We start from the raw sequence: 72,089 nt of genomic DNA, 5'->3' as shown, positions 1-72,089 counted from the left end.
AATAGACTTATTAAATAGACTCATTAAATACTTATTAATTAGGCTTATTAAATAGGCTTATTAAATAGACTTATTAAATAGGCTCAATAAATAGGCTTATTAAATAGGCTTATGAAATAGGCTCAATAAATAGGCTTATTAAAAAGGCTTATTAAATAGGTTTATTAAATAGACTTATTTAATAGGCTTATTAAATAGGCTCAATAAATAGGCTTATTAAATAGGCTCAATAAATAGGCTTATTAAATAGGCTCAATAAATAGGCTTATTAAATAGGCTCAATAAATAGGCTTATTAAATAGGCTCATTAAATACTTATTAAATAGACTTATTAAATAGACTTATTAAATAGGCTTATTAAATAGGCTTATAAAATAGGCTTATTAAATAGGCTTATTAAATAGACTTATTAAATAGCCTCATTAAATAGGCTTATTTTAGCAACTTAGGCTTATTAAATAGGTTTATTTCAGCAACTTAGACTTATTAAAGAGCCTTATTAAATAGGCTTATTTCAGCAACTTAGGCTTATTAAATAAGCTTATTTCAGCAACTTATTTTTATTAAATAGCCTTATTAGACTTAGACTTATTAAAGAGCCTTATTAAATAGGCTTATTTCAGCAACTTAGGCTTATTAAATAGCATTTTTAAATAGGTTTATTTCAGCAACTTAGACTTATTAAATAGCCTTATTAAATATGCTTATTTCAGCAACTTAGACTTATTAAATAGGCTTATTCAGCAACTTAGGCTTATTTAATAGGCTTTTTTCAGCAACTTGGGCTTATTTAATAGGCTTATTTCAGCAACTTAGGCTTATTAAATAGGCTCATTCAGAAACTTAGGCTTATTAAAGAGGCTTATTTCAGCAACTTAGGCTTATTAAATAGGCTTATTCAGCAACTTAGGCTTATTAAATAGGCTTATTTCAGCAACTTAGGCTTATTAAATAGGCTCATTCAGAAACTTAGGCTTATTAAATAGGTCTATTTCAGCAACTTAGACTTATTAAATAGGCCTATTAAATAGGCTTATTAAATAGGCTTATTTCAGCAACTTAGACTTATTAAATAGGCCTATTAAATAGGCTTATTAAATAGACTTATTAAATAGACTCATTAAATACTTATTAATTAGGCTTATTAAATAGGCTTATTAAATAGACTTATTAAATAGGCTCAATAAATAGGCTTATTAAATAGGCTTATGAAATAGGCTCAATAAATAGGCTTATTAAAAAGGCTTATTAAATAGGTTTATTAAATAGACTTATTTAATAGGCTTATTAAATAGGCTCAATAAATAGGCTTATTAAATAGGCTCAATAAATAGGCTTATTAAATAGGCTCAATAAATAGGCTTATTAAATAGGCTCAATAAATAGGCTTATTAAATAGGCTCATTAAATACTTATTAAATAGACTTATTAAATAGGCTTACTAAATAGGCTTATTAAATAGGCTTATTAAATAGACTTATTAAATAGCCTCATTAAATAGGCTTATTTTAGCAACTTAGGCTTATTAAATAGGTTTATTTCAGCAACTTAGACTTATTAAAGAGCCTTATTAAATAGGCTTATTTCAGCAACTTAGGCTTATTAAATAACATTTTTAAATAGGTTTATTTCAGCAACTTAGACTTATTAAATAGCCTTATTAAATATGCTTATTTCAGCAACTTAGACTTATTAAATAGGCTTATTCAGCAACTTAGGCTTATTTAATAGGCTTTTTTCAGCAACTTGGGCTTATTTAATAGGCTTATTTCAGCAACTTAGGCTTATTAAATAGGCTCATTCAGAAACTTAGGCTTATTAAAGAGGCTTATTTCAGCAACTTAGACTTATTAAATAGGCCTATTAAATAGGCTTATTAAATAGGCTTATTTCAGCAACTTAGACTTATTAAATAGGCCTATTAAATAGGCTTATTAAATAGACTTATTAAATAGGCTTATTAAATAGGCTCAATAAATAGGCTTATTAAATAGGCTCAATAAATAGGCTTATTAAATAGGCTCAATAAATAGGCGTATTAAATAGGCTCAATAAATAGGCTTATTAAATAGGCGCATTAAATACTTATTAAATAGGCTTATTAAATAGACTTATTAAATAGGCTCAATAAATAGGCTTATTAAATAGGCTTATGAAATAGGCTCAATAAATAGGTTTATTAAATAGGCTTATTAAATAGACTCATTAAATACTTAATAATTAGGCTTATTAAATAGGCTTATTAAATAGACTTATTAAATAGGCTCAATAAATAGGCTTATTAAATAGGCTTATGAAATAGGCTCAATAAATAGGCTTATTAAAAAGGCTTATTAAATAGGTTTATTAAATAGACTTATTTAATAGGCTTATTAAATAGGCTCAATAAATAGGCTTATTAAATAGGCTCAATAAATAGGCTTATTAAATAGGCTCAATAAATAGGCTTATTAAATAGGCTCAATAAATAGGCTTATTAAATAGGCTCATTAAATACTTATTAAATAGACTTATTAAATAGACTTATTAAATAGGCTTATTAAATAGGCTTACTAAATAGGCTTATTAAATAGGCTTATTAAATAGACTTATGAAATAGCCTCATTAAATAGGCTTATTTTAGCAACTTAGGCTTATTAAATAGGTTTATTTCAGCAACTTAGACTTATTAAAGAGCCTTATTAAATATGCTTATTTCAGCAACTTAGGCTTATTAAATAAGCTCATTTCAGCAACTTATTTTTATTAAATAGCCTTATTAGACTTAGACTTATTAAAGAGCCTTATTAAATAGACTTATTTCAGCAACTTAGGCTTATTAAATAGCATTTTTAAATAGGTTTATTTCAGCAACTTAGACTTATTAAATAGCCTTATTAAATATGCTTATTTCAGCAACTTAGACTTATTAAATAGGCTTATTCAGCAACTTAGGCTTATTTAATAGGCTTTTTTCAGCAACTTGGTCTTATTTAATAGGCTTATTTCAGCAACTTAGGCTTATTAAATAGGCTCATTCAGAAACTTAGGCTTATTAAAGAGGCTTATTTCAGCAACTTAGGCTTATTAAATAGGCTTATTCAGCAACTTAGGCTTATTAAATAGGCTTATTTCAGCAACTTAGGCTTATTAAATAGGCTCATTCAGAAACTTAGGCTTATTAAATAGGCCTATTTCAGCAACTTAGACTTATTAAATAGGCCTATTAAATAGGCTTATTAAATAGGCTTATTTCAGCAACTTAGACTTATTAAATAGGCCTATTAAATAGGCTTATTAAATAGACTTATTAAATAGACTCATTAAATACTTATTAATTAGGCTTATTAAATAGGCTTATTAAATAGACTTATTAAATAGGCTCAATAAATAGGCTTATTAAATAGGCTTATGAAATAGGCTCAATAAATAGGCTTATTAAAAAGGCTTATTAAATAGGTTTATTAAATAGACTTATTTAATAGGCTTATTAAATAGGCTCAATAAATAGGCTTATTAAATAGGCTCAATAAATAGGCTTATTAAATAGGCTCAATAAATAGGCTTATTAAATAGGCTCAATAAATAGGCTTATTAAATAGGCTCATTAAATACTTATTAAATAGACTTATTAAATAGACTTATTAAATAGGCTTATTAAATAGGCTTACTAAATAGGCTTATTAAATAGGCTTATTAAATAGACTTATTAAATAGCCTCATTAAATAGGCTTATTTTAGCAACTTAGGCTTATTAAATAGGTTTATTTCAGCAACTTAGACTTATTAAAGAGCCTTATTAAATAGGCTTATTTCAGCAACTTAGGCTTATTAAATAGCATTTTTAAATAGGTTTATTTCAGCAACTTAGACTTATTAAATAGCCTTATTAAATATGCTTATTTCAGCAACTTAGACTTATTAAATAGGCTTATTCAGCAACTTAGGCTTATTTAATAGGCTTTTTTCAGCAACTTGGGCTTATTTAATAGGCTTATTTCAGCAACTTAGGCTTATTAAATAGGCTCATTCAGAAACTTAGGCTTATTAAAGAGGCTTATTTCAGCAACTTAGACTTATTAAATAGGCCTATTAAATAGGCTTATTAAATAGGCTTATTTCAGCAACTTAGACTTATTAAATAGGCTTATTAAATAGGCTTATTAAATAGACTTATTAAATAGGCTTATTAAATAGGCTCAATAAATAGGCTTATTAAATAGGCTCAATAAATAGGCTTATTAAATAGGCTCAATAAATAGGCTTATTAAATAGGCTCAATAAATAGGCTTATTAAATAGGCGCATTAAATACTTATTAAATAGGCTTATTAAATAGACTTATTAAATAGGCTCAATAAATAGGCTTATTAAATAGGCTTATGAAATAGGCTCAATAAATAGGTTTATTAAATAGGCTTATTAAATAGACTCATTAAATACTTATTAATTAGGCTTATTAAATAGGCTTATTAAATAGACTTATTAAATAGGCTCAATAAATAGGCTTATTAAATAGGCTTATGAAATAGGCTCAATAAATAGGCTTATTAAAAAGGCTTATTAAATAGGTTTATTAAATAGACTTATTTAATAGGCTTATTAAATAGGCTCAATAAATAGGCTTATTAAATAGGCTCAATAAATAGGCTTATTAAATAGGCTCAATAAATAGGCTTATTAAATAGGCTCAATAAATAGGCTTATTAAATAGGCTCATTAAATACTTATTAAATAGACTTATTAAATAGACTTATTAAATAGGCTTATTAAATAGGCTTACTAAATAGGCTTATTAAATAGGCTTATTAAATAGACTTATTAAATAGCCTCATTAAATAGGCTTATTTTAGCAACTTAGGCTTATTAAATAGGTTTATTTCAGCAACTTAGACTTATTAAAGAGCCTTATTAAATAGGCTTATTTCAGCAACTTAGGCTTATTAAATAAGCTTATTTCAGCAACTTATTTTTATTAAATAGCCTTATTAGACTTAGACTTATTAAAGAGCCTTATTAAATAGGCTTATTTCAGCAACTTAGGCTTATTAAATAGCATTTTTAAATAGGTTTATTTCAGCAACTTAGACTTATTAAATAGCCTTATTAAATATGCTTATTTCAGCAACTTAGACTTATTAAATAGGCTTATTCAGCAACTTAGGCTTATTTAATAGGCTTTTTTCAGCAACTTGGGCTTATTTAATAGGCTTATTTCAGCAACTTAGGCTTATTAAATAGGCTCATTCAGAAACTTAGGCTTATTAAAGTGGCTTATTTCAGCAACTTAGGCTTATTAAATAGGCTTATTCAGCAACTTAGGCTTATTAAATAGGCTTATTTCAGCAACTTAGGCTTATTAAATAGGCTCATTCAGAAACTTAGGCTTATTAAATAGGCCTATTTCAGCAACTTAGACTTATTAAATAGGCCTATTAAATAGGCTTATTAAATAGGCTTATTTCAGCAACTTAGACTTATTAAATAGGCCTATTAAATAGGCTTATTAAATAGACTTATTAAATAGACTCATTAAATACTTATTAATTAGGCTTATTAAATAGGCTTATTAAATAGACTTATTAAATAGGCTCAATAAATAGGCTTATTAAATAGGCTTATGAAATAGGCTCAATAAATAGGCTTATTAAAAAGGCTTATTAAATAGGTTTATTAAATAGACTTATTTAATAGGCTTATTAAATAGGCTCAATAAATAGGCTTATTAAATAGGCTCAATAAATAGGCTTATTAAATAGGCTCAATAAATAGGCTTATTAAATAGGCTCAATAAATAGGCTTATTAAATAGGCTCATTAAATACTTATTAAATAGACTTATTAAATAGACTTATTAAATAGGCTTATTAAATAGGCTTACTAAATAGGCTTATTAAATAGGCTTATTAAATAGACTTATTAAATAGCCTCATTAAATAGGCTTATTTTAGCAACTTAGGCTTATTAAATAGGTTTATTTCAGCAACTTAGACTTATTAAAGAGCCTTATTAAATAGGCTTATTTCAGCAACTTAGGCTTATTAAATAGCATTTTTAAATAGGTTTATTTCAGCAACTTAGACTTATTAAATAGCCTTATTAAATATGCTTATTTCAGCAACTTAGACTTATTAAATAGGCTTATTCAGCAACTTAGGCTTATTTAATAGTCTTATTTCAGCAACTTAGACTTATTAAATAGGCCTATTAAATAGGCTTATTAAATAGGCTTATTTCAGCAACTTAGACTTATTAAATAGGCCTATTAAATAGGCTTATTAAATAGACTTATTAAATAGGCTTATTAAATAGGCTCAATAAATAGGCTTATTAAATAGGCTCAATAAATAGGCTTATTAAATAGGCTCAATAAATAGGCTTATTAAATAGGCTCAATAAATAGGCTTATTAAATAGGCGCATTAAATACTTATTAAATAGGCTTATTAAATAGACTTATTAAATAGGCTCAATAAATAGGCTTATTAAATAGGCTTATGAAATAGGCTCAATAAATAGGTTTATTAAATAGGCTTATTAAATAGACTCATTAAATACTTATTAATTAGGCTTATTAAATAGGCTTATTAAATAAACTTATTAAATAGGCTCAATAAATAGGCTTATTAAATAGGCTTATGAAATAGGCTCAATAAATACTTATTAATTAGGCTTATTAAATAGGCTTATTAAATAGACTTATTAAATAGGCTCAATAAATAGGCTTATTAAATAGGCTTATGAAATAGGCTCAATAAATAGGCTTATTAAAAAGGCTTATTAAATAGGTTTATTAAATAGACTTATTAAATAGGCTTATTAAATAGGCTCAATAAATAGGCTTATTAAATAGGCTCAATAAATAGGCTTATTAAATAGGCTCAATAAATAGGCTTATTAAATAGGCTCAATAAATAGGCTTATTAAATAGGCTCATTAAATACTTATTAAATAGACTTATTAAATAGACTTATTAAATAGGCTTATTAAATAGGCTTACTAAATAGGCTTATTAAATAGGCTTATTAAATAGACTTATTAAATAGCCTCATTAAATAGGCTTATTTTAGCAACTTAGGCTTATTAAATAGGTTTATTTCAGCAACTTAGACTTATTAAAGAGCCTTATTAAATAGGCTTATTTCGGAAAAATAGGCTTAATAAATAGCATTTTTAAATAGGTTTATTTCAGCAACTTAGACTTATTAAATAGGCCTATTAAATAGGCTTATTAAATAGACTTATTAAATAGACTCATTAAATACTTATTAATTAGGCTTATTAAATAGGCTTATTAAATAGACTTATTAAATAGGCTCAATAAATAGGCTTATTAAATAGGCTTATGAAATAGGCTCAATAAATAGGCTTATTAAAAAGGCTTATTAAATAGGTTTATTAAATAGACTTATTAAATAGGCTTATTAAATAGGCTCAATAAATAGGCTTATTAAATAGGCTCAATAAATAGGCTTATTAAATAGGCTCAATAAATAGGCTTATTAAATAGGCTCATTAAATACTTATTAAATAGACTTATTAAATAGACTTATTAAATAGGCTTATTAAATAGGCTTACTAAATAGGCTTATTAAATAGGCTTATTAAATAGACTTATTAAATAGCCTCATTAAATAGGCTTATTTTAGCAACTTAGGCTTATTAAATAGGTTTATTTCAGCAACTTAGACTTATTAAAGAGCCTTATTAAATAGGCTTATTTCAGCAACTTAGGCTTATTAAATAAGCTTATTTCAGCAACTTATTTTTATTAAATAGCCTTATTAAGCAGGTTTATTTCAGCAACTTAGGCTTATTAAATAGCATTTTTAAATAGGTTTATTTCAGCAACTTAGACTTATTAAATAGCCTTATTAAATATGCTTATTTCAGCAACTTAGTCTTATTAAATAGGCTTATTCAGCAACTTAGGCTTATTTAATAGGCTTTTTTCATCAACTTGGGCTTATTTAATAGGCTTATTTCAGCAACTTAGGCTTATTAAATAGGCTCATTCAGAAACTTAGGCTTATTAAAGAGGCTTATTTCAGCAACTTAGACTTATTAAATAGGCCTATTAAATAGGCTTATTAAATAGGCTTATTTCAGCAACTTAGACTTATTAAATAGGCCTATTAAATAGGCTTATTAAATAGACTTATTAAATAGGCTTATTAAATAGGCTCAATAAATAGGCTTATTAAATAGGCTCAATAAATTGGCTTATTAAATAGGCTCAATAAATAGGCTTATTAAATAGGCTCAACAAATAGGCTTATTAAATAGGCGCATTAAATACTTATTAAATAGGCTTATTAAATAGACTTATTAAATAGGCTCAATAAATAGGCTTATTAAATAGGCTTATGAAATAGGCTCAATAAATAGGTTTATTAAATAGGCTTATTAAATAGGTTTATTAAATAGACTTATTAAATAGGCTTATTAAATAGGCTTATTTCAGCAACTGAGGCTTATTAAATAAGCTTATTTCAGCAACTTATTTTTATTAAATAGCCTTATTAAGCAGGTTTATTTCAGCAACTTAGGCTTATTAAATAGCATTTTAAATAGGTTTATTTCAGCAACTTAGACTTATTAAATAGCCTTATTAAATATGCTTATTTCAGCAACTTAGACTTATTAAATAGGTTTATTCAGCAACTTAGGCTTATTAAATAGGCTTATTCAGCAACTTAGGCTTATTTAATAGGTTTTTTTCAGCAACTTAGGCTTATTTAATAGGCTTATTTCAGCAACTTAGGCTTATTAAATAGGCTCATTCAGAAACTTAGGCTTATTAAATAGGCTTATTTCAGCAACTTAGACTTATTAAATAGGCCTATTAAATAGGTATATTAAATAGGCTTATTTCAGCAACTTAAACTTATTAAATAGGCCTATTAAATAGGCTTATTAAATAGACTTATTAAATAGGCTTATTAAATAGGCTCAATAAATAGGCTTATTAAATAGGCTCAATAAATAGGCTTATTAAATAGGCTCAATAAATAGGCTTATTAAATAGGCTCAATAAATAGGCTTATTAAATAGGCGCATTAAATACTTATTAAATAGGCTTATTAAATAGACTTATTAAATAGCCTTATTAAATAGGCTTATTTCAGCAACTTAGGCTTATTAAATAAGCTTTTTTCAGCAACTTATGCTTATTAAATAGCCTTATTAAATAGGCTTATTTCAGCAACTTAGGCTTATTAAATAGCATTTTTAAATAGGTTTATTTCAGCAACTTAGGCTCATTAAATAGCCTTATTAAATAGGCTTATTTCAGCAATGTAGGCTTATTAAATAGGCTTATTTCAGCAACTTAAACTTATTAAATAGCCTTATTAAATAGGCTTATTTCAGCAATGTAGGCTTATTAAATAGGCTTATTTCAGCAACTTAAACTTATTAAATAGCCTTATTTCAGCAACGTAGGCTTATTAAATAGCCTTATTTCAGCAACTTAGACTTATTAAATAGGCTTATTCAACAACTTAGGCTTATTAAATAGCCTTATTAAATAGGCTTATTTCAGCAACTTAGACTTATTAAATAGGTTTATTCAGCAACTTAGGCTTATTAAATAGGCTTATTCAGCAACTTAGGCTTATTAAATAGGCTTATTTCAGCAACATAGGCTTATTAAATAGGCTCATTCAGCAACTTAGGCTTATTAAATAGGCTTATTTCAGCAACTTAGACTTATTAAAAAGGCCTATTAAATAGGCTTATTAAATAGGCTTATTTCAGCAACTTAGACTTATTAAATAGGCCTATTAAATAGGCTTATTAAATAGGCTTATTAAATAGGCTTATTTCAGCAACTTAGGCTTATTTAATAGGCTTATTAAATGGGCTTATTTCAGCAACTTAGGCTTATTAAATAGGCTTATTCAGCAACTTAGGCTTATTTAATAGGTTTTTTTCAGCAACTTAGGCTTATTTAATAGGCTTATTTCAGCAACTTAGGCTTATTAAATAGGCTCATTCAGAAACTTAGGCTTATTAAATAGGCTTATTTCAGCAACGTAGACTTATTAAATAGGCCTATTAAATAGGCTTATTAAATAGGCTTATTAAATAGGCTTATTAAATAGGCTCAATAAATAGGCTTATTAAATAGGCACAATAAATAGGCTTATTAAATAGGCTCAATAAATAGGCTTATTAAATAGGCTCAATAAATAGGCTTATTAAATAGGCGCATTAAATACTTATTAAATAGGCTTATTAAATAGACTTATTAAATAGCCTTATTAAATAGGCTTATTTCAGCAACTTAGGCTTATTAAATAAGCTTATTTCAGCAACTTATGCTTATTAAATAGCCTTATTAAATAGGCTTATTTCAGCAACTTAGGCTTATTAAATAGGTTTATTTCAGCAACTTAGACTTATTAAATATACCTTTTTAAATAGGCTTAGTTCAGAAACTTAGGCTTATTAAATAGGCTTATTTCAGCAACTTAGGCTCATTAAATAGCCTTATTAAATAGGCTTATTTCAGCAATGTAGGCTTATTAAATAGGCTTATTTCAGCAACTTAAACTTATTAAATAGCCTTATTTCAGCAACTTAGGCTTATTAAATAGCCTTATTTCAGCAACTTAGACTTATTAAATAGGCTTATTCAGCAACTTAGGCTCATTAAATAGCCTTATTAAATAGGATTATTTCAGCAACTTAGACTTATTAAATAGGTTTATTAAATACTTATTAAATAGGCTTATTAAATAGACTTATTAAATAGGCTCAATAAATAGGCTTATTAAATAGGCTTATGAAATAGGCTCAATAAATAGGTTTATTAAATAGGCTTATTAAATAGGCTTATTAAATAGACTTATTAAATAGCCTTATTAAATAGGCTTATTTCAGCAACTTAGGCTTATTAAATAAGCTTATTTCAGCAACTTATGCTTATTAAATAGCCTTATTAAACAGGTTTATTTCAGCAACTTAGGCTTATTAAATAGCATTTTTAAATAGGTTTATTTCAGCAACTTAGACTTACTAAATATACCTTTTTAAATAGGCTTAGTTCAGAAACTTAGGCTTATTAAATAGGCTTATTTCAGCAACTTAGGCTCATTAAATAGCCTTATTAAATAGGCTTATTTCAGCAACATAGGCTTATTAAATAGGCTCATTCAGCAACTTAGGCTTATTAAATAGGCTTCTTTCAGCAACTTAGACTTATTAAATAGGCCTATTAAATAGGCTTATTAAATAGGCTTATTTCAGCAATGTAGGCTTATTAAATAGGCTTATTTCAGCAACTTAAACTTATTAAATAGCCTTATTTCAGCAACGTAGGCTTATTAAATAGCCTTATTTCAGCAACTTAGACTTATTAAATAGGCTTATTCAGCAACTTAGGCTTATTAAATAGCCTAATTAAATAGGCTTATTTCAGCAACTTAGACTTATTAAATAGGTTTATTCAGCAACTTAGGCTTATTAAATAGGCTTATTCAGCAACTTAGGCTTATTAAATAGGCTTATTTCAGCAACATAGGCTTATTAAATAGGCTCATTCAGCAACTTAGGCTTATTAAATAGGCTTATTTCAGCAACTTAGACTTATTAAATAGGCCTATTAAATAGGCTTATTAAATAGGCTTATTTCAGCAACTTAGACTTATTAAATAGGCCTATTAAATAGGCTTATTAAATAGGCTTATTAAATAGGCTTATTTCAGCAACTTAGGCTTATTTAATAGGCTTATTAAATGGGCTTATTTCAGCAACTTAGGCTTATTAAATAGGCTCATTCAGAAACTTAGGCATATTAAATAGGCTTATTTCAGCAACGTAGACTTATTAAATAGGCCTATTAAATAGGCTTATTAAATAGGCTTATTTCAGCAACTTAAACTTATTAAATAGGCCTATTAAATAGGCTTATTAAATAGACTTATTAAATAGGCTTATTAAATAGGCTCAATAAATAGGCTTATTAAATAGGCTCAATAAATAGGCTTATTAAATAGGCTCAATAAATAGGCTTATTAAATAGGCTCAATAAATAGGCTTATTAAATAGGCGCATTAAATACTTATTAAATAGGCTTATTAAATAGACTTATTAAATAGCCTAATTAAATAGGCTTATTTCAGCAACTTAGGCTTATTAAATAAGCTTATTTCAGCAACTTATGCTTATTAAATAGCCTTATTAAATAGGCTTATTTCAGCAACTTAGGCTTATTAAATAGCATTTTTAAATAGGTTTATTTCAGCAACTTAGACTTATTAAATATACCTTTTTAAATAGGCTTAGTTCAGAAACTTAGGCTTATTAAATAGGCTTATTTCAGCAACTTAGGCTCATTAAATAGCCTTATTAAATAGGCTTATTTCAGCAATGTAGGCTTATTAAATAGGCTTATTTCAGCAACTTAAACTTATTAAATAGCCTTATTTCAGCAACGTAGGCTTATTAAATAGCCTTATTTCAGCAACTTAGACTTATTAAATAGGCTTATTCAGCAACTTAGGCTCATTAAATAGCCTTATTAAATAGGCTTATTTCAGCAACTTAGACTTATTAAATAGGTTTATTCAGCAACTTAGGCTTATTAAATAGGCTTATTTCATCAACTTAGGCTTATTAAATAGGCTTATTTCAGCAACATAGGCTTATTAAATAGGCTCATTCAGCAACTTAGGCTTATTAAATAGGCTTCTTTCAGCAACTTAGACTTATTAAATAGGCCTATTAAATAGGCTTATTAAATAGGCTTATTTCAGCAACTTAGACTTATTAAATAGGTCTATTAAATAGGCTTATTAAATAGGCTTATTAAATAGGCTTATTTCAGCAACTTAGGCTTATTTAATAGGCTTATTAAATGGGCTTATTTCAGCAACTTAGGCTTATTAAATAGGCTTATTTCAGCAACTTAGACTTATTAAATATCCTTATTTCAGCAACTTACGCTTATTAAATTGGCTTATTTCAGCAACTTAGGCTTATTAAATAGCCTAATTAAGTAGGCTTATTTCAGCAACTTGGGATTATTAAATAGACTTATTTCAGCAACTTACGCTGATTAAAAATGCTTATTTCAGCAACTTAGACTTATTAAATAGCCTTATTTCAGCAACTTAGACTCATTAAATAGGTTTATTTCAGCAACTTATGCTTATTAAATATACTTATTTCAGCAACTTAGGCTTATTAAATAGGCTTATTTCAGCAACTTAGGCTTATTAAATGGCCTTATTTCAGCAACTTAGACTTATTAAATAGGCTTATTCAGCAACTTAGGCTTATTAAATAGCCTTACTAAATAGGCTTATTTCAGCAACTTAGACTTATTAAATAGGTTTATTCAGCAACTTAGGCTTATTAAATAGGCGTATTCAGCAACTTAGGCTTATTAAATAGGCTTATTTCAGCAACTTAGGCTTATTAAATAGGCTCATTCAGAAACTTAGGCTTATTAAATAGGCTTATTTCAGCAAATTAGACTTATTAAATAGGCCTATTAAATAGGCTTATTAAATAGGCTTATTTCTGCAACTTAGACTTATTAAATAGGCCTATTAAATAGGCTTATTAAATAGACTTATTAAATAGGCTCATTAAATACTTATTAATTAGGCTTATTAAATAGGCTCAATAAATAGGCTTATTAAATAGGCTTATTAAATAGGCTTATTAAATAGACTTATTAAATAGGCTCAATAAATAGGCTTATTAAATAGGCTTATTAAATAGGCTCAATAAATAGGCTTATTAAATAGGCTTATTAAATAGGCTCAATAAATAGGCTTATTAAATAGGCTTATTAAATAGGCTTATTAAATAGACTCATTAAATAGGCTTATTTCAGCAACTTAGGCTTATTAAATAAGCTTATTTCAGCAACTTATGCTTATTAAATAGCCTTATTAAACAGGTTTATTTCAGCAACTTAGGCATATTAAATAGCATTTTTAAATAGGTTTATTTCAGCAACTTAGACTTATTAAATATACCTTTTTAAATAGGCTTAGTTCAGAAACTTAGGCTTATTAAATAGGCTTATTTCAGCAACTGAGGCTCATTAAATAGCCTTATTAAATAGGCTTATTTCAGCAACTTAGGCTTATTAAATAGGCTTATTTCAGCAACTTAAACTTATTAAATAGCCTTATTTCAGCAACTTAGGCTTATTAAATAGCCTTATTTCAGCAACTTAGACTTATTAAATAGGCTTATTCAGCAACTTAGGCTTATTAAATAGCCTTATTAAATAGGCTCATTTCAGCAACTTAGACTTATTAAATAGGTTTATTCAGCAACTTAGGCTTATTAAATAGGCTTATTCAGCAACTTATGCTTATTAAATAGCCTTATTAAATAGGCTTATTTCAGCAACTTAGGCTTATTAAATAGCATTTTTAAATAGGTTTATTTCAGCAACTTAGACTTATTAAATATACCTTTTTAAATAGGCTTAGTTCAGAAACTTAGGCTTATTAAATAGGCTTATTTCAGCAACTTAGGCTCATTAAATTGCCTTATTAAATAGGCTTATTTCAGCAATGTAGGCTTATTAAATAGGCTTATTTCAGCAACTTAACCTTATTAAATAGCCTTATTTCAGCAACGTAGGCTTATTAAATAGCCTTATTTCAGAAACTTAGACTTATTAAATAGGCTTATTCAGCAACTTAGGCTTATTAAATAGCCTTATTAAATAGGCTTATTTCAGCAACTTAGACTTATTAAATAGGTTTATTCAGCAACTTAGGCTTATTAAATAGGCTTATTCAGCAACTTAGGCTTATTAAATAGGCTTATTTCAGCAACATAGGCTTATTAAATAGGCTCATTCAGCAACTTAGGCTTATTAAATAGGCTTCTTTCAGCAACTTAGACTTATTAAATAGGCCTATTAAATAGGCTTATTAAATAGGCTTATTTCAGCAATCTAGGCTTATTAAATAGGCTTATTTCAGCAACTTAAACTTATTAAATAGCCTTATTTCAGCAACGTAGGCTTATTAAATAGCCTTATTTCAGCAACTTAGACTTATTAAATAGGCTTATTCAGCAACTTAGGCTTATTAAATAGCCTAATTAAATAGGCTTATTTCAGCAACTTAGACTTATTAAATAGGTTTATTCAGCAACTTAGGCTTATTAAATAGGCTTATTCAGCAACTTAGGCTTATTAAATAGGCTTATTTCAGCAACATAGGCTTATTAAATAGGCTCATTCAGCAACTTAGGCTTATTAAATAGGCTTATTTCAGCAACTTAGACTTATTAAATAGGCCTATTAAATAGGCTTATTAAATAGGCTTATTTCAGCAACTTAGACTTATTAAATAGGCCTATTAAATAGGCTTATTAAATAGGCTTATTAAATAGGCTTATTTCAGCAACTTAGGCTTATTTAATAGGCTTATTAAATGGGCTTATTTCAGCAACTTAGGCTTATTAAATAGGCTTATTCAGCAACTTAGGCTTATTTAATAGTTTTTTTCAGCAACTTAGGCTTATTTAATAGGCTTATTTCAGCAACTTAGGCTTATTAAATAGGCTCATTCAGAAACTTAGGCTTATTAAATAGGCTTATTTCAGCAACTTAGGCTTATTAAATAGGCTTATTCAGCAACTTAGGCTTATTTAATAGTTTTTTTCAGCAACTTAGGCTTATTTAATAGGCTTATTTCAGCAACTTAGGCTTATTAAATAGGCTCATTCAGAAACTTAGACTTATTAAATAGGCTTATTAAATAGGCTCAATAAATAGGCTTATTAAATAGGCTCAATAAATAGGCTTATTAAATATGCTCAATAAATAGGCTTATTAAATAGGCGCATTAAATACTTATTAAATAGGCTTATTAAATAGACTTATTAAATAGCCTTATTAAATAGGCTTATTTCAGCAACTTAGGCTTATTAAATAAGCTTATTTCAGCAACTTATGCTTATTAAATAGCCTTATTAAATAGGCTTATTTCAGCAACTTAGGCTTATTAAATAGCATTTTTAAATAGGTTTATTTCAGCAACTTAGACTTATTAAATATACCTTTTTAAATAGGCTTAGTTCAGAAACTTAGGCTTATTAAATAGGCTTATTTCAGCAACTTAGGCTCATTAAATAGCCTTATTAAATAGGCTTATTTCAGCAATGTAGGCTTATTAAATAGGCTTATTTCAGCAACTTAAACTTATTAAATAGCCTTATTTCAGCAACGTAGGCTTATTAAATAGCCTTATTTCAGCAACTTAGACTTATTAAATAGGCTTATTCAGCAACTTAGGCTCATTAAATAGCCTTATTAAATAGGCTTATTTCAGCAACTTAGACTTATTAAATAGGTTTATTCAGCAACTTAGGCTTATTAAATAGGCTTATTCAGCAACTTAGGCTTATTAAATAGGCTTATTTCAGCAACATAGGCTTATTAAATAGGCTCATTCAGCAACTTAGGCTTATTAAATAGGCTTCTTTCAGCAACTTAGACTTATTAAATAGGCCTATTAAATAGGCTTATTAAATAGGCTTATTTCAGCAACTTAGGCTTATTTAATAGGCTTATTAAATGGGCTTATTTCAGCAACTTAGGCTTATTAAATAGGCTTATTTCAGCAACTTAGACTTATTAAATATCCTTATTTCAGCAACTTACGCTTATTAAATTGGCTTATTTCAGCAACTTAGGCTTATTAAATAGCCTAATTAAGTAGGCTTATTTCAGCAACTTGGGATTATTAAATAGACTTATTTCAGCAACTTACGCTGATTAAAAATGCTTATTTCAGCAACTTAGACTTATTAAATAGCCTTATTTCAGCAACTTAGACTCATTAAATAGGTTTATTTCAGCAACTTATGCTTATTAAATATACTTATTTCAGCAACTTAGGCTTATTAAATAGGCTTATTTCAGCAACTTAGACTTATTAAATAGCTTTATTTCAGCAACTTAGGCTTATTAAATAGGCTTATTTCAGCAACTTAGGCTTATTAAATAGCCTTATTTCAGCAACTTAAACTTATTAAATAGGCTTATTTCAGCAACTTAGGCTTATTAAATAGGCTTATTCAGCAACTTAGGCTTATTAAATAGGCTTATTTCAGCAACTTAGGCTTATTAAATAGGCTCATTCAGAAACTTAGGCTTATTAAATAGGCTTATTTCAGCAAATTAGACTTATTAAATAGGCCTATTAAATAGGCTTATTAAATAGGCTTATTTCTGCAACTTAGACTTATTAAATAGGCCTATTAAATAGGCTTATTAAATAGACTTATTAAATAGGCTCATTAAATACTTATTAATTAGGCTTATTAAATAGGCTCAATAAATAGGCTTATTAAATAGGCTTATTAAATAGGCTTATTAAATAGACTTATTAAATAGGCTCAATAAATAGGCTTATTAAATAGGCTTATTAAATAGGCTCAATAAATAGGCTTATTAAATAGGCTTAATAAATAGGCTCAATAAATAGGCTTATTAAATAGGCATATTAAATAGGCTTATTAAATAGACTTATTAAATAGGCTTATTTCAGCAACTTAGGCTTATTAAATAAGCTTATTTCAGCAACTTATGCTTATTAAATAGCCTTATTAAACATGTTTATTTCAGCAACTTAGGCATATTAAATAGCATTTTTAAATAGGTTTATTTCAGCAACTTAGACTTATTAAATATACCTTTTAAATAGGCTTAGTTCAGAAACTTAGGCTTATTAAATAGGCTTATTTCAGCAACTGAGGCTCATTAAATAGCCTTATTAAATAGGCTTATTTCAGCAACTTAGGCTTATTAAATAGGCTTATTTCAGCAACTTAAACTTATTAAATAGCCTTATTTCAGCAACTTAGGCTTATTAAATAGCCTTATTTCAGCAACTTAGACTTATTAAATAGGCTTATTCAGCAACTTAGGCTTATTAAATAGCCTTATTAAATAGGCTCATTTCAGCAACTTAGACTTATTAAATAGGTTTATTCAGCAACTTAGGCTTATTAAATAGGCTTATTCAGCAACTTATGCTTATTAAATAGCCTTATTAAATAGGCTTATTTCAGCAACTTAGGCTTATTAAATAGCATTTTTAAATAGGTTTATTTCAGCAACTTAGACTTATTAAATATACCTTTTTAAATAGGCTTAGTTCAGAAACTTAGGCTTATTAAAAAGGCTTATTTCAGCAACTTATGCTCATTAAATAGCCTTATTAAATAGGCTTATTTCAGCAATGTAGGCTTATTAAATAGGCTTATTTCAGCAACTTAAACTTATTAAATAGCCTTATTTCAGCAACGTAGGCTTATTAAATAGCCTTATTTCAGCAACTTAGACTTATTAAATAGGCTTATTCAGCAACTTAGGCTCATTAAATAGCCTTATTAAATAGGATTATTTCAGCAACTTAGACTTATTAAATAGGTTTATTCAGCAACTTAGGCATATTAAATAGGCTTATTCAGCAACTTAGGCTTATTAAATAGGCTTATTTCAGCAACATAGGCTTATTAAATAGGCTCATTCAGCAACTTAGGCTTATTAAATAGGCTTCTTTCAGCAACTTAGACTTATTAAATAGGCCTATTAAATAGGCTTATTAAATAGGCTTATTTCAGCAACTTAGACTTATTAAATAGGTCTATTAAATAGGCTTATTAAATAGGCTTATTAAATAGGCTTATTTCAGCAACTTAGGCTTATTTAATAGGCTTATTAAATGGGCTTATTTCAGCAACTTAGGCTTATTAAATAGGCTTATTTCAGCAACTTAGACTTATTAAATATCCTTATTTCAGCAACTTACGCTTATTAAATTGGCTTATTTCAGCAACTTAGGCTTATTCAATAGCCTAATTAAGTAGGCTTATTTCAGCAACTTGGGATTATTAAATAGACTTATTTCAGCAACTTACGCTGATTAAAAATGCTTATTTCAGCAACTTAGACTTATTAAATAGCCTTATTTCAGCAACTTAGACTCATTAAATAGGTTTATTTCAGCAACTTATGCTTATTAAATATACTTATTTCAGCAACTTAGGCTTATTAAATAGGCTTATTTCAGCAACTTAGACTTATTAAATAGCTTTATTTCAGCAACTTAGGCTTATTAAATAGGCTTATTTCAGCAACTTAGGCTTATTAAATAGCCTTATTTCAGCAACTTAAACTTATTAAATAGGCTTATTTCAGCAACTTAGGCTTATTAAATAGGCTTATTCAGCAACTTAGGCTTATTAAATAGGCTTATTTTAACAACTTAGGCTTATTAAATAGGCTCATTCAGAAACTTAGGCTTATTAAATAGGCTTATTTGAGCAAATTAGACTTATTAAATACGCCTATTAAATAGGCTTATTAAATAGGCTTATTTCTGCAACTTAGACTTATTAAATAGGCCTATTAAATAGGCTTATTAAATAGACGTATTAAATAGGCTCATTAAATACTTATTAATTAGGCTTATTAAATAGGCTCAATAAATAGGCTTATTAAATAGGCTTATTAAATAGGCTTATTAAATAGACTTATTAAATAGGCTCAATAAATAGGCTTATTAAATAGGCTTATTAAATAGGCTCAATAAATAGGCTTATTAAATAGGCTTATTAAATAGGCTCAATAAATAGGCTTATTAAATAGGCTTATTAAATAGGCTTATTAAATAGACTTATTAAATAGGCTTATTTCAGCAACTTAGGCTTATTAAATAAGCTTATTTCAGCAACTTATGCTTATTAAATAGCCTTATTAAACAGGTTTATTTCAGAAACTTAGGCTTATTAAATAGCATTTTTAAATAGGTTTATTTCAGCAACTTAGACTTATTAAATATACCTTTTTAAATAGGCTTAGTTCAGAAACTTAGGCTTATTAAATAGGCTTATTTCAGCAACTGAGGCTCATTAAATAGCCTTATTAAATAGGCTTATTTCAGCAACTTAGGCTCATTAAATAGGCTTATTTCAGCAACTTAAACTTATTAAATAGCCTTATTTCAGCAACTTAGGCTTATTAAATAGCCTTATTTCAGCAACTTAGACTTAATAAATAGGCTTATTCAGCAACTTAGGCTTATTAAATAGCCTTATTAAATAGGCTTATTTCAGCAACTTAGACTTATTAAATAGGCTTATTCAGCAACTTAGGCTTATTAAATAGGCTTATTTCAGCAACTTAGGCAAATTAAATAGGCTCATTCAGCAACTTAGGCTTATTAAATAGGCTTATTTCAGCAACTTAGACTTATTAAATAGGCCTATTAAATAGGCGTATTAAATAGGCTTATTTCAGCAACTTAGACTTATTAAATAGGCCTATTAAATAGGCTTATTAAATAGGCTTATTAAATAGGCTTATTTCAGCAACTTAGGCTTATTAAATAGGCTTATTAAATGGGCTTATTTCAGCAACTTAGGCTTATTAAATAGGCTTATTTCAGCAACTTAGACTTATTAAATAGCGTTATTTCAGCAACTTACGCTTATTAAATAGGCTTATTTCAGCAACTTAGGCTTATTAAATAGCCTAATTAAGTAGGCTTATTTCAGCAACTTGGGATTATTAAATAGACTTATTTCAGCAACTTATGCTGATTAAAAAGGCTTATTTCAGCAACTTAGACTTATTAAATAGCCTTATTTCAGCAACTTAGACTCATTAAATAGGTTTATTTCAGCAACTTATGCTTATTAAATATACTTATTTCAGCAACTTAGGCTTATTAAATAGGCTTATTTCAGCAACTTAGACTTATTAAATAGCTTTATTTCAGCAACTTAGGCTTATTAAATAGGCTTATTTCAGCAACTTAGGCTTATTAAATAGCCTTATTTCAGCAACTTAAACTTATTAAATAGGCTTATTTCAGCAACTTAGGCTTATTAAATAGGCTTATTCAGCAACTTAGGCTTATTAAATAGGCTTATTTCAGCAACTTAGGCTTATTAAATAGGCTCATTCAGAAACTTAGGCTTATTAAATAGGCTTATTTCAGCAACTTAGACTTATTAAATAGGCCTATTAAATAGGCTTATTAAATAGGCTTATTTCAGCAACTTAGACTTATTAAATAGGCCTATTAAATAGGCGTATTAAATAGGCTTATTTCAGCAACTTAGACTTATTAAATAGGCCTATTTAATAGGCTTATTAAATAGGCTTATTAAATAGGCTTATTTCAGCAACTTAGGCTTATTAAATAGGCTTATTAAATGGGCTTATTTCAGCAACTTAGGCTTATTAAATAGGCTTATTTCAGCAACTTAGACTTATTAAATAGCGTTATTTCAGCAACTTACGCTTATTAAATAGGCTTATTTCAGCAACTTAGTCTTATTAAATAGCCTAATTAAGTAGGCTTATTTCAGCAACTTAGGCTTATTAAATAGCATTTTTAAATAGGTTTATTTCAGCAACTTAGACTTATTAAATATACCTTTTTAAATAGGCTTAGTTCAGAAACTTAGGCTTATTAAATAGGCTTATTTCAGCAACTTAGGCTCATTAAATTGCCTTATTAAATAGGCTTATTTCAGCAATGTAGGCTTATTAAATAGGCATATTTCAGCAACTTAAACTTATTAAATAGCCTTATTTCAGCAACGTAGGCTTATTAAATAGCCTTATTTCAGCAACTTAGACTTATTAAATAGGCTTATTCAGCAACTTAGGCTTATTAAATAGCCTTATTAAATAGGCTTATTTCAGCAACTTAGACTTATTAAATAGGTTTATTCAGCAACTTAGGCTTATTAAATAGGCTTATTCAGCAACTTAGGCTTATTAAATAGGCTTATTTCAGCAACATAGGCTTATTAAATAGGCTCATTCAGGAACTTAGGCTTATTAAATAGGCTTATTTCAGCAACTTAGACTTATTAAATAGGCCTATTAAATAGGCTTATTAAATAGGCTTATTTCAGCAACTTAGACTTATTAAATAGGCCTATTAAATAGGCTTATTAAATAGGCTTATTAAATAGGCTTATTTCAGCAACTTAGGCTTATTTAATAGGCTTATTAAATGGGCTTATTTCAGCAACTTAGGCTTATTAAATAGGCTTATTCAGCAACTTAGGCTTATTTAATAGGTTTTTTTCAGCAACTTAGGCTTATTTAATAGGCTTATTTCAGCAACTTAGGCTTATTAAATAGGCTCATTCAGAAACTTAGGCTTATTAAATAGGCTTATTTCAGCAACGTAAACTTATTAAATAGGCCTATTAAATAGGCTTATTAAATAGGCTTATTTCAGCAACTTAAACTTATTAAATAGGCCTATTAAATAGGCTTATTAAATAGACTTATTAAATAGGCTTATTAAATAGGCTCAATAAATAGGCTTATTAAATAGGCTCAATAAATAGGCTTATTAAATAGGCGCATTAAATACTTATTAAATAGGCTTATTAAATAGACTTATTAAATAGCCTTATTAAATAGGCTTATTTCAGCAACTTAGGCTTATTAAATAAGCTTATTTCAGCAACTTATGCTTATTAAATAGCCTTATTAAATAGGCTTATTTCAGCAACTTAGGCTTATTAAATAGCATTTTTAAATAGGTTTATTTCAGCAACTTAGACTTATTAAATATACCTTTTTAAATAGGCTTAGTTCAGAAACTTAGGCTTATTAAAAAGGCTTATTTCAGCAACTTAGGCTCATTAAATAGCCTTATTAAATAGGCTTATTTCAGCAATGTAGGCTTATTAAATAGGCTTATTTCAGCAACTTAAACTTATTAAATAGCCTTATTTCAGCAACGTAGGCTTATTAAATAGCCTTATTTCAGCAACTTAGACTTATTAAATAGGCTTATTCAGCAACTTAGGCTCATTAAATAGCCTTATTAAATAGGATTATTTCAGCAACTTAGACTTATTAAATAGGTTTATTCAGCAACTTAGGCATATTAAATAGGCTTATTCAGCAACTTAGGCTTATTAAATAGGCTTATTTCAGCAACATAGGCTTATTAAATAGGCTCATTCAGCAACTTAGGCTTATTAAATAGGCTTCTTTCAGCAACTTAGACTTATTAAATAGGCCTATTAAATAGGCTTATTAAATAGGCTTATTTCAGCAACTTAGACTTATTAAATAGGTCTATTAAATAGGCTTATTAAATAGGCTTATTAAATTGGCTTATTTCAGCAACTTAGGCTTATTTAATAGGCTTATTAAATGGGCTTATTTCAGCAACTTAGGCTTATTAAATAGGCTTATTTCAGCAACTTAGACTTATTAAATATCCTTATTTCAGCAACTTACGCTTATTAAATTGGCTTATTTCAGCAACTTAGGCTTATTAAATAGCCTAATTAAGTAGGCTTATTTCAGCAACTTGGGATTATTAAATAGACTTATTTCAGCAACTTACGCTGATTAAAAATGCTTATTTCAGCAACTTAGACTTATTAAATAGCCTTATTTCAGCAACTTAGACTCATTAAATAGGTTTATTTCAGCAACTTATGCTTATTAAATATACTTATTTCAGCAACTTAGGCTTATTAAATAGGCTTATTTCAGCAACTTAGGCTTATTAAATAGCCTTATTTCAGCAACTTAAACTTATTAAATAGGCTTATTTCAGCAACTTAGGCTTATTAAATAGGCTTATTCAGCAACTTAGGCTTATTAAATAGGCTTATTTCAACAACTTAGGCTTATTAAATAGGCTCATTCAGAAACTTAGGCTTATTAAATAGGCTTATTTGAGCAAATTAGACTTATTAAATACGCCTATTAAATAGGCTTATTAAATAGGCTTATTTCTGCAACTTAGACTTATTAAATAGGCCTATTAAATAGGCTTATTAAATAGACGTATTAAATAGGCTCATTAAATACTTATTAATTAGGCTTATTAAATAGGCTCAATAAATAGGCTTATTAAATAGGCTTATTAAATAGGCTTATTAAATAGACTTATTAAATAGGCTCAATAAATAGGCTTATTAAATAGGCTTATTAAATAGGCTCAATAAATAGGCTTATTAAATAGGCTTATTAAATAGGCTCAATAAATAGGCTTATTAAATAGGCTTATTAAATAGGCTTATTAAATAGACTTATTAAATAGGCTTATTTCAGCAACTTAGGCTTATTAAATAAGCTTATTTCAGCAACTTATGCTTATTAAATAGCCTTATTAAACAGGTTTATTTCAGAAACTTAGGCTTATTAAATAGCATTTTTAAATAGGTTTATTTCAGCAACTTAGACTTATTAAATATACCTTTTTAAATAGGCTTAGTTCAGAAACTTAGGCTTATTAAATAGGCTTATTTCAGCAACTGAGGCTCATTAAATAGCCTTATTAAATAGGCTTATTTCAGCAACTTAGGCTCATTAAATAGGCTTATTTCAGCAACTTAAACTTATTAAATAGCCTTATTTCAGCAACTTAGGCTTATTAAATAGCCTTATTTCAGCAACTTAGACTTATTAAATAGGCTTATTCAGCAACTTAGGCTTATTAAATAGCCTTATTAAATAGGCTTATTTCAGCAACTTAGACTTATTAAATAGGCTTATTCAGCAACTTAGGCTTATTAAATAGGCTTATTTCAGCAACTTAGGCAAATTAAATAGGCTCATTCAGCAACTTAGGCTTATTAAATAGGCTTATTTCAGCAACTTAGACTTATTAAATAGGCCTATTAAATAGGCGTATTAAATAGGCTTATTTCAGCAACTTAGACTTATTAAATAGGCCTATTAAATAGGCTTATTAAATAGGCTTATTAAATAGGCTTATTTCAGCAACTTAGGCTTATTAAATAGGCTTATTAAATGGGCTTATTTCAGCAACTTAGGCTTATTAAATAGGCTTATTTCAGCAACTTAGACTTATTAAATAGCGTTATTTCAGCAACTTACGCTTATTAAATAGGCTTATTTCAGCAACTTAGGCTTATTAAATAGCCTAATTAAGTAGGCTTATTTCAGCAACTTGGGATTATTAAATAGACTTATTTCAGCAACTTATGCTGATTAAAAATGCTTATTTCAGCAACTTAGACTTATTAAATAGCCTTATTTCAGCAACTTAGACTCATTAAATAGGTTTATTTCAGCAACTTATGCTTATTAAATATACTTATTTCAGAAACTTAGGCTTATTAAATAGGCTTATTTCAGCAACTTAGACTTATTAAATAGCTTTATTTCAGCAACTTAGGCTTATTAAATAGGCTTATTTCAGCAACTTAGGCTTATTAAATAGCCTTATTTCAGCAACTTAAACTTATTAAATAGGCTTATTTCAGCAACTTAGGCTTATTAAATAGGCTTATTCAGCAACTTAGGCTTATTAAATAGGCTTATTTCAGCAACTTAGACTTATTAAATAGGCTCATTCAGAAACTTAGGCTTATTAAATAGGCTTATTTCAGCAACTTAGACTTATTAAATAGGCCTATTAAATAGGCTTATTAAATAGGCTTATTTCAGCAACTTAGACTTATTAAATAGGCCTATTAAATAGGCGTATTAAATAGGCTTATTTCAGCAACTTAGACTTATTAAATAGGCCTATTAAATAGGCTTATTAAATAGGCTTATTAAATAGGCTTATTTCAGCAACTTAGGCTTATTAAATAGGCTTATTAAATGGGCTTATTTCAGCAACTTAGGCTTATTAAATAGGCTTATTTCAGCAACTTAGACTTATTAAATAGCGTTATTTCAGCAACTTACGCTTATTAAATAGGCTTATTTCAGCAACTTAGGCTTATTAAATAGCCTAATTAAGTAGGCTTATTTCAGCAACTTGGTATTATTAAATAGACTTATTTCAGCAACTTACGCTGATTAAAAAGGCTTATTTCAGCAACTTAGACTTATTAAATAGCCTTATTTCAGCAACTTAGACTCATTAAATAGGTTCATTTCAGCAACTTATGCTTATTAAATATACTTATTTCAGCAACTTAGGCTTATTAAATAGGCTTATTTCAGCAACTTAGACTTATTAAATAGCTTTATTTCAGCAACTTAGGCTTATTAAATAGGCTTATTTCAGCAACTTAGGCTTATTAAATAGCCTTATTTCAGCAACTTAAACTTATTAAATAGGCTTATTTCAGCAACTTAGGCTTATTAAATAGGCTTATTCAGCAACTTAGGCTTATTAAATAGGCTTATTTCAGCAACTTAGGCTTATTAAATAGGCTCATTCAGAAACTTAGGCTTATTAAATAGGCTTATTTCAGCAACTTAGACTTATTAAATAGGCCTATTAAATAGGCTTATTAAATAGGCTTATTTCAGCAACTTAGACTTATTAATAGGCCTATTAAATAGGCTTATTAAATAGACTTATTAAATAGGCTCATTAAATACGCTCAATAAATAGGCTTATTAAATAGTTTTTTTTAAATAGACTTATTAAATAGGCTTATTAAATAGGCTCAATAAATAGGCTTATTAAATAGGCTCAATAAATAGGCTTATTAAATAGGCTCAATAAATAGGCTTATTAAATAGGCTCAATAAATAGGCTTATTAAATAGTCTCATTAAATACTTATTAAATAGACTTATTAAATAGACTTATTAAATAGGCTTATTAAATAGGCTTATTAAATAGGCTTATTAAATAGGCTTATTAAATAGACTTATTAAATAGCCTCATTAAATAGGCTTATTTTAGCAACTTAGGCTTATTAAATAGGTTTATTTCAGCAACTTAGACTTATTAAAGAGGCTTATTAAATAGGCTCATTTCAGCAACTTAGGCTTATTAAATAGCATTTTTAAATAGGTTTATTTCAGCAACTTAGACTTATTAAATAGCCGTATTAAATATGCTTATTTCAGCAACTTAGACTTATTAAATAGGTTTATTCAGCAACTTAGGCTTATTAAATAGGCTTATTCAGCAACTTAGGCTTATTTAATATGCTTTTTTCAGCAACTTAGGCTTATTTAATAGGCTTATTTCAACAACTTAGGCTTATTAAATAGGCTCATTCAGAAACTTAGGCTTATTAAATAGGCTTATTTCAGCAACTTAGACTTATTAAATAGGCCTATTAAATAGGCTTATTAAATAGGCTTATTTCAGCAACTTAGACTTATTAAATAGCCTATTAAATAGGCTTATTAAATAGACTTATTAAATAGGCTTATTAAATAGGCTCAATAAATAGGCTTATTAAATAGGCTCAGTAAATAGGCTTATTAAATAGGCTCAATAAATAGGCTTATTAAATAGGCTCAATAAATAGGCTTATTAAATAGGCGCATTAAATACTTATTAAATAGGCTTATTAAATAGACTTATTAAATAGCCTTATTAAATAGGCTTATTTCAGCAACTTAGGCTTATTAAATAAGCTTATTTCAGCAACTTATGCTTATTAAATAGCCTTATTAAACAGGTTTATTTCAGCAACTTAGGCTTATTAAATAGCATTTTTAAATAGGTTTATTTCAGCAACTTAGACTTACTAAATATACCTTTTTAAATAGGCTTAGTTCAGAAACTTAGGCTTATTAAATAGGCTTATTTCAGCAACTTAGGCTCATTAAATAGCCTTATTAAATAGGCTTATTTCAGCAACTTAGGCTTATTAAATAGGCTTATTTCAGCAACTTAAACTTATTAAATAGCCTTATTTCAGCAACTTAGGCTTATTAAATAGGCTTATTCAGCAACTTAGGCTTATTAAATAGCCTTATTAAATAGGCTTATTTCAGCAACTTAGACTTATTAAATAGGTTTATTCAGCAACTTAGGCTTATTAAATAGGCTTATTCAGCAACTTAGGCTTATTAAATAGGCGTATTTCAGCAACTTAGGCTTATTAATTAGGCTCATTCAGCAACTTAGGCTTATAAAATAGGCTTATTTCAGCAACTTAGACTTATTAAATAGGCCTATTAAATAGGCTTATTAAATAGGCTTATTTCAGCAACTTAGACTTATTAAATAGGCCTATTAAATAGGCTTATTAAATAGGCTTATTAAATAGGCTTATTTCAGCAACTTAGGCTTATTAAATAGGCTTATTAAATGGGCTTATTTCAGCAACTTAGGCTTATTAAATAGGCTTATTTCAGCAATTTAGACTTATTAAATAGCCATATTTCAGCAACTTACGCTTATTAAATAGGCTTATTTCAGCAACTTAGGCTTATTAAATAGCCTAATTAAGTAGGCTTATTTCAGCAACTTGGGATTATTAAATAGACTTATTTCAGCAACTTACGCTGATTAAAAAGGCTTATTTCAGCAACTTAGGCTTATTAAATAGCCTTATTTCAGCAACTTAAACTTATTAAATAGGCTTATTTCAGCAACTTAGGCTTATTAAGTAGGCTTATTCAGCAACTTAGGCTTATTAAATAGGCTTATTTCAACAACTTAGGCTTATTAAATAGGCTCATTCAGAAACTTAGGCTTATTAAATAGGCTTATTTGAGCAAATTAGACTTATTAAATACGCCTATTAAATAGGCTTATTAAATAGGCTTATTTCTGCAACTTAGACTTATTAAATAGGCCTATTAAATAGGCTTATTAAATAGACGTATTAAATAGGCTCATTAAATACTTATTAATTAGGCTTATTAAATAGGCTCAATAAATAGGCTTATTAAATAGGCTTATTAAATAGGCTTATTAAATAGACTTATTAAATAGGCTCAATAAATAGGCTTATTAAATAGGCTTATTAAATAGGCTCAATAAATAGGCTTATTAAATAGGCTTATTAAATAGGCTCAATAAATAGGCTTATTAAATAGGCTTATTAAATAGGCTTATTAAATAGACTTATTAAATAGGCTTATTTCAGCAACTTAGGCTTATTAAATAAGCTTATTTCAGCAACTTATGCTTATTAAATAGCCTTATTAAACAGGTTTATTTCAGAAACTTAGGCTTATTAAATAGCATTTTTAAATAGGTTTATTTCAGCAACTTAGACTTATTAAATATACCTTTTTAAATAGGCTTAGTTCAGAAACTTAGGCTTATTAAATAGGCTTATTTCAGCAAACTGAGGCTCATTAAATAGCCTTATTAAATAGGCTTATTTCAGCAACTTAGGCTCATTAAATAGGCTTATTTCAGCAACTTAAACTTATTAAATAGCCTTATTTCAGCAACTTAGGCTTATTAAATAGCCTTATTTCAGCAACTTAGACTTATTAAATAGGCTTATTCAGCAACTTAGGCTTATTAAATAGCCTTATTAAATAGGCTTATTTCAGCAACTTAGACTTATTAAATAGGCTTATTCAGCAACTTAGGCTTATTAAATAGGCTTATTTCAGCAACTTAGGCAAATTAAATAGGCTCATTCAGCAACTTAGGCTTATTAAATAGGCTTATTTCAGCAACTTAGACTTATTAAAAAGGCCTATTAAATAGGCGTATTAAATAGGCTTATTTCAGCAACTTAGACTTATTAAATAGGCCTATTAAATAGGCTTATTAAATAGGCTTATTAAATAGGCTTATTTCAGCAACTTAGGCTTATTAAATAGGCTTATTAAATGGGCTTATTTCAGCAACTTAGGCTTATTAAATAGGCTTATTTCAGCAACTTAGACTTATTAAATAGCGTTATTTCAGCAACTTACGCTTATTAAATAGGCTTATTTCAGCAACTTAGGCTTATTAAATAGCCTAATTAAGTAGGCTTATTTCAGCAACTTGGGATTATTAAATAGACTTATTTCAGCAACTTATGCTGATTAAAAATGCTTATTTCAGCAACTTAGACTTATTAAATAACCTTATTTCAGCAACTTAGACTTATTAAATAGCTTTATTTCAGCAACTTAGGCTTATTAAATAGGCTTATTTCAGCAACTTAGGCTTATTAAATAGCCTTATTTCAGCAACTTAAACTTATTAAATAGGCTTATTTCAGCAACTTAGGCTTATTAAATAGGCTTATTCAGCAACTTAGGCTTATTAAATAGGCTTATTTCAGCAACTTAGACTTATTAAATAGGCTCATTCAGAAACTTAGGCTTATTAAATAGGCTTATTTCAGCAACTTAGACTTATTAAATAGGCCTATTAAATAGGCTTATTAAATAGGCTTATTTCAGCAACTTAGACTTATTAAATAGGCCTATTAAATAGGCGTATTAAATAGGCTTATTTCAGCAACTTAGACTTATTAAATAGGCCTATTAAATAGGCTTATTAAATAGGCTTATTAAATAGGCTTATTTCAGCAACTTAGGCTTATTAAATAGGCTTATTAAATGGGCTTATTTCAGCAACTTAGGCTTATTAAATAGGCTTATTTCAGCAACTTAGACTTATTAAATAGCGTTATTTCAGCAACTTACGCTTATTAAATAGGCTTATTTCAGCAACTTAGGCTTATTAAATAGCCTAATTAAGTAGGCTTATTTCAGCAACTTGGTATTATTAAATAGACTTATTTCAGCAACTTACGCTGATTAAAAAGGCTTATTTCAGCAACTTAGACTTATTAAATAGCCTTATTTCAGCAACTTAGACTCATTAAATAGGTTCATTTCAGCAACTTATGCTTATTAAATATACTTATTTCAGCAACTTAGGCTTATTAAATAGGCTTATTTCAGCAACTTAGACTTATTAAATAGCTTTATTTCAGCAACTTAGGCTTATTAAATAGGCTTATTTCAGCAACTTAGGCTTATTAAATAGCCTTATTTCAGCAACTTAAACTTATTAAATAGGCTTATTTCAGCAACTTAGGCTTATTAAATAGGCTTATTCAGCAACTTAGGCTTATTAAATAGGCTTATTTCAGCAACTTAGGCTTATTAAATAGGCTCATTCAGAAACTTAGGCTTATTAAATAGGCTTATTTCAGCAACTTAGACTTATTAAATAGGCCTATTAAATAGGCTTATTAAATAGGCTTATTTCAGCAACTTAGACTTATTAATAGGCCTATTAAATAGGCTTATTAAATAGACTTATTAAATAGGCTCATTAAATACGCTCAATAAATAGGCTTATTAAATAGTTTTTTTTAAATAGACTTATTAAATAGGCTTATTAAATAGGCTCAATAAATAGGCTTATTAAATAGGCTCAATAAATAGGCTTATTAAATAGGCTCAATAAATAGGCTTATTAAATAGGCTCAATAAATAGGCTTATTAAATAGTCTCATTAAATACTTATTAAATAGACTTATTAAATAGACTTATTAAATAGGCTTATTAAATAGGCTTATTAAATAGGCTTATTAAATAGGCTTATTAAATAGACTTATTAAATAGCCTCATTAAATAGGCTTATTTTAGCAACTTAGGCTTATTAAATAGGTTTATTTCAGCAACTTAGACTTATTAAAGAGGCTTATTAAATAGGCTCATTTCAGCAACTTAGGCTTATTAAATAGCATTTTTAAATAGGTTTATTTCAGCAACTTAGACTTATTAAATAGCCGTATTAAATATGCTTATTTCAGCAACTTAGACTTATTAAATAGGTTTATTCAGCAACTTAGGCTTATTAAATAGGCTTATTCAGCAACTTAGGCTTATTTAATATGCTTTTTTCAGCAACTTAGGCTTATTTAATAGGCTTATTTCAACAACTTAGGCTTATTAAATAGGCTCATTCAGAAACTTAGGCTTATTAAATAGGCTTATTTCAGCAACTTAGACTTATTAAATAGGCCTATTAAATAGGCTTATTAAATAGGCTTATTTCAGCAACTTAGACTTATTAAATAGGCCTATTAAATAGGCTTATTAAATAGACTTATTAAATAGGCTTATTAAATAGGCTCAATAAATAGGCTTATTAAATAGGCTCAGTAAATAGGCTTATTAAATAGGCTCAATAAATAGGCTTATTAAATAGGCTCAATAAATAGGCTTATTAAATAGGCGCATTAAATACTTATTAAATAGGCTTATTAAATAGACTTATTAAATAGCCTTATTAAATAGGCTTATTTCAGCAACTTAGGCTTATTAAATAAGCTTATTTCAGCAACTTATGCTTATTAAATAGCCTTATTAAACAGGTTTATTTCAGCAACTTAGGCTTATTAAATAGCATTTTTAAATAGGTTTATTTCAGCAACTTAGACTTACTAAATATACCTTTTTAAATAGGCTTAGTTCAGAAACTTAGGCTTATTAAATAGGCTTATTTCAGCAACTTAGGCTCATTAAATAGCCTTATTAAATAGGCTTATTTCAGCAACTTAGGCTTATTAAATAGGCTTATTTCAGCAACTTAAACTTATTAAATAGCCTTATTTCAGCAACTTAGGCTTATTAAATAGCCTTATTTCAGCAACTTAGACTTATTAAATAGGCTTATTCAGCAACTTAGGCTTATTAAATAGCCTTATTAAAATGCTTATTTCAGCAACTTAGACTTATTAAATAGGTTTATTCAGCAACTTAGGCTTATTAAATAGGCTTATTCAGCAACTTAGGCTTATTAAATAGGCGTATTTCAGCAACTTAGGCTTATTAATTAGGCTCATTCAGCAACTTAGGCTTATAAAATAGGCTTATTCAGCAACTTAGACTTATTAAATAGGCCTATTAAATAGGCTTATTAAATAGGCTTATTTCAGCAACTTAGACTTATTAAATAGGCCTATTAAATAGGCTTATTAAATAGGCTTATTAAATAGGCTTATTTCAGCAACTTAGGCTTATTAAATAGGCTTATTAAATGGGCTTATTTCAGCAACTTAGGCTTATTAAATAGGCTTATTTCAGCAACTTAGACTTATTAAATAGCCATATTTCAGCAACTTACGCTTATTAAATAGGCTTATTTCAGCAACTTAGGCTTATTAAATAGCCTAATTAAGTAGGCTTATTTCAGCAACTTGGGATTATTAAATAGACTTATTTCAGCAACTTACGCTGATTAAAAAGGCTTATTTCAGCAACTTAGGCTTATTAAATAGGCTTATTTCAGCAACTTAGACTTATTAAATAGCTTTATTTCAGCAACTTAGGCTTATTAAATAGGCTTATTTCAGCAACTTAGGCTTATTAAATAGCCTTATTTCAGCAACTTAAACTTATTAAATAGGCTTATTTCAGCAACTTAGGCTTATTAAGTAGGCTTATTCAGCAACTTAGGCTTATTAAATAGGCTTATTTCAGCAACTTAGGCTTATTAAATAGGCTCATTCAGAAACTTAGGCTTATTAAATAGGCTTATTTCAGCAACTTAGACTTATTAAATAGGCCTATTAAATAGGCTTATTAAATAGGCTTATTTCAGCAACTTAGACTTATTAAATAGGCCTATTAAATAGGCGTATTAAATAGACTTATTAAATAGGCTCATGAAATACTTATTAATTAGGCTTATTAAATAGGATTATTAAATAGACTTATTAAATAGGCTCAATAAATAGGCTTATTAAATAGGCTCAATAAATAGGCTTATTAAATAGGCTTATTAAATAGTCTTATTAAATAGACTTATTAGATAGGCTTATTAAATACGCTCAATAAATAGGCTTATTAAATAGGCTCAATAAATAGGCTTATTAAATAGGCTCAATAAATAGGCTTATTAAATAGGCTCATTAAATACTTATTAAATAGGCTTATTAAATAGACTTATTAAATAGACTTATTAAATAGGCTTATTAAATAGACGTATTAAATAGGCTTATTAAAAAGGCTTATTAAATAGACTTATTAAATAGGCTCATTAAATACTTATTAAATATGTTTATTAAATAGGCGTATTAAATAGGCTTATTAAATAGGCTTATTAAATAGGCTTATTAAATAGACTTATTAAATAGCCTCATTGAATAGGCTTATTTTAGCAACTTAGGCTTATTAAATAGGTTTATTTCAGCAACTTAGACTTATTAAATATACCTTTTTAAATAGGCTTATTTCAGCAACTTAGGCTTATTAAATAGCCTTATTAAATAGGCTTATTTCAGCAACTTAGGCTTATTAAATAGGCTTATTTCAGCAACTTAAACTTATTAAATAGCCTTATTTCAGCAACTTAGGCTTATTAAATAGCCTTATTTCAGCAACTTAGACTTATTAAATAGGCTTATTCAGCAACTTAGGCTTATTAAATAGCCTTATTAAATAGGCTTATTTCAGCAACTTAGACTTATTAAATAGGTTTATTCAGCAACTTAGGCTTATTAAATAGGCTTATTCAGCAACTTAGGCTTATTAAATAGGCTTATTTCAGCAACATAGGCTTATTAAATAGGCTCATTCAGCAACTTAGACTTATTAAATAGGCCTATTAAATAGGCTTATTAAATAGGCTTATTTCAGCAACTTAGACTTATTAAATAGGCCTATTAAATAGGCTTATTAAATAGGCTTATTAAATAGGCTTATTTCAGCAACTTAGGCTTATTTAATAGGCTTATTAAATGGGCTTATTTCAGCAACTTAGGCTTATTAAATAGGCTTATTCAGCAACTTAGGCTTATTTAATAGGTTTTTTTCAGCAACTTAGGCTTATTTAATAGGCTTATTTCAGCAACTTAGGCTTATTAAATAGGCTCATTCAGAAACTTTGGCGTATTAAATAGGCTTATTTCAGCAACGTAAACTTATTAAATAGGCCTATTAAATAGGCTTATTAAATAGGCTTATTTCAGCAACTTAAACTTATTAAATAGGCCTATTAAATAGGCTTATTAAATAGACTTATTAAATAGGCTTATTAAATAGGCTCAATAAATAGGCTTATTAAATAGGCTCAATAAATAGGCTTATTAAATAGGCGCATTAAATACTTATTAAATAGGCTTATTAAATAGACTTATTAAATAGCCTTATTAAATAGGCTTATTTCAGCAACTTAGGCTTATTAAATAAGCTTATTTCAGCAACTTATGCTTATTAAATAGCCTTATTAAATAGGCTTATTTCAGCAACTTAGGCTCATTAAATAGCATTTTTAAATAGGTTTATTTCAGCAACTTAGACTTATTAAATATACCTTTTTAAATAGGCTTAGTTCAGAAACTTAGGCTTATTAAAAAGGCTTATTTCAGCAACTTAGGCTCATTAAATAGCCTTATTAAATAGGCTTATTTCAGCAATGTAGGCTTATTAAATAGGCTTATTTCAGCAACTTAAACTTATTAAATAGCCTTATTTCAGCAACGTAGGCTTATTAAATAGCCTTATTTCAGCAACTTAGACTTATTAAATAGGCTTATTCAGCAACTTAGGCTCATTAAATAGCCTTATTAAATAGGATTATTTCAGCAACTTAGACTTATTTAATAGGTTTATTCAGCAACTTAGGCATATTAAATAGGCTTATTCAGCAACTTAGGCTTATTAAATAGGCTTATTTCAGCAACATAGGCTTATTAAATAGGCTCATTCAGCAACTTAGGCTTATTAAATAGGCTTCTTTCAGCAACTTAGACTTATTAAATAGGCCTATTAAATAGGCTTATTAAATAGGCTTATTTCAGCAACTTAGACTTATTAAATAGGTCTATTAAATAGGCTTATTAAATAGGCTTATTAAATTGGCTTATTTCAGCAACTAAGGCTTATTTAATAGGCTTATTAAATGGGCTTATTTCAGCAACTTAGGCTTATTAAATAGGCTTATTTCAGCAACTTAGACTTATTAAATATCCTTATTTCAGCAACTTACGCTTATTAAATTGGCTTATTTCAGCAACTTAGGCTTATTAAATAGCCTAATTAAGTAGGCTTATTTCAGCAACTTGGGATTATTAAATAGACTTATTTCAGCAACTTACGCTGATTAAAAATGCTTATTTCAGCAACTTAGACTTATTAAATAGCCTTATTTCAGCAACTTAGACTCATTAAATAGGTTTATTTCAGCAACTTATGCTTATTAAATATACTTATTTCAGCAACTTAGGCTTATTAAATAGGCTTATTTCAGCAACTTAGACTTATTAAATAGCTTTATTTCAGCAACTTAGGCTTATTAAATAGGCTTATTTCAGCAACTTAGGCTTATTAAATAGCCTTATTTCAGCAACTTAGGCTTATTAAATAGGCTTCTTTCAGCAACTTAGACTTATTAAATAGGCCTATTAAATAGGCTTATTAAATAGGCTTATTTCAGCAACTTAGACTTATTAAATAGGTCTATTAAATAGGCTTATTAAATAGGCTTATTAAATTGGCTTATTTCAGCAACTAAGGCTTATTTAATAGGCTTATTAAATGGGCTTATTTCAGCAACTTAGGCTTATTAAATAGGCTTATTTCAGCAACTTAGACTTATTAAATATCCTTATTTCAGCAACTTACGCTTATTAAATTGGCTTATTTCAGCAACTTAGGCTTATTAAATAGCCTAATTAAGTAGGCTTATTTCAGCAACTTGGGATTATTAAATAGACTTATTTCAGCAACTTACGCTGATTAAAAATGCTTATTTCAGCAACTTAGACTTATTAAATAGCCTTATTTCAGCAACTTAGACTCATTAAATAGGTTTATTTCAGCAACTTATGCTTATTAAATATACTTATTTCAGCAACTTAGGCTTATTAAATAGGCTTATTTCAGCAACTTAGACTTATTAAATAGCTTTATTTCAGCAACTTAGGCTTATTAAATAGGCTTATTTCAGCAACTTAGGCTTATTAAATAGCCTTATTTCAGCAACTTAAACTTATTAAATAGGCTTATTTCAGCAACTTAGGCTTATTAAATAGGCTTATTCTGCAACTTAGGCTTATTAAATAGGCTTATTTCAACTTCTTAGGCTTATTAAATAGGCTCATTCAGAAACTTAGGCTTATTAAATAGGCTTATTTGAGCAAATTAGACTTATTAAATACGCCTATTAAATAGGCTTATTAAATAGGCTTATTTCTGCAACTTAGACTTATTAAATAGGCCTATTAAATAGGCTTATTAAATAGACGTATTAAATAGGCTCATTAAATACTTATTAATTAGGCTTATTAAATAGGCTCAATAAATAGGCTTATTAAATAGGCTTATTAAATAGGCTTATTAAATAGACTTATTAAATAGGCTCAATAAATAGGCTTATTAAATAGGCTTATTAAATAGGCTCAATAAATAGGCTTATTAAATAGGCTTATTAAATAGGCTCAATAAATAGGCTTATTAAATAGGCTTATTAAATAGGCTTATTAAATAGACTTATTAAATAGGCTTATTTCAGCAACTTAGGCTTATTAAATAAGCTTATTTCAGCAACTTATGCTTATTAAATAGCCTTATTAAACAAGTTTATTTCAGCAACTTAGGCTTATTAAATAGCATTTTTAAATAGGTTTATTTCAGCAACTTAGACTTATTAAATATACCTTTTTAAATAGGCTTAGTTCAGAAACTTAGGCTTATTAAATAGGCTTATTTCAGCAACTGAGGCTCATTAAATAGCCTTATTAAATAGGCTTATTTCAGCAACTTAGGCTTATTAAATAGGCTTATTTCAGCAACTTAAACTTATTAAATAGCCTTATTTCAGCAACTTAGGCTTATTAAATAGCCTTATTTCAGCAACTTAGACTTATTAAATAGGCTTATTCAGCAACTTAGGCTTATTAAATAGCCTTATTAAATAGGCTTATTTCAGCAACTTAGACTTATTAAATAGGCTTATTCAGCAACTTAGGCTTATTAAATAGGCTTATTTCAGCAACTTAGGCAAATTAAATAGGCTCATTCAGCAACTTAGGCTTATTAAATAGGCTTATTTCAGCAACTTAGACTTATTAAATAGGCCTATTAAATAGGCGTATTAAATAGGCTTATTTCAGCAACTTAGACTTATTAAATAGGCCTATTAAATAGGCTTATTAAATAGGCTTATTAAATAGGCTTATTTCAGCAACTTAGGCTTATTAAATAGGCTTATTAAATGGGCTTATTTCAGCAACTTAGGCTTATTAAATAGGCTTATTTCAGCAACTTAGACTTATTAAATAGCGTTATTTCAGCAACTTACGCTTATTAAATAGGCTTATTTCAGCAACTTAGGCTTATTAAATAGCCTAATTAAGTAGGCTTATTTCAGCAACTTGGGATTATTAAATAGACTTATTTCAGCAACTTATGCTGATTAAAAAGGCTTATTTCAGCAACTTAGACTTATTAAATAGCCTTATTTCAGCAACTTAGACTCATTAAATAGGTTTATTTCAGCAACTTATGCTTATTAAATATACTTATTTCAGCAACTTAGGCTTATTAAATAGGCTTATTTCAGCAACTTAGACTTATTAAATAGCTTTATTTCAGCAACTTAGGCTTATTAAATAGGCTTATTTCAGCAACTTAGGCTTATTAAATAGCCTTATTTCAGCAACTTAAACTTATTAAATAGGCTTATTTCAGCAACTTAGGCTTATTAAATAGGCTTATTCAGCAACTTAGGCTTATTAAATAGGCTTATTTCAGCAACTTAGGCTTATTAAATAGGCTCATTCAGAAACTTAGGCTTATTAAATAGGCTTATTTCAGCAACTTAGACTTATTAAATAGGCCTATTAAATAGGCTTATTAAATAGGCTTATTTCAGCAACTTAGACTTATTAAATAGGCCTATTAAATAGGCGTATTAAATAGGCTTATTTCAGCAACTTAGACTTATTAAATAGGCCTATTAAATAGGCTTATTAAATAGGCTTATTAAATAGGCTTATTTCAGCAACTTAGGCTTATTAAATAGGCTTATTAAATGGGCTTATTTCAGCAACTTAGACTTATTAAATAGCGTTATTTCAGCAACTTACGCTTATTAAATAGGCTTATTTCAGCAACTTAGGCTTATTAAATAGCCTAATTAAGTAGGCTTATTTCAGCAACTTGGTATTATTAAATAGACTTATTTCAGCAACTTACGCTGATTAAAAAGGCTTATTTCAGCAACTTAGACTTATTAAATAGCCTTATTTCAGCAACTTAGACTCATTAAATAGGTTTATTTCAGCAACTTATGCTTATTAAATATACTTATTTCAGCAACTTAGGCTTATTAAATAGGCTTATTTCAGCAACTTAGACTTATTAAATAGCTTTATTTCAGCAACTTAGGCTTATTAAATAGGCTTATTTCAGCAACTTAGGCTTATTAAATAGCCTTATTTCAGCAACTTAAACTTATTAAATAGGCTTATTTCAGCAACTTAGGCTTATTAAATAGGCTTATTCAGCAACTTAGGCTTATTAAATAGGCTTATTTCAGCAACTTAGGCTTATTAAATAGGCTCATTCAGAAACTTAGGCTTATTAAATAGGCTTATTTCAGCAACTTAGACTTATTAAATAGGCCTATTAAATAGGCTTATTAAATAGGCTTATTTCAGCAACTTAGACTTATTAATAGGCCTATTAAATAGGCTTATTAAATAGACTTATTAAATAGGCTCATTAAATACGCTCAATAAATAGGCTTATTAAATAGTTTTTTTAAAGAGACTTATTAAATAGGCTTATTAAATAGGCTCAATAAATAGGCTTATTAAATAGGCTCAATAAATAGGCTTATTAAATAGGCTCAATAAATAGGCTTATTAAATAGGCTCAATAAATAGGCTTATTAAATAGTCTCATTAAATACTTATTAAATAGACTTATTAAATAGACTTATTAAATAGGCTTATTAAATAGGCTTATTAAATAGGCTTATTAAATAGGCTTATTAAATAGACTTATTAAATAGCCTCATTAAATAGGCTTATTTTAGCAACTTAGGCTTATTAAATAGGTTTATTTCAGCAACTTAGACTTATTAAAGAGGCTTATTAAATAGGCTCATTTCAGCAACTTAGGCTTATTAAATAGCATTTTTAAATAGGTTTATTTCAGCAACTTAGACTTATTAAATAGCCGTATTAAATATGCTTATTTCAGCAACTTAGACTTATTAAATAGGTTTATTCAGCAACTTAGGCTTATTAAATAGGCTTATTCAGCAACTTAGGCTTATTTAATATGCTTTTTTCAGCAACTTAGGCTTATTTAATAGGCTTATTTCAACAACTTAGGATTATTAAATAGGCTCATTCAGAAACTTAGGCTTATTAAATAGGCTTATTTCAGCAACTTAGACTTATTAAATAGGCCTATTAAATAGGCTTATTAAATAGGCTTATTTCAGCAACTTAGACTTATTAAATAGGCCTATTAAATAGGCTTATTAAATAGACTTATTAAATAGGCTTATTAAATAGGCTCAATAAATAGGCTTATTAAATAGGCTCAGTAAATAGGCTTATTAAATAGGCTCAATAAATAGGCTTATTAAATAGGCTCAATAAATAGGCTTATTAAATAGGCGCATTAAATACTTATTAAATAGGCTTATTAAATAGACTTATTAAATAGCCTTATTAAATAGGCTTATTTCAGCAACTTAGGCTAATTAAATAAGCTTATTTCAGCAACTTATGCTTATTAAATAGCCTTATTAAACAGGTTTATTTCAGCAACTTAGGCTTGTTAAATAGCATTTTTAAATAGGTTTATTTCAGCAACTTAGGCTCATTAAATAGCCTTATTAAATAGGCTTATTTCAGCAACTTAGGCTTATTAAATAGGCTTATTTCAGCAACTTAAACGTATTAAATAGCCTTATTTCAGCAACTTAGGCTTATTAAATAGCCTTATTTCAGCAAATTAGACTTATTAAATAGGCTTATTCAGCAACTTAGGCTTATTAAATAGCCTTATTAAATAGGCTTATTTCAGCAACTTAGACTTATTAAATAGGTTTATTCAGCAACTTAGGCTTATTAAATAGGCTTATTCAGCAACTTAGGCTTATTAAATAGGCGTATTTCAGCAACTTAGGCTTATTAATTAGGCTCATTCAGCAACTTAGGCTTATTAAATAGGCTTATTTCAGCAACTTAGACTTATTAAATAGGCCTATTAAATAGGCGTATTAAATAGGCTTATTTCAGCAACTTAGACTTATTAAATAGGCCTATTAAATAGGCTTATTAAATAGGCTTATTAAATAGGCTTATTTCAGCAACTTAGGCTTATTAAATAGGCTTATTAAATGGGCTTATTTCAGCAACTTAGGCTTATTAAATAGGCTTATTTCAGCAACTTAGACTTATTAAATAGCGTTATTTCAGCAACTTACGCTTATTAAATAGGCTTATTTCAGCAACTTAGGCTTATTAAATAGCCTAATTAAGTAGGCTTATTTCAGCAACTTGGGATTATTAAATAGACTTATTTCAGCAACTTATGCTGATTAAAAAGGCTTATTTCAGCAACTTAGACTTATTAAATAGCCTTATTTCAGCAACTTAGACTCATTAAATAGGTTTATTTCAGCAACTTATGCTTATTAAATATACTTATTTCAGCAACTTAGGCTTATTAAATAGGCTTATTTCAGCAACTTAGACTTATTAAATAGCTTTATTTCAGCAACTTAGGCTTATTAAATAGGCTTATTTCAGCAACTTAGGCTTATTAAATAGCCTTATTTCAGCAACTTAAACTTATTAAATAGGCTTATTTCAGCAACTTAGGCTTATTAAATAGGCTTATTCAGCAACTTAGGCTTATTAAATAGGCTTATTTCAGCAACTTAGGCTTATTAAATAGGCTCATTCAGAAACTTAGGCTTATTAAATAGGCTTATTTCAGCAACTTAGACTTATTAAATAGGCCTATTAAATAGGCTTATTAAATAGGCTTATTTCAGCAACTTAGACTTATTAAATAGGCCTATTAAATAGGCGTATTAAATAGGCTTATTTCAGCAACTTAGACTTATTAAATAGGCCTATTAAATAGGCTTATTAAATAGGCTTATTAAATAGGCTTATTTCAGCAACTTAGGCTTATTAAATAGGCTTATTAAATGGGCTTATTTCAGCAACTTAGACTTATTAAATAGCGTTATTTCAGCAACTTACGCTTATTAAATAGGCTTATTTCAGCAACTTAGGCTTATTAAATAGCCTAATTAAGTAGGCTTATTTCAGCAACTTGGTATTATTAAATAGACTTATTTCAGCAACTTACGCTGATTAAAAAGGCTTATTTCAGCAACTTAGACTTATTAAATAGCCTTATTTCAGCAACTTAGACTCATTAAATAGGTTTATTTCAGCAACTTATGCTTATTAAATATACTTATTTCAGCAACTTAGGCTTATTAAATAGGCTTATTTCAGCAACTTAGACTTATTAAATAGCTTTATTTCAGCAACTTAGGCTTATTAAATAGGCTTATTTCAGCAACTTAGGCTTATTAAATAGCCTTATTTCAGCAACTTAAACTTATTAAATAGGCTTATTTCAGCAACTTAGGCTTATTAAATAGGCTTATTCAGCAACTTAGGCTTATTAAATAGGCTTATTTCAGCAACTTAGGCTTATTAAATAGGCTCATTCAGAAACTTAGGCTTAATAAATAGGCTTATTTCAGCAACTTAGACTTATTAAATAGGCCTATTAAATAGGCTTATTAAATAGGCTTATTTCAGCAACTTAGACTTATTAATAGGCCTATTAAATAGGCTTATTAAATAGACTTATTAAATAGGCTCATTAAATACGCTCAATAAATAGGCTTATTAAATAGTTTTTTTAAAGAGACTTATTAAATAGGCTTATTAAATAGGCTCAATAAATAGGCTTATTAAATAGGCTCAATAAATAGGCTTATTAAATAGGCTCAATAAATAGGCTTATTAAATAGGCTCAATAAATAGGCTTATTAAATAGTCTCATTAAATACTTATTAAATAGACTTATTAAATAGACTTATTAAATAGGCTTATTAAATAGGCTTATTAAATAGGCTTATTAAATAGGCTTATTAAATAGACTTATTAAATAGCCTCATTAAATAGGCTTATTTTAGCAACTTAGGCTTATTAAATAGGTTTATTTCAGCAACTTAGACTTATTAAAGAGGCTTATTAAATAGGCTCATTTCAGCAACTTAGGCTTATTAAATAGCATTTTTAAATAGGTTTATTTCAGCAACTTAGACTTATTAAATAGCCGTATTAAATATGCTTATTTCAGCAACTTAGACTTATTAAATAGGTTTATTCAGCAACTTAGGCTTATTAAATAGGCTTATTCAGCAACTTAGGCTTATTTAATATGCTTTTTTCAGCAACTTAGGCTTATTTAATAGGCTTATTTCAACAACTTAGGATTATTAAATAGGCTCATTCAGAAACTTAGGCTTATTAAATAGGCTTATTTCAGCAACTTAGACTTATTAAATAGGCCTATTAAATAGGCTTATTAAATAGGCTTATTTCAGCAACTTAGACTTATTAAATAGGCCTATTAAATAGGCTTATTAAATAGACTTATTAAATAGGCTTATTAAATAGGCTCAATAAATAGGCTTATTAAATAGGCTCAGTAAATAGGCTTATTAAATAGGCTCAATAAATAGGCTTATTAAATAGGCTCAATAAATAGGCTTATTAAATAGGCGCATTAAATACTTATTAAATAGGCTTATTAAATAGACTTATTAAATAGCCTTATTAAATAGGCTTATTTCAGCAACTTAGGCTTATTAAATAAGCTTATTTCAGCAACTTATGCTTATTAAATAGCCTTATTAAACAGGTTTATTTCAGCAACTTAGGCTTATTAAATAGCATTTTTAAATAGGTTTATTTCAGCAACTTAGACTTACTAAATATACCTTTTTAAATAGGCTTAGTTCAGAAACTTAGGCTTATTAAATAGGCTTATTTCAGCAACTTAGGCTCATTAAATAGCCTTATTAAATAGGCTTATTTCAGCAACTTAGGCTTATTAAATAGGCTTATTTCAGCAACTTAAACTTATTAAATAGCCTTATTTCAGCAACTTAGGCTTATTAAATAGGCTTATTCAGCAACTTAGGCTTATTAAATAGCCTTATTAAATAGGCTTATTTCAGCAACTTAGACTTATTAAATAGGTTTATTCAGCAACTTAGGCTTATTAAATAGGCTTATTCAGCAACTTAGGCTTATTAAATAGGCGTATTTCAGCAACTTAGGCTTATTAATTAGGCTCATTCAGCAACTTAGGCTTATAAAATAGGCTTATTTCAGCAACTTAGACTTATTAAATAGGCCTATTAAATAGGCTTATTAAATAGGCTTATTTCAGCAACTTAGACTTATTAAATAGGCCTATTAAATAGGCTTATTAAATAGGCTTATTAAATAGGCTTATTTCAGCAACTTAGGCTTATTAAATAGGCTTATTAAATGGGCTTATTTCAGCAACTTAGGCTTATTAAATAGGCTTATTTCAGCAACTTAGACTTATTAAATAGCCATATTTCAGCAACTTACGCTTATTAAATAGGCTTATTTCAGCAACTTAGGCTTATTAAATAGCCTAATTAAGTAGGCTTATTTCAGCAACTTGGGATTATTAAATAGACTTATTTCAGCAACTTACGCTGATTAAAAAGGCTTATTTCAGCAACTTAGGCTTATTAAATAGCCTTATTTCAGCAACTTAAACTTATTAAATAGGCTTATTTCAGCAACTTAGGCTTATTAAGTAGGCTTATTCAGCAACTTAGGCTTATTAAATAGGCTTATTTCAACAACTTAGGCTTATTAAATAGGCTCATTCAGAAACTTAGGCTTATTAAATAGGCTTATTTGAGCAAATTAGACTTATTAAATAGGCCTATTAAATAGGCTTATTAAATAGACGTATTAAATAGGCTCATTAAATACTTATTAATTAGGCTTATTAAATAGGCTCAATAAATAGGCTTATTAAATAGGCTTATTAAATAGGCTTATTAAATAGACTTATTAAATAGGCTCAATAAATAGGCTTATTAAATAGGCTTATTAAATAGGCTCAATAAATAGGCTTATTAAATAGGCTTATTAAATAGGCTCAATAAATAGGCTTATTAAATAGGCTTATTAAATAGGCTTATTAAATAGACTTATTAAATAGGCTTATTTCAGCAACTTAGGCTTATTAAATAAGCTTATTTCAGCAACTTATGCTTATTAAATAGCCTTATTAAACAGGTTTATTTCAGAAACTTAGGCTTATTAAATAGCATTTTTAAATAGGTTTATTTCAGCAACTTAGACATATTAAATATACCTTTTTAAATAGGCTTAGTTCAGAAACTTAGGCTTATTAAATAGGCTTATTTCAGCAACTGAGGCTCATTAAATAGCCTTATTAAATAGGCTTATTTCAGCAACTTAGGCTCATTAAATAGGCTTATTTCAGCAACTTAAACTTATTAAAAAGCCTTATTTCAGCAACTTAGGCTTATTAAATAGCCTTATTTCAGCAACTTAGGCTTATTAAATAGGCTTATTCAGCAACTTAGGCTTATTAAATAGCCTTATTAAATAGGCTTATTTCAGCAACTTAGACTTATTAAATAGGTTTATTCAGCAACTTAGGCTTATTAAATAGGCTTATTCAGCAACTTAGGCTTATTAAATAGGCGTATTTCAGCAACTTAGGCTTATTAATTAGGCTCATTCAGCAACTTAGGCTTATAAAATAGGCTTATTTCAGCAACTTAGACTTATTAAATAGGCCTATTAAATAGGCTTATTAAATAGGCTTATTTCAGCAACTTAGACTTATTAAATAGGCCTATTAAATAGGCTTATTAAATAGGCTTATTAAATAGGCTTATTTCAGCAACTTAGGCTTATTAAATAGGCTTATTAAATGGGCTTATTTCAGCAACTTAGGCTTATTAAATAGGCTTATTTCAGCAACTTAGACTTATTAAATAGCCATATTTCAGCAACTTACGCTTATTAAATAGGCTTATTTCAGCAACTTAGGCTTATTAAATAGCCTAATTAAGTAGGCTTATTTCAGCAACTTGGGATTATTAAATAGACTTATTTCAGCAACTTACGCTGATTAAAAAGGCTTATTTCAGCAACTTAGGCTTATTAAATAGCCTTATTTCAGCAACTTAAACTTATTAAATAGGCTTATTTCAGCAACTTAGGCTTATTAAGTAGGCTTATTCAGCAACTTAGGCTTATTAAATAGGCTTATTTCAACAACTTAGGCTTATTAAATAGGCTCATTCAGAAACTTAGGCTTATTAAATAGGCTTATTTGAGCAAATTAGACTTATTAAATAGGCCTATTAAATAGGCTTATTAAATAGACGTATTAAATAGGCTCATTAAATACTTATTAATTAGGCTTATTAAATAGGCTCAATAAATAGGCTTATTAAATAGGCTTATTAAATAGGCTTATTAAATAGACTTATTAAATAGGCTCAATAAATAGGCTTATTAAATAGGCTTATTAAATAGGCTCAATAAATAGGCTTATTAAATAGGCTTATTAAATAGGCTCAATAAATAGGCTTATTAAATAGGCTTATTAAATAGGCTTATTAAATAGACTTATTAAATAGGCTTATTTCAGCAACTTAGGCTTATTAAATAAGCTTATTTCAGCAACTTATGCTTATTAAATAGCCTTATTAAACAGGTTTATTTCAGAAACTTAGGCTTATTAAATAGCATTTTTAAATAGGTTTATTTCAGCAACTTAGACATATTAAATATACCTTTTTAAATAGGCTTAGTTCAGAAACTTAGGCTTATTAAATAGGCTTATTTCAGCAACTGAGGCTCATTAAATAGCCTTATTAAATAGGCTTATTTCAGCAACTTAGGCTCATTAAATAGGCTTATTTCAGCAACTTAAACTTATTAAATAGCCTTATTTCAGCAACTTAGGCTTATTAAATAGCCTTATTTCAGCAACTTAGACTTATTAAATAGGCTTATTCAGCAACTTAGGCTTATTAAATAGCCTTATTAAATAGGCTTATTTCAGCAACTTAGACTTATTAAATAGGCTTATTCAGCAACTTAGGCTTATTAAATAGGCTTATTTCAGCAACTTAGGCAAATTAAATAGGCTCATTCAGCAACTTAGGCTTATTAAATAGGCTTATTTCAGCAACTTAGACTTATTAAATAGGCCTATTAAATAGGCGTATTAAATAGGCTTATTTCAGCAACTTAGACTTATTAAATAGGCCTATTAAATAGGCTTATTAAATAGGCTTATTAAATAGGCTTATTTCAGCAACTTAGGCTTATTAAATAGGCTTATTAAATGGGCTTATTTCAGCAACTTAGGCTTATTAAATAGGCTTATTTCAGCAACTTAGACTTATTAAATAGCGTTATTTCAGCAACTTACGCTTATTAAATAGGCTTATTTCAGCAACTTAGGCTTATTAAATAGCCTAATTAAGTAGGCTTATTTCAGCAACTTGGGATTATTAAATAGACTTATTTCAGCAACTTATGCTGATTAAAAATGCTTATTTCAGCAACTTAGACTTATTAAATAACCTTATTTCAGCAACTTAGACTCATTAAATAGGTTTATTTCAGCAACTTATGCTTATTAAATATACTTATTTCTGAAACTTAGGCTTATTAAATAGGCTTATTTCAGCAACTTAGACTTATTAAATAGCTTTATTTCAGCAACTTAGGCTTATTAAATAGGCTTATTTCAGCAACTTAGGCTTATTAAATAGCCTTATTTCAGCAACTTAAACTTATTAAATAGGCTTATTTCAGCAACTTAGGCTTATTAAATAGGCTTATTCAGCAACTTAGGCTTATTAAATAGGCTTATTTCAGCAACTTAGACTTATTAAATAGGCTCATTCAGAAACTTAGGCTTATTAAATAGGCTTATTTCAGCAACTTAGACTTATTAAATAGGCCTATTAAATAGGCTTATTAAATAGGCTTATTTCAGCAACTTAGACTTATTAAATAGGCCTATTAAATAGGCGTATTAAATAGGCTTATTTCAGCAACTTAGACTTATTAAATAGGCCTATTAAATAGGCTTATTAAATAGGCTTATTAAATAGGCTTATTTCAGCAACTTAGGCTTATTAAATAGGCTTATTAAATGGGCTTATTTCAGCAACTTAGGCTTATTAAATAGGCTTATTTCAGCAACTTAGACTTATTAAATAGCGTTATTTCAGCAACTTACGCTTATTAAATAGGCTTATTTCAGCAACTTAGGCTTATTAAATAGCCTAATTAAGTAGGCTTATTTCAGCAACTTGGTATTATTAAATAGACTTATTTCAGCAACTTACGCTGATTAAAAAGGCTTATTTCAGCAACTTAGACTTATTAAATAGCCTTATTTCAGCAACTTAGACTCATTAAATAGGTTCATTTCAGCAACGTATGCTTATTAAATATACTTATTTCAGCAACTTAGGCTTATTAAATAGGCTTATTTCAGCAACTTAGACTTATTAAATAGCTTTATTTCAGCAACTTAGGCTTATTAAATAGGCTTATTTCAGCAACTTAGGCTTATTAAATAGCCTTATTTCAGCAACTTAAACTTATTAAATAGGCTTATTTCAGCAACTTAGGCTTATTAAATAGGCTTATTCAGCAACTTAGGCTTATTAAATAGGCTTATTTCAGCAACTTAGGCTTATTAAATAGGCTCATTCAGAAACTTAGGCTTATTAAATAGGCTTATTTCAGCAACTTAGACTTATTAAATAGGCCTATTAAATAGGCTTATTAAATAGGCTTATTTCAGCAACTTAGACTTATTAATAGGCCTATTAAATAGGCTTATTAAATAGACTTATTAAATAGGCTCATTAAATACGCTCAATAAATAGGCTTATTAAATAGTTTTTTTTAAATAGACTTATTAAATAGGCTTATTAAATAGGCTCAATAAATAGGCTTATTAAATAGGCTCAATAAATAGGCTTATTAAATAGGCTCAATAAATAGGCTTATTAAATAGGCTCAATAAATAGGCTTATTAAATAGTCTCATTAAATACTTATTAAATAGACTTATTAAATAGACTTATTAAATAGGCTTATTAAATAGGCTTATTAAATAGGCTTATTAAATAGGCTTATTAAATAGACTTATTAAATAGCCTCATTAAATAGGCTTATTTTAGCAACTTAGGCTTATTAAATAGGTTTATTTCAGCAACTTAGACTTATTAAAGAGGCTTATTAAATAGGCTCATTTCAGCAACTTAGGCTTATTAAATAGCATTTTTAAATAGGTTTATTTCAGCAACTTAGACTTATTAAATAGCCGTATTAAATATGGTTATTTCAGCAACTTAGACATATTAAATAGGTTTATTCAGCAACTTAGGCTTATTAAATAGGCTTATTCAGCAACTTAGGCTTATTTAATATGCTTTTTTCAGCAACTTAGGCTTATTTAATAGGCTTATTTCAACAACTTAGGCTTATTAAATAGGCTCATTCAGAAACTTAGGCTTATTAAATAGGCTTATTTCAGCAACTTAGACTTATTAAATAGGCCTATTAAATAGGCTTATTAAATAGGCTTATTTCAGCAACTTAGACTTATTAAATAGGCCTATTAAATAGGCTTATTAAATAGACTTATTAAATAGGCTTATTAAATAGGCTCAATAAATAGGCTTATTAAATAGGCTCAGTAAATAGGCTTATTAAATAGGCTCAATAAATAGGCTTATTAAATAGGCTCAATAAATAGGCTTATTAAATAGGCGCATTAAATACTTATTAAATAGGCTTATTAAATAGACTTATTAAATAGCCTTATTAAATAGGCTTATTTCAGCAACTTAGGCTTATTAAATAAGCTTATTTCAGCAACTTATGCTTATTAAATAGCCTTATTAAACAGGTTTATTTCAGCAACTTAGGCTTATTAAATAGCATTTTTAAATAGGTTTATTTCAGCAACTTAGACTTACTAAATATACCTTTTTAAATAGGCTTAGTTCAGAAACTTAGGCTTATTAAATAGGCTTATTTCAGCAACTTAGGCTCATTAAATAGCCTTATTAAATAGGCTTATTTCAGCAACTTAGGCTTATTAAATAGGCTTATTTCAGCAACTTAAACTTATTAAATAGCCTTATTTCAGCAACTTAGGCTTATTAAATAGCCTTATTTCAGCAACTTAGACTTATTAAATAGGCTTATTCAGCAACTTAGGCTTATTAAATAGCCTTATTAAATAGGCTTATTTCAGCAACTTAGACTTATTAAATAGGTTTATTCAGCAACTTAGGCTTATTAAATAGGCTTATTCAGCAACTTAGGCTTATTAAATAGGCGTATTTCAGCAACTTAGGCTTATTAATTAGGCTCATTCAGCAACTTAGGCTTATAAAATAGGCTTATTTCAGCAACTTAGACTTATTAAATAGGCCTATTAAATAGGCTTATTAAATAGGCTTATTTCAGCAACTTAGACTTATTAAATAGGCCTATTAAATAGGCTTATTAAATAGGCTTATTAAATAGGCTTATTTCAGCAACTTAGGCTTATTAAATAGGCTTATTAAATGGGCTTATTTCAGCAACTTAGGCTTATTAAATAGGCTTATTTCAGCAACTTAGACTTATTAAATAGCCATATTTCAGCAACTTACGCTTATTAAATAGGCTTATTTCAGCAACTTAGGCTTATTAAATAGCCTAATTAAGTAGGCTTATTTCAGCAACTTGGGATTATTAAATAGACTTATTTCAGCAACTTACGCTGATTAAAAAGGCTTATTTCAGCAACTTAGGCTTATTAAATAGGCTTATTTCAGCAACTTAGACTTATTAAATAGCTTTATTTCAGCAACTTAGGCTTATTAAATAGGCTTATTTCAGCAACTTAGGCTTATTAAATAGCCTTATTTCAGCAACTTAAACTTATTAAATAGGCTTATTTCAGCAACTTAGGCTTATTAAGTAGGCTTATTCAGCAACTTAGGCTTATTAAATAGGCTTATTTCAGCAACTTAGGCTTATTAAATAGGCTCATTCAGAAACTTAGGCTTATTAAATAGGCTTATTTCAGCAACTTAGACTTATTAAATAGGCCTATTAAATAGGCTTATTAAATAGGCTTATTTCAGCAACTTAGACTTATTAAATAGGCCTATTAAATAGGCTTATTAAATAGACTTATTAAATAGGCTCATGAAATACTTATTAATTAGTCTTATTAAATAGGATTATTAAATAGACTTATTAAATAGGCTCAATAAATAGGCTTATTAAATAGGCTCAATAAATAGGCTTATTAAATAGGCTTATTAAATAGTCTTATTAAATAGACTTATTAGATAGGCTTATTAAATACGCTCAATAAATAGGCTTATTAAATAGGCTCAATAAATAGGCTTATTAAATAGGCTCAATAAATAGGCTTATTAAATAGGCTCATTAAATACTTATTAAATAGGCTTATTAAATAGACTTATTAAATAGACTTATTAAATAGGCTTATTAAATAGACGTATTAAATAGGCTTATTAAAAAGGCTTATTAAATAGACTTATTAAATAGGCTCATTAAATACTTATTAAATATGTTTATTAAATAGGCGTATTAAATAGGCTTATTAAATAGGCTTATTAAATAGGCTTATTAAATAGACTTATTAAATAGCCTCATTGAATAGGCTTATTTTAGCAACTTAGGCTTATTAAATAGGTTTATTTCAGCAACTTAGACTTATTAAATATACCTTTTTAAATAGGCTTATTTCAGCAACTTAGGCTTATTAAATAGCCTTATTAAATAGGCTTATTTCAGCAACTTAGGCTTATTAAATAGGCTTATTTCAGCAACTTAAACTTATTAAATAGCCTTATTTCAGCAACTTAGGCTTATTAAATAGCCTTATTTCAGCAACTTAGACTTATTAAATAGGCTTATTCAGCAACTTAGGCTTATTAAATAGCCTTATTAAATAGGCTTATTTCAGCAACTTAGACTTATTAAATAGGTTTATTCAGCAACTTAGGCTTATTAAATAGGCTTATTCAGCAACTTAGGCTTATTAAATAGGCTTATTTCAGCAACATAGGCTTATTAAATAGGCTCATTCAGCAACTTAGACTTATTAAATAGGCCTATTAAATAGGCTTATTAAATAGGCTTATTTCAGCAACTTAGACTTATTAAATAGGCCTATTAAATAGGCTTATTAAATAGGCTTATTAAATAGGCTTATTTCAGCAACTTAGGCTTATTTAATAGGCTTATTAAATGGGCTTATTTCAGCAACTTAGGCTTATTAAATAGGCTTATTCAGCAACTTAGGCTTATTTAATAGGTTTTTTTCAGCAACTTAGGCTTATTTAATAGGCTTATTTCAGCAACTTAGGCTTATTAAATAGGCTCATTCAGAAACTTTGGCGTATTAAATAGGCTTATTTCAGCAACGTAAACTTATTAAATAGGCCTATTAAATAGGCTTATTAAATAGGCTTATTTCAGCAACTTAAACTTATTAAATAGGCCTATTAAATAGGCTTATTAAATAGACTTATTAAATAGGCTTATTAAATAGGCTCAATAAATAGGCTTATTAAATAGGCTCAATAAATAGGCTTATTAAATAGGCGCATTAAATACTTATTAAATAGGCTTATTAAATAGACTTATTAAATAGCCTTATTAAATAGGCTTATTTCAGCAACTTAGGCTTATTAAATAAGCTTATTTCAGCAACTTATGCTTATTAAATAGCCTTATTAAATAGGCTTATTTCAGCAACTTAGGCTCATTAAATAGCATTTTTAAATAGGTTTATTTCAGCAACTTAGACTTATTAAATATACCTTTTTAAATAGGCTTAGTTCAGAAACTTAGGCTTATTAAAAAGGCTTATTTCAGCAACTTAGGCTCATTAAATAGCCTTATTAAATAGGCTTATTTCAGCAATGTAGGCTTATTAAATAGGCTTATTTCAGCAACTTAAACTTATTAAATAGCCTTATTTCAGCAACGTAGGCTTATTAAATAGCCTTATTTCAGCAACTTAGACTTATTAAATAGGCTTATTCAGCAACTTAGGCTCATTAAATAGCCTTATTAAATAGGATTATTTCAGCAACTTAGACTTATTTAATAGGTTTATTCAGCAACTTAGGCATATTAAATAGGCTTATTCAGCAACTTAGGCTTATTAAATAGGCTTATTTCAGCAACATAGGCTTATTAAATAGGCTCATTCAGCAACTTAGGCTTATTAAATAGGCTTCTTTCAGCAACTTAGACTTATTAAATAGGCCTATTAAATAGGCTTATTAAATAGGCTTATTTCAGCAACTTAGACTTATTAAATAGGTCTATTAAATAGGCTTATTAAATAGGCTTATTAAATTGGCTTATTTCAGCAACTAAGGCTTATTTAATAGGCTTATTAAATGGGCTTATTTCAGCAACTTAGGCTTATTAAATAGGCTTATTTCAGCAACTTAGACTTATTAAATATCCTTATTTCAGCAACTTACGCTTATTAAATTGGCTTATTTCAGCAACTTAGGCTTATTAAATAGCCTAATTAAGTAGGCTTATTTCAGCAACTTGGGATTATTAAATAGACTTATTTCAGCAACTTACGCTGATTAAAAATGCTTATTTCAGCAACTTAGACTTATTAAATAGCCTTATTTCAGCAACTTAGACTCATTAAATAGGTTTATTTCAGCAACTTATGCTTATTAAATATACTTATTTCAGCAACTTAGGCTTATTAAATAGGCTTATTTCAGCAACTTAGACTTATTAAATAGCTTTATTTCAGCAACTTAGGCTTATTAAATAGGCTTATTTCAGCAACTTAGGCTTATTAAATAGCCTTATTTCAGCAACTTAGGCTTATTAAATAGGCTTCTTTCAGCAACTTAGACTTATTAAATAGGCCTATTAAATAGGCTTATTAAATAGGCTTATTTCAGCAACTTAGACTTATTAAATAGGTCTATTAAATAGGCTTATTAAATAGGCTTATTAAATTGGCTTATTTCAGCAACTAAGGCTTATTTAATAGGCTTATTAAATGGGCTTATTTCAGCAACTTAGGCTTATTAAATAGGCTTATTTCAGCAACTTAGACTTATTAAATATCCTTATTTCAGCAACTTACGCTTATTAAATTGGCTTATTTCAGCAACTTAGGCTTATTAAATAGCCTAATTAAGTAGGCTTATTTCAGCAACTTGGGATTATTAAATAGACTTATTTCAGCAACTTACGCTGATTAAAAATGCTTATTTCAGCAACTTAGACTTATTAAATAGCCTTATTTCAGCAACTTAGACTCATTAAATAGGTTTATTTCAGCAACTTATGCTTATTAAATATACTTATTTCAGCAACTTAGGCTTATTAAATAGGCTTATTTCAGCAACTTAGACTTATTAAATAGCTTTATTTCAGCAACTTAGGCTTATTAAATAGGCTTATTTCAGCAACTTAGGCTTATTAAATAGCCTTATTTCAGCAACTTAAACTTATTAAATAGGCTTATTTCAGCAACTTAGGCTTATTAAATAGGCTTATTCTGCAACTTAGGCTTATTAAATAGGCTTATTTCAACTTCTTAGGCTTATTAAATAGGCTCATTCAGAAACTTAGGCTTATTAAATAGGCTTATTTGAGCAAATTAGACTTATTAAATACGCCTATTAAATAGGCTTATTAAATAGGCTTATTTCTGCAACTTAGACTTATTAAATAGGCCTATTAAATAGGCTTATTAAATAGACGTATTAAATAGGCTCATTAAATACTTATTAATTAGGCTTATTAAATAGGCTCAATAAATAGGCTTATTAAATAGGCTTATTAAATAGGCTTATTAAATAGACTTATTAAATAGGCTCAATAAATAGGCTTATTAAATAGGCTTATTAAATAGGCTCAATAAATAGGCTTATTAAATAGGCTTATTAAATAGGCTCAATAAATAGGCTTATTAAATAGGCTTATTAAATAGGCTTATTAAATAGACTTATTAAATAGGCTTATTTCAGCAACTTAGGCTTATTAAATAAGCTTATTTCAGCAACTTATGCTTATTAAATAGCCTTATTAAACAGGTTTATTTCAGCAACTTAGGCTTATTAAATAGCATTTTTAAATAGGTTTATTTCAGCAACTTAGACTTATTAAATATACCTTTTTAAATAGGCTTAGTTCAGAAACTTAGGCTTATTAAATAGGCTTATTTCAGCAACTGAGGCTCATTAAATAGCCTTATTAAATAGGCTTATTTCAGCAACTTAGGCTTATTAAATAGGCTTATTTCAGCAACTTAAACTTATTAAATAGCCTTATTTCAGCAACTTAGGCTTATTAAATAGCCTTATTTCAGCAACTTAGACTTATTAAATAGGCTTATTCAGCAACTTAGGCTTATTAAATAGCCTTATTAAATAGGCTTATTTCAGCAACTTAGACTTATTAAATAGGCTTATTCAGCAACTTAGGCTTATTAAATAGGCTTATTTCAGCAACTTAGGCAAATTAAATAGGCTCATTCAGCAACTTAGGCTTATTAAATAGGCTTATTTCAGCAACTTAGACTTATTAAATAGGCCTATTAAATAGGCGTATTAAATAGGCTTATTTCAGCAACTTAGACTTATTAAATAGGCCTATTAAATAGGCTTATTAAATAGGCTTATTAAATAGGCTTATTTCAGCAACTTAGGCTTATTAAATAGGCTTATTAAATGGGCTTATTTCAGCAACTTAGGCTTATTAAATAGGCTTATTTCAGCAACTTAGACTTATTAAATAGCGTTATTTCAGCAACTTACGCTTATTAAATAGGCTTATTTCAGCAACTTAGGCTTATTAAATAGCCTAATTAAGTAGGCTTATTTCAGCAACTTGGGATTATTAAATAGACTTATTTCAGCAACTTATGCTGATTAAAAAGGCTTATTTCAGCAACTTAGACTCATTAAATAGGTTTATTTCAGCAACTTATGCTTATTAAATATACTTATTTCAGCAACTTAGGCTTATTAAATAGGCTTATTTCAGCAACTTAGGCTTATTAAATAGCCTTATTTCAGCAACTTAGGCTTATTAAATAGGCTTATTTCAGCAACTTAGGCTTATTAAATAGCCTTATTTCAGCAACTTAAACTTATTAAATAGGCTTATTTCAGCAACTTAGGCTTATTAAATAGGCTCATTCAGAAACTTAGGCTTATTAAATAGGCTTATTTCAGCAACTTAGACTTATTAAATAGGCCTATTAAATAGGCTTATTAAATAGGCTTATTTCAGCAACTTAGACTTATTAAATAGGCCTATTAAATAGGCGTATTAAATAGGCTTATTTCAGCAACTTAGACTTATTAAATAGGCCTATTAAATAGGCTTATTAAATAGGCTTATTAAATAGGCTTATTTCAGCAACTTAGGCTTATTAAATAGGCTTATTAAATGGGCTTATTTCAGCAACTTAGACTTATTAAATAGCGTTATTTCAGCAACTTACGCTTATTAAATAGGCTTATTTCAGCAACTTAGGCTTATTAAATAGCCTAATTAAGTAGGCTTATTTCAGCAACTTGGTATTATTAAATAGACTTATTTCAGCAACTTACGCTGATTAAAAAGGCTTATTTCAGCAACGTAGACTTATTAAATAGCCTTATTTCAGCAACTTAGACTCATTAAATAGGTTTATTTCAGCAACTTATGCTTATTAAATATACTTATTTCAGCAACTTAGGCTTATTAAATAGGCTTATTTCAGCAACTTAGACTTATTAAATAGCTTTATTTCAGCAACTTAGGCTTATTAAATAGGCTTATTTCAGCAACTTAGGCTTATTAAATAGCCTTATTTCAGCAACTTAAACTTATTAAATAGGCTTATTTCAGCAACTTAGGCTTATTAAATAGGCTTATTCAGCAACTTAGGCTTATTAAATAGGCTTATTCAGCAACTTAGGCTTATTAAATAGGCTCATTCAGAAACTTAGGCTTATTAAATAGGCTTATTTCAGCAACTTAGACTTATTAAATAGGCCTATTAAATAGGCTTATTAAATAGGCTTATTTCAGCAACTTAGACTTATTAATAGGCCTATTAAATAGGCTTATTAAATAGACTTATTAAATAGGCTCATTAAATACGCTCAATAAATAGGCTTATTAAATAGTTTTTTTAAAGAGACTTATTAAATAGGCTTATTAAATAGGCTCAATAAATAGGCTTATTAAATAGGCTCAATAAATAGGCTTATTAAATAGGCTCAATAAATAGGCTTATTAAATAGGCTCAATAAATAGGCTTATTAAATAGTCTCATTAAATACTTATTAAATAGACTTATTAAATAGACTTATTAAATAGGCTTATTAAATAGGCTTATTAAATAGGCTTATTAAATAGGCTTATTAAATAGACTTATTAAATAGGCTTATTTCAGCAACTTAGGCTTATTAAATAAGCTTATTTCAGCAACTTATGCTTATTAAATAGCCTTATTAAACAGGTTTATTTCAGCAACTTAGGCTTATTAAATAGCATTTTTAAATAGGTTTATTTCAGCAACTTAGACTTATTAAATATACCTTTTTAAATAGGCTTAGTTCAGAAACTTAGGCTTATTAAATAGGCTTATTTCAGCAACTGAGGCTCATTAAATAGCCTTATTAAATAGGCTTATTTCAGCAACTTAGGCTTATTAAATAGGCTTATTTCAGCAACTTAAACTTATTAAATAGCCTTATTTCAGCAACTTAGGCTTATTAAATAGCCTTATTTCAGCAACTTAGACTTATTAAATAGGCTTATTCAGCAACTTAGGCTTATTAAATAGCCTTATTAAATAGGCTTATTTCAGCAACTTAGACTTATTAAATAGGCTTATTCAGCAACTTAGGCTTATTAAATAGGCTTATTTCAGCAACTTAGGCAAATTAAATAGGCTCATTCAGCAACTTAGGCTTATTAAATAGGCTTATTTCAGCAACTTAGACTTATTAAATAGGCCTATTAAATAGGCGTATTAAATAGGCTTATTTCAGCAACTTAGACTTATTAAATAGGCCTATTAAATAGGCTTATTAAATAGGCTTATTAAATAGGCTTATTTCAGCAACTTAGGCTTATTAAATAGGCTTATTAAATGGGCTTATTTCAGCAACTTAGGCTTATTAAATAGGCTTATTTCAGCAACTTAGACTTATTAAATAGCGTTATTTCAGCAACTTACGCTTATTAAATAGGCTTATTTCAGCAACTTAGGCTTATTAAATAGCCTAATTAAGTAGGCTTATTTCAGCAACTTGGGATTATTAAATAGACTTATTTCAGCAACTTATGCTGATTAAAAAGGCTTATTTCAGCAACTTAGACTTATTAAATAGCCTTATTTCAGCAACTTAGACTCATTAAATAGGTTTATTTCAGCAACTTATGCTTATTAAATATACTTATTTCAGCAACTTAGGCTTATTAAATAGGCTTATTTCAGCAACTTAGACTTATTAAATAGCTTTATTTCAGCAACTTAGGCTTATTAAATAGGCTTATTTCAGCAACTTAGGCTTATTAAATAGCCTTATTTCAGCAACTTAAACTTATTAAATAGGCTTATTTCAGCAACTTAGGCTTATTAAATAGGCTTATTCAGCAACTTAGGCTTATTAAATAGGCTTATTTCAGCAACTTAGGCTTATTAAATAGGCTCATTCAGAAACTTAGGCTTATTAAATAGGCTTATTTCAGCAACTTAGACTTATTAAATAGGCCTATTAAATAGGCTTATTAAATAGGCTTATTTCAGCAACTTAGACTTATTAAATAGGCCTATTAAATAGGCGTATTAAATAGGCTTATTTCAGCAACTTAGACTTATTAAATAGGCCTATTAAATAGGCTTATTAAATAGGCTTATTAAATAGGCTTATTTCAGCAACTTAGGCTTATTAAATAGGCTTATTAAATGGGCTTATTTCAGCAACTTAGACTTATTAAATAGCGTTATTTCAGCAACTTACGCTTATTAAATAGGCTTATTTCAGCAACTTAGGCTTATTAAATAGCCTAATTAAGTAGGCTTATTTCAGCAACTTGGTATTATTAAATAGACTTATTTCAGCAACTTATGCTGATTAAAAAGGCTTATTTCAGCAACTTAGACTTATTAAATAGCCTTATTTCAGCAACTTAGACTCATTAAATAGGTTTATTTCAGCAACTTATGCTTATTAAATATACTTATTTCAGCAACTTAGGCTTATTAAATAGGCTTATTTCAGCAACTTAGACTTATTAAATAGCTTTATTTCAGCAACTTAGGCTTATTAAATAGGCTTATTTCTGCAACTTAGGCTTATTAAATAGCCTTATTTCAGCAACTTAAACTTATTAAATAGGCTTATTTCAGCAACTTAGGCTTATTAAATAGGCTTATTCAGCAACTTAGGCTTATTAAATAGGCTTATTTCAGCAACTTAGGCTTATTAAATAGGCTCATTCAGAAACTTAGGCTTATTAAATAGGCTTATTTCAGCAACTTAGACTTATTAAATAGGCCTATTAAATAGGCTTATTAAATAGGCTTATTTCAGCAACTTAGACTTATTAATAGGCCTATTAAATAGGCTTATTAAATAGACTTATTAAATAGGCTCATTAAATACGCTCAATAAATAGGCTTATTAAATAGTTTTTTTAAAGAGACTTATTAAATAGGCTTATTAAATAGGCTCAATAAATAGGCTTATTAAATAGGCTCAATAAATAGGCTTATTAAATAGGCTCAATAAATAGGCTTATTAAATAGGCTCAATAAATAGGCTTATTAAATAGTCTCATTAAATACTTATTAAATAGACTTATTAAATAGACTTATTAAATAGGCTTATTAAATAGGCTTATTAAATAGGCTTATTAAATAGGCTTATTAAATAGACTTATTAAATAGCCTCATTAAATAGGCTTATTTTAGCAACTTAGGCTTATTAAATAGGTTTATTTCAGCAACTTAGACTTATTAAAGAGGCTTATTAAATAGGCTCATTTCAGCAACTTAGGCTTATTAAATAGCATTTTTAAATAGGTTTATTTCAGCAACTTAGACTTATTAAATAGCCGTATTAAATATGCTTATTTCAGCAACTTAGACTTATTAAATAGGTTTATTCAGCAACTTAGGCTTATTAAATAGGCTTATTCAGCAACTTAGGCTTATTTAATATGCTTTTTTCAGCAACTTAGGCTTATTTAATAGGCTTATTTCAACAACTTAGGATTATTAAATAGGCTCATTCAGAAACTTAGGCTTATTAAATAGGCTTATTTCAGCAACTTAGACTTATTAAATAGGCCTATTAAATAGGCTTATTAAATAGGCTTATTTCAGCAACTTAGACTTATTAAATAGGCCTATTAAATAGGCTTATTAAATAGACTTATTAAATAGGCTTATTAAATAGGCTCAATAAATAGGCTTATTAAATAGGCTCAGTAAATAGGCTTATTAAATAGGCTCAATAAATAGGCTTATTAAATAGGCTCAATAAATAGGCTTATTAAATAGGCGCATTAAATACTTATTAAATAGGCTTATTAAATAGACTTATTAAATAGCCTTATTAAATAGGCTTATTTCAGCAACTTAGGCTAATTAAATAAGCTTATTTCAGCAACTTATGCTTATTAAATAGCCTTATTAAACAGGTTTATTTCAGCAACTTAGGCTTATTAAATAGCATTTTTAAATAGGTTTATTTCAGCAACTTAGGCTCATTAAATAGCCTTATTAAATAGGCTTATTTCAGCAACTTAGGCTTATTAAATAGGCTTATTTCAGCAACTTAAACTTATTAAATAGCCTTATTTCAGCAACTTAGGCTTATTAAATAGCCTTATTTCAGCAAATTAGACTTATTAAATAGGCTTATTCAGCAACTTAGGCTTATTAAATAGCCTTATTGAATAGGCTTATTTCAGCAACTTAGACTTATTAAATAGGTTTATTCAGCAACTTAGGCTTATTAAATAGGCTTATTCAGCAACTTAGGCTTATTAAATAGGCGTATTTCAGCAACTTAGGCTTATTAATTAGGCTCATTCAGCAACTTAGGCTTATTAAATAGGCTTATTTCAGCAACTTAGACTTATTAAATAGGCCTATTAAATAGGCGTATTAAATAGGCTTATTTCAGCAACTTAGACTTATTAAATAGGCCTATTAAATAGGCTTATTAAATAGGCTTATTAAATAGGCTTATTTCAGCAACTTAGGCTTATTAAATAGGCTTATTTCAGCAACTTAGACTTATTAAATAGCGTTATTTCAGCAACTTACGCTTATTAAATAGGCTTATTTCAGCAACTTAGGCTTATTAAATAGCCTAATTAAGTAGGCTTATTTCAGCAACTTGGGATTATTAAATAGACTTATTTCAGCAACTTATGCTGATTAAAAAGGCTTATTTCAGCAACTTAGACTTATTAAATAGCCTTATTTCAGCAACTTAGACTCATTAAATAGGTTTATTTCAGCAACTTATGCTTATTAAATATACTTATTTCAGCAACTTAGGCTTATTAAATAGGCTTATTTCAGCAACTTAGACTTATTAAATAGCTTTATTTCAGCAACTTAGGCTTATTAAATAGGCTTATTTCAGCAACTTAGGCTTATTAAATAGCCTTATTTCAGCAACTTAAACTTATTAAATAGGCTTATTTCAGCAACTTAGGCTTATTAAATAGGCTTATTCAGCAACTTAGGCTTATTAAATAGGCTTATTTCAGCAACTTAGGCTTATTAAATAGGCTCATTCAGAAACTTAGGCTTATTAAATAGGCTTATTTCAGCAACTTAGACTTATTAAATAGGCCTATTAAACAGGCTTATTAAATAGGCTTATTTCAGCAACTTAGACTTATTAAATAGGCCTATTAAATAGGCGTATTAAATAGGCTTATTTCAGCAACTTAGACTTATTAAATAGGCCTATTAAATAGGCTTATTAAATAGGCTTATTAAATAGGCTTATTTCAGCAACTTAGGCTTATTAAATAGGCTTATTAAATGGGCTTCTTTCAGCAACTTAGACTTATTAAATAGCGTTATTTCAGCAACTTACGCTTATTAAATAGGCTTATTTCAGCAACTTAGGCTTATTAAATAGCCTAATTAAGTAGGCTTATTTCAGCAACTTGGTATTATTAAATAGACTTATTTCAGCAACTTACGTTGATTAAAAAGGCTTATTTCAGCAACTTAGACTTATTAAATAGCCTTATTTCAGCAACTTAGACTCATTAAATAGGTTTATTTCAGCAACTTATGCTTATTAAATATACTTATTTCAGCAACTTAGGCTTATTAAATAGGCTTATTTCAGCAACTTAGACTTATTAAATAGCTTTATTTCAGCAACTTAGGCTTATTAAATAGGCTTATTTCAGCAACTTAGGCTTATTAAATAGCCTTATTTCAGCAACTTAAACTTATTAAATAGGCTTATTTCAGCAACTTAGGCTTATTAAATAGGCTTATTCAGCAACTTAGGCTTATTAAATAGGCTTATTTCAGCAACTTAGGCTTATTAAATAGGCTCATTCAGAAACTTAGGCTTATTAAATAGGCTTATTTCAGCAACTTAGACTTATTAAATAGGCCTATTAAATAGGCTTATTAAATAGGCTTATTTCAGCAACTTAGACTTATTAATAGGCCTATTAAATAGGCTTATTAAATAGACTTATTAAATAGGCTCATTAAATACGCTCAATAAATAGGCTTATTAAATAGTTTTTTTAAAGAGACTTATTAAATAGGCTTATTAAATAGGCTCAATAAATAGGCTTATTAAATAGGCTCAATAAATAGGCTTATTAAATAGGCTCAATAAATAGGCTTATTAAATAGGCTCAATAAATAGGCTTATTAAATAGTCTCATTAAATACTTATTAAATAGACTTATTAAATAGACTTATTAAATAGGCTTATTAAATAGGCTTATTAAATAGGCTTATTAAATAGGCTTATTAAATAGACTTATTAAATAGCCTCATTAAATAGGCTTATTTTAGCAACTTAGGCTTATTAAATAGGTTTATTTCAGCAACTTAGACTTATTAAAGAGGCTTATTAAATAGGCTCATTTCAGCAACTTAGGCTTATTAAATAGCATTTTTAAATAGGTTTATTTCAGCAACTTAGACTTATTAAATAGCCGTATTAAATATGCTTATTTCAGCAACTTAGACTTATTAAATAGGTTTATTCAGCAACTTAGGCTTATTAAATAGGCTTATTCAGCAACTTTGGCTTATTTAATATGCTTTTTTCAGCAACTTAGGCTTATTTAATAGGCTTATTTCAACAACTTAGGATTATTAAATAGGCTCATTCAGAAACTTAGGCTTATTAAATAGGCTTATTTCAGCAACTTAGACTTATTAAATAGGCCTATTAAATAGGCTTATTAAATAGGCTTATTTCAGCAACTTAGACTTATTAAATAGGCCTATTAAATAGGCTTATTAAATAGACTTATTAAATAGGCTTATTAAATAGGCTCAATAAATAGGCTTATTAAATAGGCTCAGTAAATAGGCTTATTAAATAGGCTCAATAAATAGGCTTATTAAATAGGCTCAATAAATAGGCTTATTAAATAGGCGCATTAAATACTTATTAAATAGGCTTATTAAATAGACTTATTAAATAGCCTTATTAAATAGGCTTATTTCAGCAACTTAGGCTAATTAAATAAGCTTATTTCAGCAACTTATGCTTATTAAATAGCCTTATTAAACAGGTTTATTTCAGCAACTTAGGCTTATTAAATAGCATTTTTAAATAGGTTTATTTCAGCAACTTAGGCTCATTAAATAGCCTTATTAAATAGGCTTATTTCAGCAACTTAGGCTTATTAAATAGGCTTATTTCAGCAACTTAAACTTATTAAATAGCCTTATTTCAGCAACTTAGGCTTATTAAATAGCCTTATTTCAGCAAATTAGACTTATTAAATAGGCTTATTCAGCAACTTAGGCTTATTAAATAGCCTTATTAAATAGGCTTATTTCAGCAACTTAGACTTATTAAATAGGTTTATTCAGCAACTTAGGCTTATTAAATAGGCTTATTCAGCAACTTAGGCTTATTAAATAGGCGTATTTCAGCAACTTAGGCTTATTAATTAGGCTCATTCAGCAACTTAGGCTTATTAAATAGGCTTATTTCAGCAACTTAGACTTATTAAATAGGCCTATTAAATAGGCTTATTAAATAGGCTTATTTCAGCAACTTAGACTTATTAAATAGGCCTATTAAATAGGCTTATTAAATAGGCTTATTAAATAGGCTTATTTCAGCAACTTAGGCTTATTAAATAGGCTTATTAAATGGGCTTATTTCAGCAACTTAGGCTTATTAAATAGCCTTATTTCAGCAACTTAGACTTATTAAATAGGCTTATTCAGCAACTTAGGCTTATTAAATAGCCTTATTAAATAGGCTTATTTCAGCAACTTAGACTTATTAAATAGGTTTATTCAGCAACTTAGGCTTATTAAATAGGCTTATTCAGCAACTTAGGCTTATTAAATAGGCGTATTTCAGCAACTTAGGCTTATTAATTAGGCTCATTCAGCAACTTAGGCTTATTAAATAGGCTTATTTCAGCAACTTAGACTTATTAAATAGGCCTATTAAATAGGCTTATTAAATAGGCTTATTTCAGCAACTTAGACTTATTAAATAGGCCTATTAAATAGGCTTATTAAATAGGCTTATTAAATAGGCTTATTTCAGCAACTTAGGCTTATTAAATAGGCTTATTAAATGGGCTTATTTCAGCAACTTAGGCTTATTAAATAGGCTTATTTCAGCAACTTAGACTTATTAAATAGCCATATTTCAGCAACTTACGCTTATTAAATAGGCTTATTTCAGCAACTTAGGCTTATTAAATAGCCTAATTAAGTAGGCTTATTTCAGCAACTTGGGATTATTAAATATACTTATTTCAGCAACTTACGCTGATTAAAAAGGCTTATTTCAGCAACTTAGGCTTATTAAATAGGCTTATTTCAGCAACTTAGACTTATTAAATAGCTTTATTTCAGCAACTTAGGCTTATTAAATAGGCTTATTTCAGCAACTTAGGCTTATTAAATAGCCTTATTTCAGCAACTTAAACTTATTAAATAGGCTTATTTCAGCAACTTAGGCTTATTAAGTAGGCTTATTCAGCAACTTAGGCTTATTAAATAGGCTTATTTCAGCAACTTAGGCTTATTAAATAGGATCATTCAGAAACTTAGGCTTATTAAATAGGCTTATTTCAGCAACTTAGACTTATTAAATAGGCCTATTAAATAGGCTTATTAAATAGGCTTATTTCAGCAACTTAGACTTATTAAATAGGCCTATTAAATAGGCTTATTAAATAGACTTATTAAATAGGCTCATGAAATACTTATTAATTAGGCTTATTAAATAGGCTTATTAAATAGACTTATTAAATAGGCTCAATAAATAGGCTTATTAAATAGGCTCAATAAATAGGCTTATTAAATAGGCTTATTAAATAGTCTTATTAAATAGACTTATTAAATAGGCTTATTAAATATGCTCAATAAATAGGCTTATTAAATAGGCTCAATAAATAGGCTTATTAAATAGGCTCAATAAATAGGCTTATTAAATAGGCTCATTAAATACTTATTAAATAGGCTTATTAAATAGACTTATTAAATAGACTTATTAAATAGGCTTATTAAATAGACTTATTAAATAGGCTTATTAAAAAGGCTTATTAAATAGACTTATTAAATAGGCTCATTAAATACTTATTAAATATGTTTATTAAATAGGCGTATTAAATAGGCTTATTAAATAGGCTTATTAAATAGGCTTATTAAATAGACTTATTAAATAGCCTCATTGAATAGGCTTATTTTAGCAACTTAGGCTTATTAAATAGGTTTATTTCAGCAACTTAGACTTATTAAATATACCTTTTTAAATAGGCTTAGTTCAGAAACTTAGGCTTATTAAATAGGCTTATTTCAGCAACTTAGGCTCATTAAATAGCCTTATTAAATAGGCTTATTTCAGCAACTTAGGCTTATTAAATAGGCTTATTTCAGCAACTTAAACTTATTAAATAGCCTTATTTCAGCAACTTAGGCTTATTAAATAGCCTTATTTCAGCAACTTAGACTTATTAAATAGGCTTATTCAGCAACTTAGGCTTATTAAATAGCCTTATTAAATAGGCTTATTTCAGCAACTTAGACTTATTAAATAGGTTTATTCAGCAACTTAGGCTTATTAAATAGGCTTATTCAGCAACTTAGGCTTATTAAATAGGCTTATTTCAGCAACTTAGGCTTATTAATTAGGCTCATTCAGCAACTTAGGCTTATTAAATAGGCTTATTTCAGCAACTTAGACTTATTAAATAGGCCTATTAAATAGGCTTATTAAATAGGCTTATTTCAGCAACTTAGACTTATTAAATAGGCCTATTAAATAGGCTTATTAAATAGGCTTATTAAATAGGCTTATTTCAGCAACTTAGGCTTATTAAATAGGCTTATTAAATGGGCTTATTTCAGCAACTTAGGCTTATTAAATAGGCTTATTTCAGCAACTTAGACTTATTAAATAGCCATATTTCAGCAACTTACGCTTATTAAATAGGCTTATTTCAGCAACTTAGGCTTATTAAATAGGCTAATTAAGTAGGCTTATTTCAGCAACTTGGGATTATTAAATAGACTTATTTCAGCAACTTACGCTGATTAAAAAGGCTTATTTCAGCAACTTAGACTTATTAAATAGCCTTATTTCAGCAACTTAGACTCATTAAATAGGTTTATTTCAGCAACTTATGCTTATTAAATATACTTATTTCAGCAACTTAGGCTTATTAAATAGGCTTATTTCAGCAACTTAGACTTATTAAATAACTTTATTTCAGCAACTTAGGCTTATTAAATAGGCTTATTTCAGCAACTTAGGCTTATTAAATAGCCTTATTTCAGCAACTTAAACTTATTAAATAGGCTTATTTCAGCAACTTAGGCTTATTAAGTAGGCTTATTCAGCAAATTAGGCTTATTAAATAGGCTTATTTCAGCAACTTAGGCTTATTAAATAGGCTCATTCAGAAACTTAGGCTTATTAAATAGGCTTATTTCAGCAACTTAGACTTATTAAATAGGCCTATTAAATAGGCTTATTTCAGCAACTTAGACTTATTAAATAGGCCTATTAAATAGGCTTATTAAATAGACTTATTAAATAGGCTCATTAAATACTTATTAATTAGGCTTATTAAATAGGCTTATTAAATAGACTTATTAAATAGGCTCAATAAATAGGCTTATTAAATAGGCTCAATAAATAGGCTTATTAAATAGGCTTATTAAATAGTCTTATTAAATAGACTTATTAAATAGGCTTATTAAATACGCTCAATAAACAGGCTTATTAAATAGGCTCAATAAATAGGCTTATTAAATAGGCTCAATAAATAGGCTAATTAAATATGCTCATTAAATATTTATTAAATAGGCTTATTAAATAGACTTATTAAATAGACTTATTAAATAGGCTTATTAAATAGACTTATTAAATAGACTTATTAAATAGGCTTATTAAATAGACTTATTAAATAGGCTTATTAAAAAGGCTTATTAAATAGACTTATTAAATAGGCTCATTAAATACTTATTAAATATGTTTATTAAATAGGCGTATTAAATAGGCTTATTAAATAGACTTATTAAATAGCCTCATTGAATAGGCTTATTTTAGCAACTTAGGCTTATTAAATAGGTTTATTTCAGCAACTTAGACTTATTAAATAGCCTTATTAAATAAGCTTATTTCAGCAACTTAGGCTTATTAAATAAGCTTATTTCAGCAACTTATGCTTATTAAATAGGCTTATTAAACAGGTTAATTTCAGAAACATAGGCTTATTAAATAGCATTTTTAAATAGGTTTATTTCAGCAACTTAGACTTATTAAATAGCCTTATTAAATATGCTTATTTCAGCAACTTAGACTTATTAAATAGGTTTATTCAGCAACTTAGGCTTATTAAATAGGCTTATTCAGCAACTTAGGCTTATTTAATAGGCAATTTTCAGCAACTTAGGCTTATTTAATAGGCTTATTTCAGCAACTTAGGCTTATTAAATAGGCTCATTCAGAAACTTAGGCTTATTAAATAGGCTTATTTCAGCAACTTAGACTTATTAAATAGGCCTATTAAATAGGCTTATTAAATAGGCTTATTTCAGCAACTTAGACTTATTAAATTAGGCCTATTAAATAGCCTTATTAAATAGACTTATTAAATAGGCTTATTATATAGGCTCAATAAATAGGCTTATTAAATAGGCTCAATAAATAGGCTTATTAAATAGGCTCAATAAATAGGCTTATTAAATAGGCTCAATAAATAGGCTTATTAAATAGGCGCATTAAATACTTATTAAATAGGCTTATTAAATAGACTTATTAAATAGCCTTATTTCAGCAACTTAAACTTATTAAATAGGCTTATTTCAGCAACTTAGGCTCATTAAATAGCCTTATTAAATATGCTTATTTCAGCAACTTAGGCTTATTAAATAGGCTTATTTCAGCAACTTAAACTTATTAAATAGCCTTATTTCAGCAACTTAGGCTTATTAAATAGCCTTATTTCAGCAATTTAGACATATTAAATAGGCTTATTCAGCAACTTAGGCTTATTAAATAGCTTTATTAAATAGGCTTATTTCAGCAACTTAGACTTATTAAATAGGTTTATTCAGCAACTTAGGCTTATTAAATAGGCTTATTCAGCAACTTAGGCTTATTAAATAGGCTTATTTCAGCAACTTAGGCTTATTAAATAGGCTCATTCAGCAACATAGGCTTATAAATAGGCTTATTTCAGCAACTTAGACTTATTAAATAGCCTTATTTCAGCAACTTACGCTTATTAAATAGGCTTATTTCAGCAACTTAGGCTTATTAAATAGCCTAATTAAGTAGGCTTATTTCAGCAACTTGAGCTTATTAAATAGGCTTATTTCAGCAACTTATGCTGATTAAAAAGGCTTATTTCAGCAACTTAGACTTATTAAATAGCCTTATTTCAGCAACTTAGACTCATTAAATAGGCTTATTTCAGCAACTTATGCTTATTCAAAATACTTATTTCAGCAACTTAGGCTTATTAAATAGGCTTATTTCAGCAACTTAGACTTATTAAATAGCCTTATTTCAGCAACTTAGGCTTATTAAATAGGCTTATTTCAGCAACTTAGACTTATTAAATATACTTTTTTAAATAGGCTTAGTTCAGAAACTTAGGCTTATTAAATAGGCTTATTTCAGCAACTTAGGCTCATTAAATAGCCTTATTAAATATGCTTATTTCAGCAACTTAGGCTTATTAAATAGGCTTATTTCAGCAACTTAAACTTATTAAATAGCCTTATTTCAGCAACTTAGGCTTATTAAATAGCCTTATTTCAGCAATTTAGACTTATTAAATAGGCTTATTCAGCAACTTAAGCTTATTAAATAGCTTTATTAAATAGGCTTATTTCAGCAACTTAGACTTATTAAATAGGTTTATTCAGCAACTTAGGCTTATTAAATAGGCTTATTCAGCAACTTAGGCTTATTAAATAGGCTTATTTCAGCAACTTAGGCTTATTAAATAGGCTCATTCAGCAACTTAGGCTTATAAATAGGCTTATTTCAGCAACTTAGACTTATTAAATAGGCCTATTAAATAGGCTTATTAAATAGGCTTATTTCAACAACTTAGACTTATTAAATAGGCCTATTAAATAGGCTTATTAAATAGGCTTATTAAATAGGCTTATTTCAGCAACTTAGACTTATTAAATAGCCTTATTTCAGCAACTTACGCTTATTAAATAGGCTTATTTCAGCAACTTAGGCTTATTAAATAGCCTAATTAAGTAGGCTTATTTCAGCAACTTGGGATTATTAAATAGACTTATTTCAGCAAACTTAGACTTATTAAATAGGTTTATTCAGCAACTTAGGCTTATTAAATAGGCTTATTCAGCAACTTAGGCTTATTAAATAGGCTTATTTCAGCAACTTATGCTTATTAAATAGGCTCATTCAGCAACTTAGGCTTATAAATAGGCTTATTTCAGCAACTTAGACTTATTAAATAGGCCTATTAAATAGGCTTATTAAATAGGCTTATTTCAGCAACTTAGACTTATTAAATAGGCCTATTAAATAGGCTTATTAAATAGGCTTATTAAATAGGCTTATTTCAGCAACTTAGGCTTATTAAATAGGCTTATTTCAGCAACTTAAACTTATTAAATAGCCTTATTTCAGCAACTTAGGCTTATTAAATAGCCTTATTAAATAGCCATATTTCAGCAACTTACGCTTATTAAATAGGCTTATTTCAGCAACTTAGGCTTATTAAATAGCCTAATTAAGTAGGCTTATTTCAGCAACTTGGGATTATTAAATAGACTTATTTCAGCAACTTACGCTGATTAAAAAGGCTTATTTCAGCAACTTAGACTTATTAAATAGCCTTATTTCAGCAACTTAGACTCATTAAATAGGTTTATTTCAGCAACTTATGCTTATTAAATATACTTATTTCAGCAACTTAGGCTTATTAAATAGGCTTAGTTCAGCAACTTAGACTTATTAAATAGCTTTATTTCAGCAACTTAGGCTTATTAAATAGGCTTATTTCAGCAACTTAGGCTTATTAAATAGCCTTATTTCAGCAACTTAAACTTATTAAATAGGCTTATTTCAGCAACTTAGGCTTATTAAGTAGGCTTATTCAGCAAATTAGGCTTATTAAATAGGCTTATTTCAGCAACTTAGGCTTATTAAATAGGCTCATTCAGAAACTTAGGCTTATTAAATAGGCTTATTTCAGCAACTTAGACTTATTAAATAGGCCTATTAAATAGGCTTATTTCAGCAACTTAGACTTATTAAATAGGCCTATTAAATAGGCTTATTAAATAGACGTATTAAATAGGCTCATTAAATACTTATTAATTAGGCTTATTAAATAGGCTTATTAAATAGACTTATTAAATAGGCTCAATAAATAGGCTTATTAAATAGGCTCAATAAATAGGCTTATTAAATAGGCTTATTAAATAGTCTTATTAAATAGACTTATTAAATAGGCTTATTAAATACGCTCAATAAATAGGCTTATTAAATAGGCTCAATAAATAGGCTTATTAAATAGGCTCAATAAATAGGCTTATTAAATATGCTCATTAAATACTTATTAAATAGGCTTATTAAATAGACTTATTAAATAGACTTATTAAATAGGCTTATTAAATAGACTTATTAAATAGACTTATTAAATAGGCTTATTAAATAGACTTATTAAATAGGCTTATTAAAAAGGCTTATTAAATAGACTTATTAAATAGGCTCATTAAATACTTATTAAATATGTTTATTAAATAGGCGTATTAAATAGGCTTATTAAATAGGCTTATTAAATAGACTTATTAAATAGCCTCATTGAATAGGCTTATTTTAGCAACTTAGGCTTATTAAATAGGTTTATTTCAGCAACTTAGACTTATTAAATAGCCTTATTAAATAAGCTTATTTCAGCAACTTAGGCTTATTAAATAAGCTTATTTCAGCAACTTATGCTTATTAAATAGCCTTATTAAACAGGTTTATTTCAGAAACATAGGCTTATTAAATAGCATTTTTAAATAGGTTTATTTCAGCAACTTAGACTTATTAAATAGCCTTATTAAATATGCTTATTTCAGCAACTTAGACTTATTAAATAGGTTTATTCAGCAACTTAGGCTTATTAAATAGGCTTATTCAGCAACTTAGGCTTATTTAATAGGCTTTTTTCAGCAACTTAGGCTTATTTAATAGGCTTATTTCAGCAACTTAGGCTTATTAAATAGGCTCATTCAGAAACTTAGGCTTATTAAATAGGCTTATTTCAGCAACTTAGACTTATTAAATAGGCCTATTAAATAGGCTTATTAAATAGGCTTATTTCAGCAACTTAGACTTATTAAATTAGGCCTATTAAATAGCCTTATTAAATAGACTTATTAAATAGGCTTATTAAATAGGCTCAATAAATAGGCTTATTAAATTGGCTCAATAAATAGGCTTATTAAATAGGCTCAATAAATAGGCTTATTAAATAGGCTCAATAAATAGGCTTATTAAATAGGCGCATTAAATACTTATTAAATAGGCTTATTAAATAGACTTATTAAATAGCCTTATTTCAGCAACTT

The sequence above is a fragment of the Petromyzon marinus genome, unplaced genomic scaffold (assembly GCF_048934315.1).
Source record: "Petromyzon marinus isolate PM22_M1 ecotype Great Lakes invasive population unplaced genomic scaffold, UKy_Petmar_22M1.pri1.0 PM_G_Scaffold_1, whole genome shotgun sequence".
NCBI lineage: Eukaryota > Metazoa > Chordata > Hyperoartia > Petromyzontiformes > Petromyzontidae > Petromyzon > Petromyzon marinus.
The sequence above is the reverse complement of the archived record's forward strand: the minus strand, read 5'-3'. Positions refer to the sequence as shown.